The 72,089-nt window shown below is 44.6% G+C and overlaps 1 protein-coding gene and 1 non-coding gene across 2 annotated transcripts; one reads left to right on the top strand and one right to left on the bottom strand.

The window, feature by feature from the left end:
- Positions 1-13,250: 13,250 nt before the first annotated feature.
- TRNAD-GUC (transfer RNA aspartic acid (anticodon GUC)) lies at positions 13,251-13,322 on the bottom strand. Its single transcript has one exon. It is a non-coding gene; the product is annotated as a tRNA-Asp (tRNA).
- Positions 13,323-38,512: 25,190 nt separating this feature from the next.
- On the top strand, positions 38,513-69,847 carry LTA4H (leukotriene A4 hydrolase). The gene is made up of 19 exons (XM_083182291.1): positions 38,513-38,789; positions 43,045-43,175; positions 47,245-47,365; positions 48,486-48,554; positions 49,512-49,616; positions 51,091-51,143; positions 52,841-52,913; positions 53,298-53,438; positions 54,008-54,031; positions 54,880-54,950; positions 58,207-58,318; positions 61,490-61,634; positions 63,070-63,173; positions 63,279-63,349; positions 64,648-64,702; positions 64,785-64,880; positions 66,303-66,385; positions 68,514-68,618; positions 69,551-69,847. Exons 1-19 carry the CDS (start codon positions 38,643-38,645, stop codon positions 69,666-69,668), a joined length of 1,824 nt encoding a protein of 607 aa, XP_083038417.1. The 5' UTR covers positions 38,513-38,642; the 3' UTR covers positions 69,669-69,847.
- The last annotated feature ends 2,242 nt before the right edge of the window (positions 69,848-72,089 follow it).

Raw genomic sequence — 72,089 nt, 5'->3', positions numbered from 1 at the left:
AGGAGGGACACAATGCTCTGTTCCTGGACTTCCCTCATAATGTTTGACTACCATCACCTGTGGTGAAACACCTTTCTTGTCCATTAACCTGTTTAAAACAGGTGACTGCAATCATAAATTAAGAGGGAAGTCCAGAAACAGGGCAGAGTGTCCCTCCTGGAGTGGGTCATGTTGGGAGGTATGCATGCTGTACAGCTGTGTGCTGCTGCTGCCTGGGAGGGAGGGACGGAGCGGGAATGGGGTGTTGGACCAGGGCCCCCGCCGGGCCCCTCCAGCAAGCCCGGGCCCTGGTAATTGGTACCCACCCCCCCCCCCCCCTCTCGGCGGTCCTGCTGATAGGAGCACACCTTCCATGTCAAAGTTACTTATGTTTTATATTTTTGTCACCATAGGAGCCCTTACAAACTTTTGCTTTGTGGTATACAATATATCTAATTAAGCCCCTGGCCCTGCTTATTTTAATTGTATAAAATGGACTGGAATGGATGCTAATGCACTATAATGTGGTACAATATGAAGTGTAAACACTTGTGGTATAATATGAAATGGGGGCAGCACTATAAATGGGACATAATATGAAATGTATGTCATAATGTAAATTGTGGGCACTGTGTTGCATATTGTGTACTGGCAGCCCTATAATGTGAGATTGCATGAAGTAGGGCACTACAATGCGGCATAATATTAAAAATAGCTATGGTAAGGCATCTCTCTAGAAGCATTAGGACAGAGGTCCCTTGCTATGGAGCCCACGAAGTTCTGGCTACATCTCTGGTTGGGGGTGTAGCAACAAAGTTGGAAAGTGTGCATGCCTACTGTAGCAGATGAATCCTTTTAAACTAGATATGTACAGACTCATACTTTATCTTAATGCTAAATTAGTGAAAGTTCGGGATTTTCATTACTGGCTATCCAAACACGTGACATCCGGTAGCCAATAAGATGCCATTTTGAGATCTGGGTAAATATGAACCCATACTGTATATCTCTATTTAAAACCAGAGATGTGGGTGCTGTTTGCACCCCATTCCTAGGAATGGCGAGTGTGTTGGTACTTCTGTATCTATATATTTGGGTTGATTTTTAATTAACCTCTGTTACTGTGATCATAGCTTTCTCATGCACCCTTGATAAGCTCATTTACCTGAAACCTGTGACAGCTGCCCCTTTAATACTAATTCAGGTGCTGTGTTTGGGATTGTCTCACCTTATAAAAGCCATAAGTTACTTGGCAGTTGAGCATTAACCCAGAAAAAAAACACATGTTCATTTTAGCTATGATGTGTAAGCAGGTGCCAGGTTCCCAAGAAAACCAGTTGTTAGTGTAGGACTTGCAGTGAAATGGGGTCCCTTGGCGATGGGCTGCAAGCTTAAATGCATTGATCAATTCATGAACTAAAACCCCATTATTTATTTAATTGATTATTTGAATGTTAAGGTGAGTTAGTTTGTTGTAGTGAGTGCTGGGCCCCCTGTTTTTGTTTTTTCTATTTAAAACCAGACATTAAAGAAAAATGAAATACTACAGGTATACAGACACTGTACATTCCGTATTTGCATTCATGGAAGTCGTTACAACATTTTATTTCTCTTAATATACAGAAAATAAAATTATATTAACTTCAATAATCTCCCAGAATGCTATAGAGTGAGACTCCAGATTTTCAGGAAGCTTTCCTGAACTCCTCAGGTAAAAGGCAGAACGTGTCGCTCTCATGGCCGAACATTTTGTGATCATGTGATCATAGCATTGCGCTCCAATTTACAAATTGTTGGCATTTCGATTGTATCTTACTTATGGCTGAAGGCAGAACTGGGGTGTGTGACAAGGTGTCCTCCCATATTGATACATGTTTCTAAATGCAAATCTTTTGCATCTAGTAGAAATGTAATACATGCCAGTATTTACTGAAATCTAATAGCATACCATTCGCGTATTCTACACAGGCACTGCCCATTAATGGACTTCAGATGGTGATCATTTCTTCTGGTAAATCCTCCTGGTAATATCTGTGAGAGGGATGCTGTGGAACAATTGGTTCAAGTAAATAACTGCACATTTGGTTTGGACTATTTACATGGACTGCTCAGTGCTATAATAACAGAAACTAAGAAAGCCCCTACCATATCACTAAGACAGTTTTCATATGTTGGACCAAAAGAATCCCAGATGTCAATATCCCTTTTCCTCAAATGCCATTCCATTCCTATTTGCATCTGTTAATTCACAGATTTACAAATACCGACTGCTGAATGGAAGCTGTAATGAGTTTTCTGATTGATATCCTTATTTTATGTGACCTTGAGTCATATTTTATTGTTTGATTTATTGTAGTTTTTGACACTTTAGCATCTTTTGCAGTATCAACACAACAATGTACAGTGGGCTTGATTCAGCAGTAGATGGATTTGCAAAGCCACATACAAGCAGTTTTGCAAAACTATCCACTTCCAAATGCAGAAGGAGTCAGGAAAAGGTTAAACATATCATAATAAATAAATACAAAAACATATAGAACCAGTACTGCACTTTCTAAGCTCACAATTTCCCACTTCATGGTAAGACTCCTGTCTCTTCATCCTGCCAGCTACTCTCTGGTCCATTGCAATATTTGAGGGCTCAGATCCATACATGCAGTAAATGTGTTAGAAGAAGCTGGTACACTGGGCATGTGCAGCAGCTCCGCTCTGTCCCATAAACTGCATGATGTGGTGGCAGCTCTATTAATCATATTATATACCATTTCTATTGCTGTCATATAGAAGGCACTTGCCAAGAGGAGGAGGGTTTCCTGGAAACCAGAAACTCCCCTGCTTTTATCTATGTCCCGGGCAGCAAGATCGTATGCAATTTGGCCCTTCTGCATGCGATGTATCGCATGCGATCCCCTCTCCCTGCCATCGGGAGGGGGTCCGACCTGGAGATCTTATATGCAGCACATATGATCTCCGGGTCTGATCCGATGCACAAGGGACCGAGCATCGGATCGAACCTCAAATACATGCTATTGAGGCAATTTCACCTGATTTCTCATCCCAATCCGTTGGAATCCCATAGTGTATGGGGGTATCAGTCGCAGGACACCTTGCAAGGCCAGGGAGTATGTTTCCTGAGACACAAGTCTGGCCTTGCTACTCCAAGAAGAAAGGGACAACATGGTCCTGGAAACAGCCATTCCGGCTCCGCCCCTCAAACACCTCCGCCTGTCAGTCAGGCAGAGGCAGAAGGGGAGACTGCACCTGCACGGATTCATGAAAATCGGTAATCTGCGTGGGAATTAGAATCGGCGTGTGCTGCAGATTCATGCCCAGTGTGTCCTCTGTAACAACATTTTCTGGACATTTGATGTAAAGGTTATCTTTGGTCAAAAAAATAAACCATTTTACAGCAACAAAATACGGGTAGGTAGATAATGGCAAATAAAAGAAGAGGAAGTATGCAAAAGTAAAACAATCATCACTTTGACTAGTTTTTGGGTGGAGGAACACTTTCCAACCTTCTGTGACCTCCATAGCAAGAAGAGGAAGTCCACATGCATAGATCTGTCACAGCCAGGGAATAGTCTTCTGATGCAATAGTGATGTTCAATGCATTTGGGATCAATTTCCATTTTATTCAAATTATTTCAACACCTTCTTTTTCTGTATACAGTACTAGAAATTTATGAGAGGGATTAGGGCCTGTCAGACCAATACAAAGGCCGCACAATATTACCTATTTCTAATACAGTGTATGCATTGTAAAGTGTGTTTTTTTCTGAACAGAACAATGACCCCTTTATGTATACTCTGTATTTTGTTCAATGATATTGCTTGATATATACAATCATGAAATGGGTGCTTTGAGAAATTGATGATCGGCCTTATTATATCACAATTTTTTGGAAATACCTGCGCACTGAATGGTGAAATTCAATGAGCTGCAATCGCACTGTGGGATCTGACTGGAATCCCAAAGTTCAATATAGTATATATTCTGGGGATAGTGCTGCGTTCAATCTATTATTATTTCCCAATACTGCCTTTAGGGTTCTACAGCACCTAACAATACATAAAGCAGCCAAATCAAGAACACAGCCAATTACAGTACAAGGCAATTTCAGGGATGTAGGGTTAGGTGCCGTTCAATGGAGTAAGGTGCAAAAAAAACCATATATATTTATATTAAATGTGATATAACATTAATTACTATTGGGCATAACTTTAATTAGACAGTATAATGGTTCAGAAAATGAACAAGGGCACAGATACGGAGCATAAAATCAACAACAACTGTGGAAAGGTGTCTCTCTACAAGGATTGGACAGGGCCCCTACAAAGATCTGGCTACGCCTCTGCACCAAGACTTCCCCAATAAGGTGTGGGTTGTTAGGTCTACACCAACTAGGTCAGTGATGGCTAACCTTGACACTCCAGCCGTTGTTGAACTACATATCCCAGCATCAGTTTTAGCATGGCCAAATAGTAAAACTGTAGCAGGCCATGCTGGGATGTGTAGTTCAACAACAGCTGGAGTGTCAAGGTTAGCCATCACTGAACTAGGTTGACAAGCATTGGGTCGATACCACTAGGTCGGCAGACAGCAAGGTCGATATGTGTCTAGGTCGACATGGGCAAGGTCGACAGTCAAAAGGTCGACATGGGGTTTTTCACTGTTTTTTACCCGAATGTTGACACAGTGGACATGGACACAGATTGAAGTGCACCGCATGCCCTCGCATCGCTCGCTATGCTTTGGGCACTATTTTATTTACGCCCTAATGGATGGTAGGGCATGAAATACCCATGTCCACCTAAACCCATGTCGACCTTGCTGCCTGTCGACCCAATGCTTGTCGACCTAGTTGGTGTAGACCTAATGACCGTATCACCTCAATAACACGTATACAAACAGAGGCTGATCCCGGCTTATATAGCTTTACTTTAGCTTTAGCCAGATAAAAATCAATTGGTTAAAAATTGCACATCTATAATATTATTTAATGATGAATTAAATAAATAGGATATTTTATATAATTTATATACAGTAGGGGATGATATTCCACTGTATTATATTGTACAAGAGTAAAAAATCTGTCTCCTTTATCAAATAATTGTTTCTATTTTATTCAAAGCTTTAAACCAGGGGTGGGGAACCTTTTTGTGCCTATGGCCGTTTGTATGGGGAAAAAATCCTTCGGGGCCATAAGTAAAAATTTCTCTTACAAATGGCCCTGCTGCAGCCGTCCCCCGCTCCGGCGGCTGCCGCTGAATAGGACTGACAGTCTCCGGCTGCTGTTGATTAAGAGGAATCTCACGAGAACTACCGACCTCTTGCGAGAATTCCCCTGTACTTGACTTTCGGCAAAGCCACCAGGTGGGTGCGAGGGCCACTCAGACCGGCTACGGGGGCCGCATACGGCCCCGGGCCTGAGGTTCCCCACCCCTGCTTTAAACAATACAATTACGAATTAGACAAGCAGTATATTTGCCCATTATAAGGATCAATTGGAAAAACACATTGTTCCATTCCTCATGTGAATAACATCACTTTTTTTTACATTGGATTGTTTGTTAGGATTATATTCTATGACATTTAATAAAGTTTATTAATGTTAGAAACTATGTTCAGATAGACACCATGTTCTGTTTTTATGTTAGATTTTTCAAATAAATAAAAACTGTATTACTGGGAATAAATTGTTTTGTAATGTTGATATTTATTTCTACAACTAAGCTTTCTTACAATAGGAAGGAATAGCACCGCTGCCGGTGCTAGGGTGTTCAGCACCCACCGGCAAACTACATTACATATTATACCACACACCACATGCCATAATGCCTTTTACATATTTTACCCCACACCGTAATGCCGATTACATATTATACCACATAATTGGCGCTTATCTACATGCTTATTGGCAAGGGTTTCTTGCTCAAATACAGGGATTACATGCTCCTTGCTAAGGGGTTCATGCTCATTGCCATGGGGGATTACATGTTCGTTGCCACAGAGGTCCCATTAAATGCTTATATGGTAAAGGTAGATAGCAGTTTTGGCAGTACTGGGGCAAGGAGGGGATTAGAGTCAGGCTATATATTTAGATATATGTATACAAACACACAGAATTTGAAAATAAATTTATTATGCTTAACTAAAGCCACACAAATTAAACATAGGAAAACCCTGACCATCGGGGCTGGGGTCGAATTCGATCCTGAATCGGCCCCTATGTGCTTTATTAATATATTCACATTCATTAATGTAGAAACCCAGCACTGCCAACAGATGGCGCTGAGTTTCCACAATAAGAAATGGTTTCAGATGTACTTCACATTTTTCGTGTATATTAGGTGCAGATCAGCCACATTTATTTTTCTGTTGTGGAAAATAATAATTTGTTTATTATTCCTTTGTGAACAGTATACCCCGCTGTGCTTTACAATGGGAAACACAACAGTAATAAAACAAGAGAACCATGTCACAGTCAATGAGCTTCTGCTTTATGCCAGTGGTTCACAAAAATGATTTTTTTTTTTTAATCAGGGTACCCTAGAGTATCAGAATTTTTTCATGATACTCCTACACCAAAAGAATTATAGAAAAAAAAATATAAAACAAAGTAGAATGTATTTAAGTTCTGTGCTGAGGGACCGGATTTCCCTTTGTACACTTTTTGTATCACTATTGGGATTTGGGCACTTTCATTCGATTCTGATAGATCGGTCCGAGAAATCGGATGAAGAGTGTCAAATTTTATTTGTTTCACTCGGATTTGGATCCGATGCGCAGTCTTGTGCACATCAAATCGGAGTCGGAGATCAGAAAGGCCTATAGTATATATGTATTGGAACCCAGAGGCCTTGTTGGGATAGCATATGATACATTGTATGCAAAAGGACTGCATACAACGTATGGTATGCAAGACTGCTGTTCGTGAAGATGCCCCTCGGAGAAGTCGCATAGTGTATGTGGGTCTTAAGGATCAGATTCCAGCCTGTGCAGTAGAATTATACATTACACATATGTTACATTTGGTACTTGTTTTCTAGCACAGCGCCCAGATTTGCTACGTACGCAAACGTAGTCAAATCGCATCGCATAACGCATAGTACTAGCATGTGATTTTCACTAATGAATGTTCTTAAATTATTTATTCTACATTAATCAAATTTGTTAAGTAAATTAGTTATTAGTTAACACATGTCGTCATTACTGTGTCACCTGTATGAATGTGCAGGTGTAAATGTGTTCCTAAAACACCAGCACTATCCACGCCACCCCGAAGCGAGCCCCGCGAGGGTCCAAGGATTACTTTACATGTATGCGCTCGCCTCACTATATAAAATCATCTCCACGCTGACGTGGGTAGTGGGGGTATGAAAAGTTTGGAGGACGAGTTCCGCCACCGCTCGCCACGCTTCGAGGTGGCGTGGATACAGGGACCCATCACATGTAATTACATCACATGTCATATTAAGCACCCATCACATCACATGGCATGGGTGCTTGTACAATGAAATATCGCATCGCATCGCATTTGGTGCCATGCCATCCTATGAGATATTTCATTGTATAAGCACTCCTGTGCACTTAATATGGACATCGCATCGCACAGCACTATACGTGGTACGCGATGTGATTTTCCTACGCAGAATAGCCCACTAAGCTATTTGCTTAGTGGGCGCCGTGCTAGGCAACAAGTACTTTACATTATACTTTACAGAACTATGGTGGATTGGTTGATTCTCTACAATGCATTGCTGTTATTAATCTGGTACATTATCATGCATGCCCTAATAGTATTTACTATATATATCTATCAATAGGCCCAAACCATGCACACTCTAATGGTTAGCCAAGCTGGCCACATCCCCTCTTTAGTTAGGCCACTTCCGTAAACATGGACCCCTACCACTGCAGTGGGCCCTTCATGTACCAGTCTGACACTGCCTATGTATACAGTTTGGGAGCCACTGCTATGTAAAAGTTGACTGTATGGATTCTTAGTTTAATCAAATAAAGTATGAATGAAGGAGTATTAAACTTCTGATAAATCAATTGCATGTGGTGTGCTTTATTATTGTGATCTTTATACTTTGGTAGAATATCAAATGTTAAGGTTACTTTGGATTCTCAAATTTACTAACCCTCCTTCTACATTTTACAGTACATTCAAAATTAAAATGTAATTTCTGAAAGAGTGCCCCAACTAAAAGAGTTCTATTTGCTTTGTATAGAGCATCTTAATGGTTTCCCTGGGCTCTCCTGGATGCTGACCCACTGGCTGGGGTGTTGCTTTTGCTTCCAAACTCAAGGTGGACATACACGTCAAGCACATCCAATTTAGGCCGTTCGGGTTCCGGCGAAATCGGCCCAAATAGGACTAGTGTATGGGCACCCTTAGCCGGGCCTTTATAATATACAATTTCATGCTTAGGGTCAATTTTCTTCTTCTTTTTTTTTTTCTTTTCCCTTCTCCCTCCCTCCCCCTCCCATTTTATTTTATCCTTTATATCTTCTCTCATTTTGCTTTTTCCCCATTTTTTTTTTAGGTTTTAGCAAGCAAAGTAGAGGAAGATGTTGTATTTATAATGATTATATTTATGTTCCTTACATGTGGACAATACTTTATTCTTTGGCTTACTAGCTGATAATTACGGCTGACAGGACTATCCATTTAGCTCCAACACTGACACTAATAATTTGGGATATGTAGTCAACCCTCCTTAGAGAGGCCAAACCGTATCCGCAATAAGCATCCATTTTTTTTGCCACTCATGGATGCAAAATGACATAGGTCTGGGACTTTTCATGGATCCTATTTGTTTTTGCATGATTACATTTAGTGAGCAGATTATGGGCGGTATTCAATGTCAGACGCTTTTTTAATAGCGGGCCCTTGCCTATTCAATGCTGCCATTTCCAACAGCATTGAAGGTGGATTTTGACAAAACAGATCTGACTTTAAAAAAGTTGCATCTGTTTTGTCAGAAACGGCCATAGATTGTTGAATTCGTGGCCGAACTCGACAATCCAACGGCTGTTTTCGCCAACACGCCCATTTTTTAACAATCGACAGCCGGAATATTGAATAACGGCTGTCAAGTTGTAGGCAAGCTGGGCGGGGCCCAGGTTTCTGATTGTCTAGACCAGGGGTGGGCAATAATTTCAGTTGGGGGGCCGCTTAACACTTCCAGTAAATGGTCGAGAGCTGCACTCAGGAAAAAGGGGTGTGGTCTCTCAAAAGGTGTACTTGAGTGTAGTGTATCAGACCATATACCGTCTCTGCGCTACTGCCACGGAGGAGGCTGGGTTCAGAGGGCAGTGATCGCGAAGACCCGCCAAAAAAGTGGGTCCCTGGGACCCTTCACTTCTGAAAATTGGGGTCCTACCTGGCCTTTTCTGGGTCCATATGGAGTGAAGGTTAATAATCTACAAATTTAAACATTTAAGGCCAATATGAAGCTATTGCCTGGGCTATATGTTTCATTGTGTCATCTATAGCAGTGGTCCTCCAAACATAATAATAATAATAATAATAATAACCTTAATAAAAAATTCTTAACAAATAAAATAAAATGAACCCTGCATGGGGGTGCGGGGGCATATTGCACACATACACATAGAACACCACACACAGCTCACCAGTAATACATACATACATACATAGTATATCACACATACTGCACACCACACACAAACACACACACACACACACACACACATATCAATAGCACACACACACAGACTTATTTCCTTTAATAAAATTAATGCAGTCCAATGAATAGCTACAGCCCCCACATCCCCTCCCTGCCAGGACCCCGGAGACACACTGACCTATAAATTGCGGCAGTTGTCCCTGAACACTCCGGGGCTGTGTGGTGTGATGTGCTGCAGCCTTCTCACATTCAGACAGTGTTCAGCTGCCTGTGCCCCCGCTCTCTCTGCCCCTGCGTAGGAGCTCGGTCTGTCATCTTTGAAAGCTGGCCGGGAAATCACAACAGTGGCTGCAATGTTATGTTATCATGCTGGGTATGTCCACCCCCCCTCCCCAGCAATGTACATACATACATACGCTGCATGATGATAACACTGCAGCCACTGCAGTGCTGTGAGTTCCCGATCAGCGGTCCAACAATCCGGAGCAGCAGGGAGGGGGGTGGCACTGCAGCACGCAGTACTTACTTTTCCCATGAGGCCGGTGCGGTCTCCTCCACATGTGTTTGCCCGGCGCCCTGCAAGATCTCTCCCGGGCACATAAAGTGCGCGCGCACCAGTTGGGGTGGAGCTCGCAGCAGAAGGTCACAGAGAGGGGGAGGGGGAAATATCCCTGCTCTCCTCAGTCCTCAGCGGCAGCACAGATAGGGCACAATGACAAGCAGATCAGCCGTCGGGTTGCTTGTCATTGTGCTTCAGGTTTGAGTGGCGGGCCAGTCATGAGCCTTTCGCGGGCTGCATCTGGCACGCGGGCCGCCTGTTGCCCACCACTGGTCTAGACATTCTGACAGACGCAATCCCGCCCAGGATATCTAGAATCTTTTGCAATTAAAAAAGTCAGTGTTCCACCCCTGTTTTGTGGAAGTGACAAAGCAAGTCAACTGACTATGGGCAGGATGCTGTAACATCTGCGCCTCCTGTCCGCCGCACATTGCTGGCTACCGCAGACCTAATTATCGCATATGCTGCAACATATGCGATAATTATGGCAAAGGACAGCTCTTGCGTTAAGAGCTGTCCTTTGCGATCTTGCCGGCGATGTGCTACGGGTCCCAGCAGCTCCTCCATCCCTCTATTACCCGGGGCTGCTGCTACTGCCGCCAGGTGGCCTCTCCTCCTCCTCCCGGCACAGTGCAGGGAGGAGGTCACAGGTCCAGGCAGCAAAGCACTCTGCTGACTGGACACAGCAGGTAAGGGGGGATTGGGTGTCGGCGCGAGGCGGCAAGGGTCCGTTCGAGGTGGCGTGGGTCGCGTTAAGAAGCCCATAGGCTTCTATGGGGTATCATCAGCTTTTGCTGGCGATACCCCTCGCCTCGCCGTGCGGGTTTTGCTGCATATCAAAATGCGGTAAAAACCCAGATAATGGGGTTTTTAACGCATTTTTGCTGTAGAGAATCTCCCCTTATGTTTGAATTTTCTATGGCCTTTTTTTGTCTCAGTTTGAGATTACATGCCCTTACTGTACTTTTGTAGTGACTGCATGTCAACTGCATAACTTCCAACTGTCCCAATTTTTGCGGCAGTCCCGGTTTTTGGGCCAGATTGACCTGCATTTTCAGACAATTGCAGGGGTCGTTAACGATGTGCGAATAAGAAGTCTCCCGATTCCTATGGAGATGAACCACTGTGCCTCACTTTCAGTTTAGTCAGCAGCGTCATCAGCGTCTCCTTGCGCTTTTGCCAGACCAGAAATCCCCTATGAGCTACTCATGCTGCTCTCAAGCATCAGTGATCATCTTCCCCCAAGCATCAGTGATCATCTTCCCCCAAGCTGACCTGGGTGGAGGAAGCAGCAGCATTAATCCTACAAGCATTAGCGGGAACTTCTGAGACAGAACACAGCCAGTGGCCAGACACAGAGGGACCCAATTCCTATAATAAATAATAATCATGCAATCAGCAGGATGTCAGTGAAGGGTGCCATATACAGAACAGTACTATTTTACAAAGCTAAAAGATATTAGAAATGATTGCATTTATTGATCAGATAACGGCACCCATTTATTATTCAATATTTGTGGTTAAATCCCCGAAGGTTAGCGGCAAATATTAAGTATTACTAGAATGTATCATGGAGGGATCGCAGCAGGAGTCCCCAATCCCTGCTGCCATTCCTTCTTTACCGACGCCGGTCTCTTCCCAGATAGGTTACTATGGGGGATGTGAAGTTGCCTGATGTATCAACATCGGGCAGCAGCACTTTACATTCCAAGGCTACCGTCATTCTGAGATGGAGGTAGCCCATTGTAGCCTATAGGCTACATACCGCACTGCCGACAGGTTTGGTTTTTACCAATACCCGAAGTAGGGAGGCAGGAGCAGGTCTGGTGGTCAGTTCTTGTTATCACCTAATCCCGTAATAGCTTGCAGACAGCTGTTCATTAGGAACAATGTGCTGCACCCAGTGCCGGTGCAAGGCACCAGAGCAGCCCAGGCGGCGGGGGGGGGGGGGGGTGTTTGCTCCGGGGCTCACTCTCTCACCCGCTCCGGTGCTCCGATTTGGTCCTACACGGGGGGGGGGGGGGGGGCAGGACTGCGTTCCAGGAGAGGGGGGGGTTGCTAGGGAGGGGGTGTCGGGTGATGCGTCGAGTGTTGCTAGGTAACTCCTGGGGTGGGGAGGGGGGCCTAGTCGCTCCGGAGGGGGAGGAGGGGGGGGGTTGTGGCCGGTGCCACTTACCTCCATCCGGGGGGACCTGCTGCAAACTGCCGCCCTCCAGTGGCCGGCTCCCTAGGCAAATGCCTAGAGCTGCCTAGTGGTGGCGCCGGCCCTGGCTGCACCAACTGCACTGAAGTGTCTGTGGAAAATGACTGCCCTCTAATATATATGTTAAGGCCTCCATCCACTAGTGCGATATGGGCACCTTTCTTGTGATTCTGACGTATTGTCACAGTTCTTTCTACAATTGCGATGTGAGGTGCATGGCATTGGAATCCCAGATCAGACGGGCTGCCGTGGATATTTGTTGCAGCCCGTAGCCCTTGCTGAGATCACATACTAACATTTTATGCAAAAGAACTAGGGATAGCCATCGACCATCGATGGTTCATGGCCGATGTCGAATGCTTTTGCCATCGATGGAGGAGAACCAGATGGTTTCCCTCCATCGATGGAATAGCAAAACAATGCTTTTTTTTTTTAAAGTGCCGGGACACTGAGCATAGCTCCGCCCCTGACAGCCACGAAGCCCCGACCCCTGTGTTTTGATTGGCCCACAGGCCAACCAATCAAATACAATGGATGATCATTGATATGTAAAAATATCGATGGTCAATCCATTGCATGTTAAACACTATTAATGGCCAGTAGCAGAATTGCCATCGATGGCAACCATCAATGGCAATGATGGCCATCCCTAAAAAGAACCAGGGAACCACTGAGAGAATAATGTCAGGCATTAGCAAATATGAATATATATATATATATATATATATATATATATGTATATATGACGCAGTCTCTTTTCCACTGTTATATATTATATATATATATATATACATATATATTGCAAACAAATACAGTAATATAGTAGAAAATCTAAAAAGACTGTGCCTCCCCGTCGGGGAATCGAACCCCGGTCTCCCGCGTGACAGGCGGGGATACTTACCACTATACTAACGAGGAGTTGCATGGAGGAGGCCGGCTGTAGGCGGCACACACTGGCGTCATCGGGCACAGAGCAGCCGCTCTCTACTCCAGCTGCACACACCGGCATTGTTACTGGTTACTGTGGCTGCTGTCAGGGACAGGAAGCAAGTCTACAGCTGCTACCAGGAGGCGACACACGGCGGCCGGTATCTAATCCCGCTACATGCTGCTCTGGCTGTGTCGTAGCGCTTACATACGGTACATTCTGTTACAGAGACATGTCAGACTCAGACCCCTAGTCCGTTCTTCTGCCCGAGCAGCTCATCACCCGGCTCCTGAACCTCCACCCTCAAGCGTGTGATCTCCACCTCTCTGACCGAGCGATGCCTGCAGGACTCTCGCCTGATACCCACTGCCTGCACCAGCATGCATATACGCTGCTGCTGTATCCCTGCACTCACACTGTACCCAAACTCTTGTGCTCATAGCGGTACCTACACAGTACACACCTGTGCCGTGCCCAGATCCCTGCACCCGCGCACCTGTGCTCTCCACAAATCCCTGCACCGTCACTCCTCTTCCCTCTCCGTATCCTACACCCACACACCTAAGTTCTACCCAGATCCCTGCATCCACATTCCACACACACACTCTTGTGCCTATCCTGGCACTTACACACCTGTGCCTTGTCCCATCCAGTTACCACACACCTGTACCCTGCCCCAACACATCTGTGCCCTGCTCAGATCCTTGCACTCATACGCCTGTGTCCATCCCTACACCCTGACCAGATCCCGTATATGAACACCTGGCCCTAGATCTATACACTGACACTCCTCTGCCCTGCACCCACACACCAGTGCCCTGCTCCGATCCCTGCACCCATACACCTGTGTCAATCCCTACACCCATGCACCGGTGTCCTGCCCACATCCCTGTATACGCACACACCTGTTTCATGCCTAGATCCATACACTGACAATCATCTGCCCTGCACCCACACACCCATGCCCTGCCCAGATCCTTGCACCCACACACTTGTGCTCTCCTCAGATCTCTGCACCCACACTGCAGAGAGCTGGGCAGGGCACAGGTGTGTGGACTCCTCTCAAATATACCCCAGCTGTGTACAGATGTACATCCCCCAATCCTTTATTTGTATGTATTTTGTTGTACATTTTCTAAGTTATTTTTATTGTGTTTTGCATTTGCTATTATTAGAGTTAATAAATATCATTTTATATAGATTACAGTCTGAATAAATTATTCAGCCAGCGCTGGCATATTGTGTGTTTTTTATTAGGTCAACATTGTCTAGGTCAACCTACTACTACACTACTGGTCAACAGTCATTAGGTCGACACATAAAAAGATCAACATGCATTAGGTGGACATAGTCGAAAGATCGACACTAGCAAAATGTCGATGTTGAAAACTTCGACATGGTAAAAGGTCGACATGACTTTTTTTTGGTGTCCATGTTGACACAGGTTGACATGGACACTGTATAAGTGTACCGCATCGCTTCACATGCTTCGGGCACGGTGTCTTACTGCGTTCATCGCTCTACTTTATTCTCCCTCTATGCCCAATGGAATGGTAAAGTGTGAACAAGTCGGTTTAAACAAAAATCATGAAAAACTTTTTCCATGTTGACCTTTTGCTTTTGTTGACCTTTTGAACACGCATGCGTGCATATGTAAGTGGTGGGGGGCCTGGCCTGTATAGGTCCGCCGCCGCCCGCCACAGGAGATTTCCTTTGGAGGGGAGGGAAGCGCATTGCGCATCTCTCCTTCCTCTCCCTCCCCTCCCTCAGCAGTGGTGGTGGGGGCAGCGGCTGGAGGGGGAGAGAGCAGGCTGCATCAGGAGACAACTTGAGCCACCCAGGCCAGCCAGCACTGCATGGTGAGTTGTGCTGTGCTGCCGCTGGCAATAAAGTGATCATGATGTCATGCCCCTGGGAAGTCCACCTTCCTGCCAATTCACGCTGCCCCCTCCTACACAGCAAAGTACATAAGCATGCAGTGTATTTCTTGCTCATACGTTCCTGAGATATAGCAGTGTATTCCTTGCTCCTCTGAACTTGGAATAGAGTGAGTTATTCAGACCAGATCGATGCTGTGCAAAATTGCAGCATGTTCAGTTAGCAGCAGCGTGTCAGAGTGAAATCCCTCCCTGTACAAGGCTGCGAATGGCTTGCGTACATTTTGCAGCTCTTCCCACAGCTTGCGATCAGTAAAGACGCTGGATTATTTCACAAGATGGCCTCACATATGCACGCTACGGTCTGTACGCCTGCACAGTGTATCGATAATCGACCACGTTGCAAAATGACACTGCAGCGATCAGGTCTGAATAAGCCCAGTAGCTGTAATACTCTTACTGCTCACTGCATATAACACAGCAGTGCATCCTCCTTTTCTCTTACCAAGTTCTAGTGGCAGCCTGTTACTACATAACTGCAAAGAGCAACCCTTTCTGAGTGGATGCACTTGTAGCCAATCGCATTAATAAACTGCTTTTTATTTGTTTTACGTTTCATACTGAACATATTGTTTACTGTAATGCCACTATACTTACTATGGATTACAGCAGCCGTGTTTTGGTTTCTTCTGTTTTTTAGAAAAATTTTGGGTGAAATGTAATAGGATGTGAGAATCAGAGAGTGAGAGATTTGGTAAGTTTTTTTAAAGCGCCAATCATTTACACTGCAAAACCAGTTTGATTTTGCAGTGTAAATGATTGCTGCTTTAAAAAAACTGGAGATTTCTTACTACATCTCTCACTTTCTGAATCTCTCATCTTATTACATTTCACCCTTTCTTTTTATTGCTGGTAAACCCATTACAGATGTCTACAGTGTGCTCTGAATGCAAATGAAACCTAGCAACACAGATGTCACATGTGTTTTTAATGGCATTAAAAAATGCTTGCAAAACATTTGGCCTTAAATGGAGTTAGAGCAAAATTGCATGTACTGTGCCTAGACTAGAAACAGGAGCATAGGCGAATCTAGAATTATGGTAATGGGTGGTCCCAGAACTAGACATAACAGTAGGGCGACCTTTGCGCGGCGTAGCCGTGCGGCAAAAAGGGGGTGTGGCCTCATGGGAAGGAGGCGTGACATCAAAAAAGGGGTGTGGTATTACACTTTAGACCATACACAGTAATGCCCATTACACATTTTAGCAAACTCCGTAATACCCATTACACATAAAGCCACACGCCGTAATGCCAATTACACATAAGGCCACACACCATAATGCCCATTACACATTGTGCCACATATCATGATGCCCATTACATACTATATAACAAACCGTAATGCCCATTACATATTTGCCACATAAGTGCTGCTTACCTACGTGCTCATTGCTAGGGGGTTCTTGCTTGATGGCACCATAGTACCCATTACACATGATGCCGCACACCATAGTACCCATTACACATGATGCCGCACACCATAGTACCCATTACACATGATGCTGCACACATAATGTCCCTTACACATGATGCTGCACACATAATGCCCCTTACACATGATGCAGCACACATTGGGGCAGATGTATTAAGCCTTAATAAGAGATAAATTCAAGTGTGATAAGGAGAGCCAGCTCCGTACTGACTTTTTTCAAACATAGCCTGTAACATGGCAGCTGGCAGGTGATTGGCTGGACGTTTATCTCTCCTTATCACACTTGCATTTATCTCTTGTTAAGGCTTAATACATCTGCCCCATTATGCCGCTTACACATGATGCTGCACACCGTAATGCCCCTTTGAAATAATACCCCTTTCACAACAGAAAATGCAGGGATTTACCCGGGAATATGGTCCCAGGATCATGCAGGGACATTCTGGTGTTAAGTGGAGAGACAACCACTCTCCTCTCCCTACCCCCCTTTAACAAACCAGCTATATCTTTGGAACCAACTGACCCATTTACATGAGATCAGTATCATATTAAAGAACTTTTGAGTTGGCTTCGAATGATTTTGGTCCCGTGAAACTGGGCTGTTTGGTTCCAGAGAAATCTGCCCTCAAAGAACATAAATAGTCATGAAATTACTTTTAAGAAATGAAAAAAAAAAAAACGGTTTAACCTCAATATCCCTGGAACCAATTAACCCATATAGATCCAGCCTGATATCAGATTGAAGGCCCAGACAGCGCTGCAAGTATGGCGGTACGGGGTGGTACGGCGTACCATTAAAAGAAATACTGCCGGTACCCCGTACCGCCATAACAAATCTGCCCCAAAGTGTGTAATGCGCATGCGCGCATATGTAAGTGGCGGGGGGCGTGGTTTTCGCCGCCCCGCCACAGCTGATCGGAGCGGAGGGGAGGGGAGCGCATTGCGCTTCTCTCCCTCCCCTCCCTGTGTCACTCAGACTAGGCTGTCAGGCGACAGCCAATCAGCGCTCGCGGGCTGGCAGCCAATCAGGAGCCAGCCCGCGAGATAGACAGAGCCAGGCAGAAGAGACGGGAGATGCGCTCCCTCCCCCTCCCCTCCCCAGGGAAGCAGAACAGCGGGGGACTATAGGGGGGAGAGGACCTGACTGCCCCGGACACAGCCAGCACTGGTGAGTTGTGCTGCTGTGGGGGCATTTATGTGTGGCACTGTGGGGGCATATTATATCTGGCACTGGGGGCATATCTGGCACTGGGGGCATATGTGTGGCACTGTGGGGGCATATATCTGGCACTGGGGGCATATGTGTGGCACTGTGGGGGCATATGTGTGGCACTGGAGGCATATGTGTGGCACTGTGGGGGCATATGTGGCACTGGGGGCATATGTGTGGCACTGTGGGGGCATATGTGGCACTGGAGGCATATGTGTGGCACAGTGGGGGCATATGTGGCACTGGAGGCATATGTGTGGCACAGTGGGGGCATATGTGGCACTGGGGGCATATGTGTGGCACTTTGGGGGCATATGTGGCACTGGGGGCATATGTGTGGCACTGGGGGCATATGTGTGGCACTGTGGGGGCATATCTGGCACTGGAGGCATATGGGTGGCACTGTGGGGGAATATCTGGCACTGGGGGCATATGTGTAGCACTGTGGGGGCATATCTGGCACTGGGGGCATATGTGTGGCATTGTGGGGGCATATATCTGGCACTGGGGCACTGTGGGGGCATATCTGGCACTGTGTGGGCCTATTAGTAATGGGCATCAGTTGTGCGGTGTAATGAGCATTATGGTGTGGGGAATAATGTGTAACGGGCATTATGGTATGGGTCATATGTATTGGGTGTGTGACGCGTAACAGGCATTACTGTGTAAACTTTGGCCGTGTGCCTTTGGCGTGCAATATTCCAGCCACTCCCCCTAGTGTCATATGACCACGCCCCTGGTCACACCCCCTGACCACGCCCATTTTTCGGCGCGCGCCTTCGGCGCGCGGCACAGTACCACTAAGACCTTTTTCCTACTTGCACCACTGGGCCCAGAGATTTGGGTTCGACTGAGATCAACCTTGAGCTTCAGTGATGCCGAAGGGGGAACTGCCAGCCGTTGAACTGGGTGGGGGTCCCATGTTATCCTATAGGGAAAACGTTCCAGCTTTGCCTGGCCGTATCTCCGGTTCCCAGAGGGCTAGAGACATGGGGCTGGGCTCGTTGGAAAGCTCCATCCCTCAGCTACAAAATGGGCTAATGGGTGGTCCTGTGCACCCCCGGACCACCCCCTAGATTCGCCTATGAACAGGAGTTGTAGAAGCCTTGTATGTGGCTCCAGCCTTTATACAGACCAATGTTGGGCATCCTATTAGACCTTGCATACTTCTCCTGTTGACTGAGGCGGTTTCAGAGGCAGAACTCTGGGAGGCAATGGAGTCATCTGCCGCCGGGCTCCTGCTCACAAGGGGGCACCACTACTCTCCCTGGAAGTTTAAATATATATATATCTTGCCTCCAGGCAACTGGAACGAACTTACGCCACTGGGCGGTTTACTAGGCCAGCCAGGTAGAGATGTAGCATGGAGCAGCCGGACAAAGCCCCCCCCCCCCCCCCCCCTAAGCACACACACCGTATATATACACAAACACACATTGAGGGTTATTCAGCCTTGCGAGACCACCAGACACCTCCCTCAAATGCCGATATGCATGTCTCCCCTCACACACCTCATTCGTACGCACGGCTGTGAACATAAACATCCATTCGCAGCCTATGGAGGAACCATCATGCGATAGTCACCGATCATCGAATGATGTGGAAGGCCCACGCACATCTAAGGTTTCTCTGAGGTACCCTTAGATCTGCGTGTACACTTCCGAAGGGAAGTGGGCGGGCGGGTAGCTGACATCCGGTGATGTCAGCTGCCGCCTCTGGTTCCCACTGAATTTGACAGAACCATGCACAGATCATTGAGATCTATGCATGGTTCTGTCTTAAAAAATATGTAAAAGTTGAAAAAAAAACGAGTGCTTCAGTGCTGCAGGGGACAGAGTCACCGCTGGAGCCTGGATTGGTAAGTAAAGTGGCATAAAATTAGTGTGTGTGTATTAAACTTTTACTTTTTTCTGTCAGTGTTTTTTTTTACATTCTTTTTAAAGGGGACTACAAGTCTAAGGGGGCCCAATAATGCCCCACATGCTGGGACTTTGCCAAGTCCCAGCATGTGGGGGAGACCTGCTGGGACTTGTAGTTCACCTGTAAAAAGCAATGTTTTTTTTATTTAATTTTCCATGTATCCAGAGCCGTCCCTAGCCTAAATGACGCTCTAAGCAAGATTTTCGCTGGTGCCCCCTAGCACCGCCACTAGTTCCACCTCTGACCCTGCTCCCCTTTCCCAGCACCATCAACCCTCATCATAGCGGTCATCATTTTGGTGTTCCTACCCGCAATATTTTAAATAGAAACAGTGCACACATTCGGTGCGCAGCCAAAACAGGGGTGTGTTCTTGCTGGGAAGGGGCATGGCCACACAATACTACCCCCAACTCAAATTATGCCACACAGTAGTGCATCTTTATTCACATTATATCATGCGATGGTGTCCCTTATTCACGTTACATCACACAGTAGTACCACTTTACCTTATATCCCTTACTCCTCACATTATTCACATTATACCCTTAGAAAAAAAATCCTGAGAAAATATTGTATTTTAAGCACCTCCATGGTCACACTGCAACCCAGCACAAAGCAGTGTGTGCTGGGCAGAGGAGAAGAGCTGCAGCTGCTGCTGTCACTTAAGGGGAGGGGACCCGGGGCCCCCACTGGGCCCTTCCATCAGACTTTGGCCTGGGTAATTTGTACCCCCTACCCCTTTCTCTCGGCACCCCTGATAATACCACACAGTAATGCCCCTTACACATGGCACACATTATTAATATCCTTATAACCAGGGCTATTTTTGTACAGGCTTCAGCAGGAACTGAGGCCCTTATTCTAGTTCACTCTTTCTGACAAAATATTTCTTAGATGGACAAAACCATGTGCACTGCAGGTGAGGCAGGAGTAAAACCCCACCCAAATCTAATTATCTCTGCACAAGTAACACCTGCCTCTCCTGCAGTGCACATGGTTTTGTCCATCTAAGAAATATTTTGTCTGAAAGAGTGAACTAGAATAAGGGCCTCAGTTCCTGCTGGAGCCTGCACAAAAATAGCCCTGCTTATAACCATAATGCCCTTTACACATTATGCCAACCTTTATTAATGCCCTTCATACACATAATGACACACATAATGCCCCTTACACATATGTTGCACATTATTAATGCTCTTATACACATGACACACATAATGCATGTTACACATATGTCGCACATTATTAATGCATTTATACATGACACACATAATGCCCCTTACACATATGCCGAACACTATTGCACAACCAACCCACCCGCAGACAGCACTCGCACAGCCACTAACACTGTGACCTTTGCCTCTGCTTGGATACAGATGTTTCCTCATACATCTTGACTCAATAGGCCATGCAGCTCCTGGCCAGTTCTGCTAACATTGGGTGCCTTTTTTGCTGAAAATTTGTCTTATTTGCATTGTTATGTGACCAGGACACACAAGGAGCTTCCAATGATTAAAATGATATGCGGCATGCCTATATTCTGTGTGCGACTGTGGCTGTACCTGCATACGGAATGCTATGTTACAGTGATTTTCATGAATACACTATTTCATATGCAGATACAGCCTCACTCACACACATGCTGCATATCATTTTAATCAGCAGAAGCTGCTGGTGCCCCTAGGCATTCCAAATGCCCTAGGCAATTGCCTAGTTTGCCTATGCCTAAGGCCAGCTCTGCGTGTATCAGCCCGGCATCCACCAACCAGGGACACCGGGGGCAGCCTCGGGCTTCAGCTCTGGACGAGTGAAGCCTGGGGTGACCCCTTTGGTAATTTGAGATAAAATTGTGAAAGATGAAGTACCTGTACAGTATGTAATCAGCTTCTACATACCTCCCAACTGTGCTGATTGCAATTGGACACTGTCTGCTGTCCCTCCTGGTAGGGTGTGTGGGAGGGGGGCGGGGGCAGATGGGGGAGCAGGTAATCATTGCTGCTCAACTTTGCAGAGCAGCCAGTTATTGCTGGATAGATGCCGTGCGCATGGGCAAGGCATCTATCAGTGCAGAGAGGGGGGGGCTGTCCAGCTGCTCAGGCAGCGCTGGGCATGCCCCCAAAAATCACATAAAACAGGGGTCTTGTCACTCGGCCCCACCCACTTTGTATATAGCCCGGCCCCTCCGACCGAAGCCACACACCTTTTTCAGGAACGGCTACGCCATATATAAAAGTTGGGAGGTATGGCTTCTGTTATTTTTAAAACACAGCCTGTGACAGAGCTGATTGGTTGGTACGTTATCCCTCATAAATTTTACCTCTCTCCAAGCTTTGATAAAAATTCAGTTAAATATTAATATATTAAATTCACCCAAACACTCTCCTTTTGTATATTTAAAATGATTCAACAAATCCAGGAGGTTATTCTAGTCCACATGCATCGCTGTGAATTTTGCAGCACTGCGTGTGATTTTAACGCTGCTCGTAATGCCACCCCCCACCCTTCGCTTGGCCAGGTCCCCACATGGCTTGCATAAACACCGCCTTGGGTGCCGCGACCAAATTATTCTATGGTCACTAACAATGGAATGATTTGGAACGAGCATGCAAATCTAAGACATTCTCTGGTCTCTTAGTTTTTTTTACATGTTCCCTTTACGGGAACAGGGTGGGCAGCTGACATCCATTAACTTCAGCTGCCCACCCCCGGCAGCCGCGTCACTGCCTGATTTCCATGGGAACACCCAGCGTTTTCATGGGAACCCCCATGAAACATGGGCATCCCATAGGCATGTCCCATCGCCGCCGCCCCCAGCCCGCACTTGAGGGTGCAAACGGGACGGCGAACTGGGCCTGTTTGCACCAAGCGTATGCACATGCGCAGAAATGTGCATGCGCATGGGTGTTACCAAAATAATAAGGTCCCCTGTCTGCTGCCACCTGTACAATTGCGGATTCTTGGCAATTAGCCTTTTATGGCACACTTATGGAACAAAGTTTATGATGAGAAATTACATATTAACAATACTCTAAAATTCCTTGGGAAATATAAGAACCCATGCACTATATGCAGTAACATTCAGATTCTTTTCTTTGGATTGCATGTTGGGGGTGGGGTGTGTGTGTGTGGTTTTTCCACTTCCACATTCTGTCACCAACATAGGAAAAACTAGAAAAAAATTGGTAATGGGTGGTCCCAGGGCCGGTGCAAGGCACCGGAGCGCCCCAGGCGAGTCGGGGTGGGGTCGCCGCGGTGCCCGGGGGGGGGTGGGTGGTGGTGGTACCTGTGGTGGACGCTGTCGGCGTCCCTGCAGTGCTGGAGAGGGCAGGGGTGTCCATGCCGCGGGGGTACCTGCGGCACTGTCACTGTATAAAGCTGCTGGCGGCAGCGGGGTCCCTGCAGTGAATAGAGAATAACTAGCGCTAGAGGTACCCCCGCGGCACGGACACCCCTGCCCTCTCCAGCACTGCAGGGGCGCCGACAGCTATATTCTGGGGGTGAGGGGCGAACTGCCGCCCTCCAGGTGCCGGCGCCCTAGGCAAATGCCTAGAGCTGCCTAGTGGTGGCGCCGGCCCTGGATGGTCCCAGTTCCAAATTTCAGATTGTTTTTTTTCGAGAAATAAATAAATTGCGCATTTGCATTAAAGGGGCGTGACCTCACTGCATAGGGCATGGTCTTGCAGGAAAAGATTACCTTATATTGGCCAACACATGAAGATCTGTGTACTTTTTTCTCTAACATTGTAATTTGAATCCCCTGACATTAACACACTAATATCAGAGAAACACACTGGACTATGGAATCGTCAGCCGGTGCCGGCGGCAGCAGTGGCAGGTGGCGTCCAGGAATGGCAGGTGGTGCAGGGTCCAGCAAGGGAGGGTGGCCGGAAAGGGGGGCAGGGTGTCTTTCTATGTAAGGCCCCTACCCATCTGCCATTAAAATAAAACAAAAACAGGAGCCGCAGACCACCCCACAGTTTTTCCTATGGTCACCAACACTCCTTCCCCTCTATATCACATCTTGCCCACTTCCTCTTTAATTTGCTGCACCACTTAATCACTTCCTTTTTTTAATAAAAAATTGCTCCATTTTCTTTGATTCATTTTGTTACTTTCTTATTCTGCCTGCAGACTATGTCCTGTACTTTACAATTTGTACCACTTGATGTCACTGAATACAAGAGTTGGCTCAAGGGATGTTTATCATTGGCATTGCTGGACATGATCAACTTAAAGTTGGTCTGCTTGTTTTGGATCAGACAAAAAAAAAAAAAAACAGCTTTAACCTTGTGATTCTAACTCTAACCTTTTGATAGCCCTAACATAAACCTTGTTACTCTTCATTAATCTGACTCAAACTTCTAAACTATTTGATCAGAAATGTAGCCTTGTCCTCCCAAATTCATAAAAAGAAGATGTTGTGTACTGTTAGAATAACATATGAGTCATTTGGGTGTGTTATCGCAATCAAAGGAAAACATTGTTTTAGTATTTAGAATAGTAAAAAAACTTCTGCATTAAGGATTTTTTTTTTTTCAGATGGCAAATTGAAATGTTTTTACTGATGGCACAAAAAAATAAATCTGCTTTTTTTTGTAATATGACACTATTTATGGTAAACTTTTGTATTGTAAACCAGCCAAATATACCTCTTTCACACAGCATCCTTGGACACGGGTAACTGCATCAACAACATTTCAACCCAGTTCGAGGTGTGTTCTGAAAGCACCAAAGCTTATAACCCAGGTCGACCAACCGGCAATTCGGGTTATAGAAAGGGTTAAACTGATGCTATGTGAAAAGGGTAATACAGTTGTGTCCTCATACATCTAGCCTCAGTACACCATGTATCTCTAGAGTACACACAAATGACCAAGAATGCATTTCCCTTACTAGGAAGCCGGCGGGTTTCCATACAAAGGCAGAGAAACGCGTATTGAAAGCCCTGCAGTCGGTCACCACTAGTGTGGTACTATCACCGCTTACCGCACACACTGTTTGGCGGATCACCAGCTATACATGGTCATCGCCCCACCTGATATGAATTCCGGAGCGCATCTCTGGTAAAGAACAAGGGAAGGACCAGCCTGGACAATAACATAGGATCCATGAAAATAACATAGGATCCATGAAAATAAGTTCAGCAATACAGCTACTGGTGACTATAATCATACATGCAGGACTGGTAATTATGAGAATCATTGCCTCATAAATTATTTTTAACAATCAAAAAGTTCTGATGTCTATGAACTCTGAGCCATTTCTAAGCCTCATTCAAACATTAATTGTCAGTTTTTATGTGTTATATGTTGTATTGTCCTGTTATGTCTATACATTTTTTATTATGACGTACACTTCAAAAAATATGCTCATTTATGAATTGTCTTTTTAATAAATTTATATTGAACTGAATATTGTATGGATTAATCTTTGAACTAAGCACAACTGCGCCTCTTAAAAGCAAAAACAACTATATGTCATTGTTGCTATCTCCATATCCCTTACTACGGGATGCAGTTACAATCCCGGCGGTCGGGATCCCGGCGTTCAGAATCCCGACGCCGGAATCCCGACCGCCGAAATGCCGACACATTCTCCCTCCGTGGGTGTCCACGACACCCCTGGAGGGAGAATAAATTAGTGTGCCGAGCGTAGCGAGGCACCGGGCCCGCTGCGTGGCGAGCGCAGCGAGCCCGCAAGGGGGGGCTATCCACGTCCCCCCCTTGTCGGCATTTCGGCTGTCGGGATTCCGGCGTCGGGATTCTGAACGCCGGGATCCCGACCGCCGGGATTCAATACTGAATCCCTTACTACAACATCCCCAAACTAATGTTGACTGCTCCTTGTGCAGCCTAGTCACAGTACATAAAGACACAGGCCCAGTGATAAAGACACAGGCCCTTAATCTGGTCCGTTCGCAGCAGGGCTGCATTCGCACAGGGACTGATGTTTTCATACTGCGCACAAGCATTTCTGTGGTGGGAGAGGAGGGGGTTTGTACTGTCTGCTATTCAAAGATTTTTATATGGGGCCCTGAATGTTCTAGTTACACCCGTCAGCTATATCACTTATAATCACACATGCACTAAATATAATGTGTCCAAAGTAACACCACTGTTAATAATATTCAATGTAAATCACTGCAGCCGTCACGAGCCGCCAGCCACCGCAATTCCCCGGAAAACCCACGGACCACTTCCCCATTCACCCGGGCACTTCACCCCTCCAGATGGACCGCTACTTAGCGCCCCCTGCTGAGGACAAACACCCGCAGCACCACTCGCAGTCGTGACCCAAATCCAAGATAGCGGGCGCGTCTGCAAGTTACACACAGGCAAATGCGTCAGCGCCCGGCTCCAGCAGCAGTGGCAAGGGAGCTAAGTCTAAAGGAGATGGGACCCTGAATAAGGCACTAAGCCCTGACCAGCAGCACCAGGACACAGTGAGTGATGTCATTGGACATACATCTATATCCACAAGTGGTTCTGGCTCAGTCTCTCCCCTCACTTCAGAGACACACACCCCCCCCCCCACCTGCCCATGAGGGCCCTATCACATATTTAGAAATAGTTCAAGCCATACAGGCTACCATAAGCCCCATTGTGGAGATGCATGCAAATAAGGTCACACAGGCCGTGCACGCAGTGGCATAACTATAGCACCGCAGCATATGGGGGCGCCGGGAGGGCTGCGGTGCTATAGTAATCCCCCCGCCCCCCATCCCCCGCATGCTTACCTGGCTCCCCTCCTGGCTTCAATTAATGCTATGGAGACGGACCACAATAAAATGGCCACCCCATAAAGCAGACTGTTCTCTGAAACTGTCTGCGGTATGGGGGCGGCCATTTTATCGTGGTCCGTCTGCATAGAATATATTGAAGCCAGGAGGGGAGCCGGGACGCGCGGACAGGTAAGCATGCGGCAATGGGGGGAGGGGGCACGGGGGGGCAGGCACGGGGGGCACGCCGGCCGGACGGGCGGGGAGGGGGGTGCGCCCCCCCCATTAACAGGGGGGGGGGCGCCCCAAACAAAGCTACGCCGCTGCGTGCACAACATTAAGTCCCAGATAAATGAATTATATAAACAGGTCCAAACCACTGAACAGCATGTGGGTGACATGTTTCGAGACGTGTCAGATTTAAAGGAGCAGTTTGCTTCATTCCAAAAGACCCAGTATTAAATGCATTCCAAATTGGACGACCTTGAAAATCGTTCCCATAGGAACAACCTTAGGATTGTGGGTCTGCCAGATTCGCCCTTTTCGCTTTTATCCAGACGATGCTCCCTAAGTTGCTTGGGGTCACTTCAGACTGCACCGGCATGGTTATCGAAAGAGCACATAGACCAGAGAGGCCTACTTCTGACACTTGGCCGAGAGCAGTCATGTTCCGTTGCCTCAACTATATACACAAAGACCTGCTTTGGTCGGCATCCCGCCGACACCGTGATCTCACCTGGAATGGCTCCAGGCTGTTCGTTTCTCAGGATTACTCTGCAGAGGTGGCTGGAGCACGCAAAGAATTTACCTTTTGTTCTCGTTTGGTGAAATCCAACAGAAAATTTGCCCTACTTTACCCGGCCCACCTCCGTCTTTTTTCCGGATCCTCCTTCAAAGACAAAGAAATAGTTAAATAAACACACTGACACCCATTAAAAATAAAACTTTATTACATCCAAAGCCCACACATACTGATACTTACCTATCTTGAGCCCGTAGGTAGGTCCCTGGGTCCGGGGTTCCAGGGATGTAGAGTCCAGGGTCTGGGGCTCCAGGGCTGAAGAGTCAGGGGTCCAGGATCCAAAGAAATCCATAGGGGGACCTGTGGAAGAAAATCCTACTCACCAAGGTCCTCAGGCGAAGATCTGTCCTCTTGATCCGACGTAGTCCCGGTCTTCTTTAAAAAAAAAAATGCATCTACTCCCGCTGCTACCCGTCTGACGAACTAGCCAGAGAGACGCTGATGCTCCATCTTCAGCGTCTCTCCTCCGAATGATTCTATTGGCCACCAAACTCGCCGCTAGGCTGCCAATAGAATCATTCGAAGGAGAGACCCTGAAGATGGAGCATCAGCGTCTCTCCGGCTAGTTTGTCATGACGCATTTAAAAAAAAAAAAAGAAGACCTGGACTTCGTCGGATCAAAAGGACAGATCTTCGCCTGGGGACAGCATCCAAGTAGACATGTAAGACAGTCCCTACCTGTACTGGCAGGAAAAAAAGGCAGTTTGGAAGCCCCTGTACAAACTGACTCTATTTTACCTGAGTTGTCCCCCCTCCAGTGTGCACTCCGAAAGAGTTTTTAGTGCAGCGTGGAACCTGGTCAGTGAGCGGCGAAGGAGGTTGCTTCCGCAAAATGTGGAGAAGATGATGTTCATAAAAATGAATTATCAATTATTCAATGAAGACCAGGAATTGCCTCCAGAGATTATTGAGGGACCTGTGATTGTGGAGTCCAGCGGGGACGAATTGATAATCTGTGATGATGAGGAATCACACACTGAAGGGGGCGAGGGATCAGAGGAGGATGACGAGTGACGATGACATCTTGTGTCTGTAGGGCCAGTTATACAGGGACAGATGAATTGCTTTTTTTGTGTGGGGGCCCAAACAAACCAATCATTTCAGCCACAGTTTTGTAGGCCCTGTTGCTGAAATGTTTGGTTTGTTAAAGTGTGCATGTCCTATTTCCACAACATAAGGGTGGGTGGGAGGACCCAAGGACAATTGCATCTTGCATCACCATTCATTAATACCACTGCTGAGAGTCATTGATATGTAAGATAAGTGGACTCGTCTTTAATCACATACAACTGTTTGCGCTCCACTTCTTCCTTCGGCAATGTATTGCGAGACAAGTGGTATTAATCACAGAGCTGAGCAATCCCACTGCTGATATGTAAGCTGCACGAATCGCCCACTGCTCCTCGGCTGGTGGTAAACACGATCAAGCCAGATAGGGGTCTTATTGGGTATTAAACTGACAAAAACAGATACACACTCGCAGAACAACTCAGTGCTGCACGAATCGACCACTGTTCCTCGGCTGGTCGTCGCCTCGTTATGTCTGGTCAGTAGGTTCCGTTCCTTTCCAGCTCCGCAGTGCAGCTATTGCATTGCTGCATGAATTGCCCACTGCTCCTTGGCTGGTGGTAAACCCGATCAAAACAGATAGGGGACTTATTGGGCATTAAACTTTGCTTGTAAGTCAGGTTGAAAGTCGCGCCTAGCTTGCTGTAAAACAGAAAGTTGATGCAGTTATGTTGGAACCTCGTAGCAGATCTCAGTGCTGCACAAATCGCCCATTGCTCCTCGGCTGGTGGTAAACATGATTAAGCCAGATAGGCGGATTATTGGGTGTTAAACTGATAAGAACAATCGCTGACGTTCTGTTGGTAGCTCGTAGCAGATCTCAGTGCTGCATGAATCACCCACTGCTCCTTGGCTACACATATTGTACGATCAAGCCAGATAGGGTGTTAAACTGATAGGGTGTTAAACTGATGTTTTTTGGTGCCTAGTTTTTCAAACTGCCATCCTGTCTGCCGCTGCAGTGCCACTCCTAGATGAGCCACCTGTTTGTGCCACACACTTGTGTGGCTTAGCATAGTTACGGGCTGCCTGGTTGGCTGCCGGGCTGTGGGCCGGGTCATTTTGGATGGCTGCGCTGTGCTGCAGAGTCGCGGCTGCCAGGAATGGACAGGATGGACAGCCGGGTTTACAGCGCTCTGCCCAGCTGTCTCTTTTATAAGCTGCAGGCAGGGACAGAAACAGCGGGATGAGGTGACCGGATGGAGGCGGAACCGTTCTGCCTCCAATATGGAACTGACGGAACGCAGTTCCACCCCATTCCTGCTCACTTTAACCCCTGCAACAAGGGATAATCTATTATAAACATAGGTTGAACTAGATGGACACAAGTCTTTGAGTGGAAATTAATGTTATTGAGGTTAATAATAGCGTAGGAGAATTAAAAAAAAAAACAAATTTTTAGCAGTTTTTGGGCTTTTTTTAAATAAAATCAGAACCCAAAACGTTGAGGGGGTGTTTTGGCAAAACCCATTAGAACCCAAAACCTGAAGGTAATCAGAACCCAAAATGCGAAAAGATGCACATCCCTAGTACCTACCTGTCATCCTTAAGACCAATACAGTTTAATTGATCTCTGTTGATTATTATTTAATTATTAACAGTTTCTTATATAGCTGCTTACATTGCAGGATCAGCTCATTGTCAAAGCGCCTGATTATTCCTAGTGAATATTTCCTTCAGTTTCTTATATAGCGCACACATATTCCGCAGCGCTTTACAGAGAATATTATGCAATATTGGTGGCGGCTGGGACCAGTGGGGTGCCGGCATTGGCAAGTGCATGTACACTTGCTAATGCTGAAAGGGAGGGGACCAATGGCGGGGGGACAGTAAGTGGGTGCAGGGGCAATCCTGCAGCTGCAGCAAGGCCCTCATTAGCAAAGTCCTTGTTAACATGGCCATCATTAACAATATTGCGTGTAGACCCTATTCAATATCTATTAAAAGATATTGCTTAGATATCTTTTGTCTAGTGTGTATGGGACTTTAGGGTCAGTGAGGTGATGGTGGACAGTTGTGCTTCTCATTATCTACATGTTTTATGAATGACAGCCATCAGCACTGGTTTTGCCTATCACTTTGATCATTAATATGATTTGGTCCTAGACCACCAACCCGAGGCACCCCTGCAAGAGCATTGCAGCATTCCTGGGTGCCTAGGCACTCAGTTTGGGAACCACTGTCATACACAGTGTTACAATATTAATATATATTTTCCTTATTTTAACCATCCGTTATGATGACTACTCCTTTTACTGCAATTTATTTATAATATAGCTAATGACAAGAGAACAAGTATCCCAGTTTTACCATTTTAGGGCATGGACAAATCTAAGTGGAAAACTGTCAAAACAAAAGCAAGTACAATAACATCTCTTATATATTTAGCCAGATCTGTCACTCAACCCCTGTGGAGAACGTTCCTGTGTAGAACAGTTTCACTTTCATGTGTCTGACGTTCCACCCCCTTGACATCACCTCCCCCCGCCCAGCCAGGGCTACAGTACACGCCCACCATCCACCATTACTCCACAGCCACCATCCACCATTACTCCTGCACATCCCTACCCTCTGCCAGGACCCCCGCGACCCCCCTCCCGCGATTCGCGGGACCCCCCGCGCCCCCCCCCCTCCCGCGATTTGCGGGACCCCCCGTGACCCCCCCTCCCGCGAATCGCGGGACCCCCGCGACCCCCCCCTCCCGCGAATCGCGGGACCCCCGCGACCCCCCTCCCGCGATTCGCGGGACCCCCGCGACCCCCCTCCCGCGATTCGCGGGACCCCCCCTCCCGCGATTTGCGGAACCCCGTGACCCCCCCTCCCGCCATTCGCAGGACCCCGCACCCCCCCTCCCGCGATTCGCGGGACCCCCGCTTTCCACCCTCCCGCAAGTCGCGGGACCCCCGCGACCCCCCCTACCGTGATTCGCGGGACCCCCGCGAACCCCCCCTCCCGCGATTCGCGGGACCCCCGCGACCCCCCTCCCGCGATTCGCGGGACCCCCGCGACCACCCCGGTATCCGGACTATTGTTAGACAGCACTTACATCGACAGCCATTACATCGACACCATTAGTTCGACACCTCAATAGGTCGACATGGTTTTAGGTCGACCACCCCGGTATCCGGACTATTGTTAGACAGCACTTACATCGACAGCCATTACATCGACACCATTATGTCGACAGCTCATTAGGTCGACAGCTCATTAGGTCGACAGCTCATTAGGTCAACATGTTTTTAGGTCGACACTGCCATTAGGTCGACAGTGTCTATGTCGACAGTCAAAAGGTCGACATGGGTTTTTTCACTGTTTATTGAGCCGACATGTGCCGACAAGCGGTATTTCATGCCCTACTATCCACTAGGGCGTGGTGGGAGAATAAAATAGTGTGCCGAGCGCAGCGAGGCACCGTGCCCGAAGCATAGCGAGCGGCTGCGGTACACTTCAAACTGTGTCCATGTCGACTGTGTCGACATTTCGGCCAAAAAACTGTGAAAAAACCCATGTCGACCTTTTGACTGTCGACATAGACTCTGTCGACCTAATGGCAGTGTCGACCTAAAAACATGTCGACCTAATGAGCTGTCGACCTAATGAGCTGTCGACCTAATGAGCTGTCGACATAATGACATGTCGACCTAATGGTATGTCGACCTAAAACCATGTCGACCTATTGAGCTGTCGAACTAATGGTGTCGATGTAATGGCTGTCGATGTAAGTGCTGTCTAATATCCGTCCCAGACCCGACCACCCCCTCCCGCGTTTCGCTGGACCTCCGCGACCACCCCCTCCCGCGAAACCCCCGCAACCCTCCCGCAAATCGCGGGACCCCAGCGACCCCTCCCTCCCGCGAGCCCCCTCCCGCGATTCGCAGGACCCCTGCATCCTCCCCTCCCGCGATTCGCGGGACCCCTGCGACCCCCCCTCCCGGCATTAAAAGGGCCCCCCGCGACCCCCCCTCCCGCGATTCACGGCACCCCCCCCCCTACTGTGATTTGCGACCCCCCTCCCGCAATTCGCGCCGCCCCCTCCCGCGATTCACGGAACCCCCCGTAGCGCCCCCCTCCCGCGATTCGCGGGCCCCCTCGGCACTTCTCGCGATTTGCGACCGCCCCCTAATTCACACATTCGGGGACCCCACCTCCCGCGATTCATGCCCCCCACACCCCCCTTCCTGCGATTCGCAACCCCTCACGACCCCCCCTCCCGCGATTCACGAAACTCCCCGTAGCGCCCCCCTCCCGCGATTTGCGGGCCCCCTCGGCACCTCTCGCGATTTGCGACCGCCCCGTAATTCACACATTCGGGGACCCCCCCTCCCGCGATTCATGCCCCCCTCACGCAATTCACGGCACCCCCCATACCCCCCTTCCTGCGATTCGGAACCCCCCACGACCCCCCCTCCCGCGATTCATGCCCCCTCCTGCGATTCACGGACCCCCGCACCACCCCCCTGCGCCCACCCTCCCTTGATTCACGCCCCCCTCATGCAATTCACGGCAACCCCCCACACCCCCCCTCCTGCGATTCGCAGCCCCCCCACGACCCCCGCCTCCTGCGATTCATGACCCCTCCCGTGATTCACGGACCCCCGCACCACCCCCTCTTGACTCACGGCACCCCACGCGCCCCTCCCGCAATTCACGGACCTCCGCAACCCCCCTCCCGCAATTCACTAACCCCGACAACCCCCCTTCCCACGATTCAAGCCCCCCCGCCCACGATTTGCGGACCCCCGCCCCCTCCCGCTAACCGCGGATCCCCACACACCACCCCCCCTCCCGCAATTTGCAGACCCCCCAGACCCCCTTCCGGCAATTCCACCCCCCAGCGGACCACCGCGGCCCCCGCTCCCGCATTTCACGTACCCCCGTGACAATGGGGGATCCTGTACCACCACAAGCAGGTACCGCCCCTAGGTGGGAAATCCGGCCCTGGCTGCCGCACTGCAGGTTTCCCCACTGCCCTCTGCACCAGCGCCACAACTTTTATCAATGTCTTGCCCACATACCACTATTATACAGCCTCCTGCTCTCATGCACGCTCACTCCCTCCCAGTGGGAGGAGACGCTCACCCACTGCCGGGAGCTGCATACTGTCCCCCACCCTCCTCCAGTTCTAGGGATGCCCATCGACCATCAATGATTTTCAAATAATTGATGGTTTATGGCCGATGTTGAATACTTTTGCCATCAATGTGGGAGGACACTGCCCTGCCTCCTGTTCTCCTGCCCCGTAACTTCCGCCAGTGGAGACCCGCTCACCCTGTGTTGCCCACATTCCCCTATCATGCTTTACCGCCCAGCCTCCTGCTCTCATGCACCCTAACACCCACCCAGTCGGAGGAGACACTGACTCATGTATTTCTGTGCTGCCACGCTGGACCCTCACCCACTGGCAGAAGCTGCACAGTGTCCACCACCCTCTTTAGTCCCCCGTATGCCCACACACCCCTATCACTACCCAGCTTCCTGCTCTCCTGAACCGTAACTTCCACCACTGGGTAATCGCTGACGCTGTGTTGCCCACATACCCCTATCATGCCTCATATCCCAGCCTCCTGCTCTCATGCACCCTAACTCCCACCCAGTAGGAGGAGACACTGACTCAGGGCCACCGTCCGGTACTCCTGTGCTGCCACGCTGGACCCTCACCCACTGCCAGAAGCTGCAATACAGGCATCTTTCATACAATTCTAACCATATTTCTCACAATACAAATGTTCACAAATTAAGGGGCGTAGCCCCTTACGCCGGTGTGAAGAGCGCCCGTAGGGCGCGATGAATCACCTAGTACAGTATATGAACCTTGTGCCCTACTCTGTACCAGCAGCATATGCATCAGATTTATGTCAGTCAAGCACCCGATTCTACAGATGCTTATGAATCCCATTTAATGATAGAGCTGCTGCAGGACAAGGACAAAGAACTTTCTTATTTTATCGTGATTGATCTTTTGTGTTTTTCACTTGTTGGTATCAGGGCCGGTGCTCGGGCATTCAGTGTCCCCCTTCAAACTTAAATGTGTACATTGGTGCCCTAACATATTTAATAAAAGGTTACTGAACGCAGAAGACCACACAGGAGAAATCTTATTCAGTGGTGCTTCTGATTTATATTACACCACATAGTAATGTCCCAAAAGTTCCCTATCCCTGTTCTACAAGAATTCAATGAACACATACTACCAGTGGCGGATTCAGGGGGGGGGCACCCGGGCACGTGCCCCCCTGTCATTTTGTAGATGAGGACCAGAGCTTTCCAACGAGCCCAGCCCCATGTCTCTAGCCCCCCAGGAACCGGAGATATCGCCTGGCAAAGCTGTAACATTTTTTCCCCGTAGGATAATATGGGACCCGTCAATTCCGACCCACACCCGGTTCCGACGGCTGCCAGTTCCCCCCCCCTGGCATCACAGGAGCTTGTGGTTGATGTCATTCAATTCCAAATAGCTGGGCCTTCAATATGATACCAGGATGGTCCATATCGGTCAATCGGTTCCAGAGATATAGGGTGTAAATCAATTTTTTTATTTTTGAAATGTAATTTCATGGCTGTTCTTGTTCTTTGAGGGCAGATTACTCTGGAACCAAACGATCCAGTTTCACTGGACCAAAATCATTCAAAGCCCACTCAAAAGTACTTCAATATGATACTTGTCTCATGTAAATGGGTCAGTTGGTTCCGAAGATAAAGGCGGTTAAATGAGATAACTGGTTAAAGGGGGGAGGGGTGGTTTTCTCTCCCCCTCACACCAGAAAATGCAGGGACTAGGCTGGTGTAAAAGGGGCCAACCTGGGAATGCATTTTCTGGTGTGAAAGGGGTATTATTTCAAATAGCCGGGACCTGCAGTGCTCTGAATACAGCCTGGCTCTGCCACTGTCAGTGGCTATCACTTCTGCCTGGCGGCAGCTGTCCCCCATTCACCATGAGTATGTATTCCCCCTTGGCAATGAGCATGTAATCCCACATGGCAATGAGCATGGAACCTCTGGCAATGAGCATTGAACCCTTGGCAATGAGCATGTACATAAGCAGCACTTATGTAGCATAATTTTTAATAGGCATTATGGTGTTTGGCATAATACATAATGGACATCATGCCGTGTAACTTAACGTGTAATGGACATTATGGTGTAAATGTTTAATGCGCGCCTTTAGTGGACAATGTCCCTGTTTATGAAGCGTATTGTGAATTTTGGCTCAATCCGTGTGGCATTATGTGAATTCTGGCTCAATCCGTGTGGCATTATGTGAATTTTGGCTCAATCCATGTGGCATTATTTGAATTTTGTCTCAATCCGTGTGGCATTATGTGAATTCTGGCTCAATCCGTGTGGCATTATGTGAATTTTGGCTCAATCCGTGTGGCATTATGTGAATTTTGGCTCAATCCGTGTGGCATTATGTGAATTCTGGCTCAATCCGTTTGGCATTATGTGAATTTTGTCTCAATCCGTGTAGCATTATGTGAATTTTGTCTCAATTTGTGTGGCATTATGTGAATTTTGGCTCAATCCATGTGGCATTATGTGAATTTTGGCTCAATCCATATAGCATCTTATGAATTTGGCTCAATCCTTGTGGCATTATGTGAATTTTGGCTCAATCCATTTGGCATTTTGTGAATTTTGGCTCAATCCGTGTGTTATTATGTAAATTTTGGCTCAATCCATGTGGCATTATGTGAATTTTGGCACAATCCATGTGGCATTGTTTGAATTTTGGCTCATTCCATTTGGCATCATGTGTAAGGGGCAAGTATAATGGGGTCTAGTATTTTGTAGCATAATGTGCAGAAGTTGTATACGGTGTTGTACACTACACTCAAGGACATGCCCCCTGTTGAGTGGCCACACCCCCTTTTCCAGAGCGCGCCTTCGGCGCGCACAACTACAGCCTTCACTTTTGTTGCCATGGTGGGCCTATTTTTAATCCCATTGCCACCCTCTCTCTGCCGCTCTCTTAGCATGTACACTGGCACCACTAACACTGGCCCTCCCCCACCTAAACACTCTTTTATCATGGTGCCCCCCCTGTCATTTTATCCTGGATCCGCCCCTGCATACTACCAAACTCCCCACTCCAAAATACTATATTATCATCACCTGGTATATCCCAGTTGAGAAGATGATAGCAATCTCTGCATTACACCATTATCAATGGACCAGTATAACCAGGCTCCATGGCAGCCACACGTGTAACTGCAGTAGTAGTCAAGTAAAGTGCCCCTGGCTTAGAATAAATTCCGGTAATAATAGCATTACTTATGATACGGGGGCAGATGTACTAACCCTTAACAAGAGATAAATGCAAGGGTCATAAAGAGAGATAAACGTCCAGCCAATCAGCTCCTTACTGCCATGTTACAGGCTATGTTTGAAAAATGTCAGTAAGGAGCTGATTGGCTGGACATTTATCTCTCTTTATTACCCCTGCATTTATCTCTTGTTAAGGTTTAATACATCTGCCCCAATGATACATGATAACCATCCTATAAACTAAATAATGCAAAAATTGGGACAGCTTCAAGCAATTTATTAGATGACATTGTAAAGGCACAGTCACATAAAGGAGTTTTTCCCAGCAGATATGAATTCCTCTGAGGTCTGCTAACCTGAGACACCAAAACCATGTTGGTTGGGGGGAGATGCAGCATATAATGTAATTTTAGCACCCCTGAATTGATGAATTTCGGCACCTCAGAGGCAACTGGACTTACCGACGGTATGTGGTCATTAGGTCAACAGTCATTAGGTCTCCCACTATTGGTCGACAGTCTGTGGTCAAATGGTTGAAACAAACGGTCCACTAGAAAAAGGTTGACATGAGTTTTTCAATTGAGTAACCAATTTGTTCATACTTTACCATCCCAGTGAGCAAAAAGGGAGAATGAAATAGTGCCAGTAATATGGCGAGCGCAGTGAGTGCTACAATTATATAGTGTCCCAAACAACCAAAAAATATGAAACCTTATATTGACTTTTTTTCTTATGTTGACCTTTTGACCATGTTGACATAATGCATGTCAACATTTTCTATGTGTCAACTAACAGTTGTCAACCTACACAGTGTTGACCTAATGACCCATTACTTACCTGCCACACTACCTATCTATCTGCTTACCCACAAACGTGTTGCACAAGCAGCGTCATTGGGACGTGCTGCAGCTCCATGTTGACATAATGCATGTCAACATTTTCTATGTGTCAACTAACAGTTGTCAACCTACACAGTGTTGACCTAATGACCCATTACTTACCTGCCACACTACCTATCTATCTGCTTACCCACAAACGTGTTGCACAAGCAGCGTCATTGCGATTGCACCAATGTGTGACCCGTTCCTAGGTACATATACAACAGGTGGCATAGCAATAGCCCCCACAGACCCCAAGTGGCGGGGAGGCGCTGAGCAAGTGTGGGCTCCGGGGCACTGCAGGGGATATTGCTGCACCGCTGCTGGAACCTGCAGATCTACTTGTCTGTAGTCCTGGCGCTCCTCTTGCTGCTAATGAAAAAGGGCCCTCACAAAACGTCTGCCCACTTAGAGCTCTAGCATCCTTAAAAACAGCCTGCTGCTCCCTCTCCATATTCAGCAAGTTTGAAACAGTTCAGTGTCCCTGCAAAAATTGCTTTCACTTTCTGTTATTACATCTTTTAGCACACAACGGAGTAATTGGTCCGTGGAGTGGCATCTAGTGTTCAGTACTTCACCTATAGAGGTTAGGAGTAGTGAGCCTTTTATATATAGATTATTTGAACTGCAACATGTTCCCTGATCCTCCCTCTGGAACATACAGACTACACATAAGCCCGTCTAGTATAAACCTATACTATTCAGAACAGTTTTTAAAAATAAAAAATATTTCGTTTCTAAACGATCTGTTCATACCGCCTGTGATATGAGGCGATAAGTAATGCAGCAGGGCTGGGACGTGGCAGCTCTGGGCTGAGTCTGTCGGACTGTTGTTGTCATACCAGTTGATGATTATATAATTCTCCCTCCCACAGCCAGACTACATCTCCCATAAGGTATCAGTGCCCAGTCCATTGTCCCGGTGCATGCAGGGAATTTTCTTCTTTTGGTAAAGAGTTTGTTCCGTTACATACACAGCACATAGCAGCAGCAGCAGCAGCAGCAGCAGCAGCAGCAGCAGCAGCACTAGCAACAGCAGCCGGGCGTTCCTGTCACTGTGCAGCAGCAGAAGCAGCAGCTATGTCAGACCCCAGCTCCTTCTCCAGCCCGGAGCAGCTCATTACCCGGCATCTGAACCTCCACCTAAGTGTTGACTTCACCAAGCGTGTGATCACCGCCTCCGCCTCTCTGACCGTGCGATGCCTGCAGGACTCTCTGAAAAACCTGGTACCTGATCTCTGCACCAGCATGCATATACACTGCGGCCATATGCCTGCACCCAAACACCTGTGTGCCCTGTCCCCATCCCGGCACCTACACACCTGTGCGTCCTTCCCGGATCCCTGTGCCCACATAATGTGCCCTGTCCTTATCCTGACACACACGCACCTGTGCCCTACCTGGAGCCCTGCACCTGCATACCTTGATGTCCTGCCTGGATTCCTGTGCCCACACACCTTTGTACCATGCACCCTAATTTCTTGCTCATATCATACTAGGGGCCAGATGCACTAAGCTCCAAAAGTGTTAAAATGGAGAGAATCATCTCCTGCCTGACATTAATCAAACACAGTCTGTGACATGACAGATAGAAGCTGTTTATTACTCTCCATTTTATCACTAAAAGCTTAAAGCTTAGTGCATCTGGCCCTTGGACTACACAATCATGACCTACCCCAGTGGTTCCCAAACTGTGTGCCGTGGCACCCTGGGGTACCTTGAGGGACTTGCCCTGGGTTGGTGGTCCATGAACAATTCAAGTTTTATGTCTATTATAATAGTCAAATTGTGGACAAACAGAAGTGAATCCTGTCCTTTGCCACATAACTGATCCTAAGAATGAGATATAAACACAATGTATTTAACTTAATATTTGTGCCTGACTTTCTCAATAAGAAACGTTTAGTCTTAGGCCAGGTACACACCAGAACGATCCTGATTGTTAGTAGATCGTTAGCAGATTGTGTGATGCTCGCACGATCTGTTGGAGCCACACAATCTGCTAACGATCTGTATCAAATCTGATCCCAATCCGATCTGAGTCTGTATCCAGTTGAATGGATCTTTTACAGATCCTCACTGCAGCAGGTAGGATCTGTAAAACGACCAAACGACAGCGGGGACGCGCATTGGATTGGAATCGGATCGGAATTGGACCTAAACATGCACAATCTACACACAATCTGCATCCAATCGGTCGAAATTGGATCCAGATTGATGGAATTGAGCCCTAATCGTTCTGGTGTGTACCCCCCCTAAGGGTGCCGCCAAAACATTTCTGATGCCGTGATTCAAAAACTTTGGGAACCCCTGCCCTACCCACTAGGCCCCTTATTTCTCGTTCTTATTGCACCCAGTGTTTAGCTGCACAAAGTGGCTAATCATGACTAATGGATGTGATGGGGGAAAGTGCTGTTTGGATGCCAAAGCAGCCAACTTTTCACACATTTCAGCTCACCACCTCATCCCATAATTTGCGCCTCCACAATACTGCCATTTATGTGCTGACTACACATGTGATGTGATGACCTTCTGCAGTAACTTTCTGGGTTCTGTCATTATTTTTATTGTCTGATTTGGTCCCAGAGTAAAATAGTTTGAGGACCCCTGCTTTAGACAATGTAACAAACTACAGGCGGAACTACCATTGTGCAGCAGGTGCATTGCACTGGGGCCCTGAGGACTAAGGGGCCCACTGCTGTCACCTACTGCAGCAATAGTTCCATATTGTGAACTTGGGTTGGAGTGAAGAAGGGGGCTCATATTATTGTATTTTTGCACCTTTGCTAAAGTATGAGATAATAGGCTACTAACTGCCATGTTGAAGGCTGTGTTTGAAAAATGACCGTTGATTTTTGGTACTTTATCATTCTCCAAGGCTTAGTACATCTGCCCTTGGTGAGGAGAACTGGAAAACCTGTTGCTAGGAGTCCTGAAGACTGAGTTTGAGACCCTATTGCTTGGTACAACCTGGAGTGATTCCCGCAGCCACCGATATAGTTAACTATATCAGTTGCTGTGCTGCGGGAGAGCGATATAGGGCATATATACTGACATTGGGGTAGATTTATGTACCGGCGATCAGGGGAATCTGCTCTAACCCCGTGCGTTATAGCAGGGGATAGCGCTTCCCCTGATCTATCACACCCGCCGAGCGTTTACTCTAACACCGGCGGTGTGGGGCAGGAGGCATAGCGCAGGGGTGATATTTTGCACTGCGCCCCTGCCTCCTGCCAGATTTATGAACGGTCAGCATCGCTGACCGTTCCACCGCCTGCAGCTGTCCACTTCGCCAGCTGCAGGCGGCGATGCCCTATACCTAACAGCAGGGACAGCGCTGGCGCTGAGCTGCGCTGGAATCTCGCGAGACTAGCGAGATCCCGCGCATGCGCAGTCAGCCGGCCGGGGGGGAAGGAGACAGCGCATCAGTATTAACTGATGCGCTGTCTCCAGGAGGGACATCGCCGGAGGGGGGAGTTAGCGCTCCCCCACTCCGGCGGCAAGATCTTAATAGATCTTGTCGGTGTCCCCTCCTGCTTCGCCTCGCTAATGAGGCGAAGCAGGAACTGTTATAGCGGCGCGATAGGCGCCGCTATAATAAATCTACCCCATTGTTTGCAATATCTGTCAGTGATGTCACCCACCCCCTGCTTCGTACATGACCCACGGCCACGTTCATCATTAACTATACTGACCATACACACTGTATGATATGTACTCAATATCGTGAATGATGTTGTCCATATCGTTAGGTAAATATCTCCCAGTGTGTACCCAGTTTATGGATTGGAGACGGATTTTCAGCTTGGGTATTTAGGAAAATCATGCTTGAGTCCAGATGGTTTAAATCAAATTTGTTATTACTTACAAGTCTGTACTCGAGCATGGATATCCTTACAACCTGCACTGTTACTGTAGTGTTTGGGAAATTCTGGATTAGTTTATGGTATACAGCACTAGAGAAGTTTGTGAGTATAATTTCCAAAGAGTACTACTTCTTTTTTCCAGTGTAAAATATTTCTACAGTGTTAATAATGTTGTGTAATCGATCAGTTACAATAACTTACTTTGGAAAATAAGTTCCTTTATAATATAGTATTAAATAACAAAATTATGTAGCAACTGAACTTTCTGCATAATGTAATAGTATAGGAGATTTTACAGAATTCTCCTGCAGAATGCTTATTAGCATTATAGTCTCCCCCCCCGGCCTCGCCTTGCCTAATCTAGTGTTCATTCTAGCACCGGCCATCTTTAAAAAACCCATGCAGTTCCTCTTCTCTGCCTGGTGTGTCGCTGTCTGCTGTGGTGTTTCTAGCACAGGTCTGGTTTGCAGATCGGTGCTGATATACAGACCACACTGTGCTAGAAGCACTACAGCAGACAGCGGCACCCCAGGCAGGGAACGGGAACATAGTCCCATATTTGCATAATAAGGTTGTTTTTAAAGATAATTTTATTCAGAAATAAGGCTTGCATAAAAAACAATCCCGTTTTTAGCTGTGTGGAGAAGCTAGAGGTCCGGCAATGGCATTCCCTTTTCAGCACTCACAATCAGCAGCCAACATATAAATGGCGTCCTTCCCAACTCCTCAGGCTCAATTATGCGTTTCTCCAAATATAATTAACTTTAAAAATAACAGTATTAAGGACTACCACAGGAAATACATTTTTCTGTGGCCAAATCGCTTGATAGAGTATGTCTATGCGCATTCTATTGTGAAACTTATTTAGTTTTTTTTTGTTTTTAATATATCTGTATATTGTTTTTTTATTATTGTGTGCTAGATTTTTATGTTTTGGTGGAGTGTATAATAAATGTTATACTTTCATTTTGAATCCAGTTGATTGATTTATTTGTCCAGACAGCGCTTTTTTCTTTTTTGGTCAGGCCTTATGATATGTATTGGAAGGTCAGACAGATTGTCCTACAACATATATACAGATTTAACCACAGATTCAAAACACTCAATGCACATAGGTAATATTCTGTTGTTTTCACCAGTGGCTATCACTGTTCGGAGGCTTACACAGCAATTCAATTGATGATCCTCCTGATGGCCAAAAGCTGATGGTGCCAGCATTTCTGCTTGCTGCCACCTGAGGTAGCAAGCAGAAATGTGCGAAAAGTGACCCATTTGTGCACCCAAACAGCACTTTTCATGACTGCCCAGAACTTGAGTTGGTTTAAATGTTTTAATCGGCTAAATTCGACACTTCAGCGCACGATCAGCGTGTTTTTAAAAACTGTTGAGCAACCCCCAGTCTTGCATCACATTTAGCTGGGAGATCAGGCTCTCATAAGCAGTTGAACCGCCCCCATTGACTGCAGAGCCACACTATAATCCAAACGAGCTGTCACAATACCATCCATATAAATATTTACCCTAGAACACTTTAGTACTGATACTGATCGTTCTGATTAATTCTTGTGAACTTTTGATCTATTTAAAAGACAAATTTGCTTCATCTTCCACCACAGATTCTGGACACCAAGGACCTCACTATAAAGCGAGTTTCTGTGAATGGACAAGAGGCTAAATTTTCCCTTGGAGCGGGTCACAGCTTTAATGGAACTCCTCTAGAGATCACCCTTCCTGTTCCCCTGACCAGGTACAGCTTTCTGCGATCTACTGCATGTTGTTCTGTAGGTCAGACAGTTCACCCGTGTAAATCATGATGTATTCTTTATAAAGCTACATTGTGGATAAAATAACTTGCACACACCAAGTTACAACAAGAATGTATTTTCTAGGAATATTGTGAAACCCCACATTGTACTAATATGGGAATTTACAGGGATTTTATGACTAAACAGCCTCACCGCTCAGCTGCCAATAAAGCTGTTTCTGTACATAGTACATCTTAGATATACTCTTCTGTGCAATGTGTTATCATAAAGGCCACATAACATAGTTAATTTTTATACTTTTATCTCCTGATATTAGGATTTGTTTTTGCAGCCCTGTGCGTTTTAATATTGTCTCATGAATAACCTCCTTATAATGACTGAAACAAATCTGATTGATTTGGTCCTAAGTACAAAGTCTTTATCTTACACTGATTAGGTCTGGGCTACTTGCTTGGCAGTACCTCTGCATGGGATGCGGTCATCTATTAGAATGAACTTAGGTCTACAGTCATTAGGTCGACCCCACTAGGTCGACTGTTTTTTGAGCCGACATGTGCCGACAGGCGGTATTTCATGCCCTACCATCCACTAGGGCGTGGTGGGAGAATAAAATAGTGTGCCGAGCGCAGCGAGGCACCGTGCCCGAAGCATTGCGAGCGAAGCGAGCGATGCGAGGGTCCGATTCTCATTGCCAACTGTGTCCATGTCGACTGTGTCGACATTCGGATAAAAAAACAGTGAAAAACCCATGTCGACCTTATGACCAGTCGACCTTCCTCATGTCGACCTTTATGCAAATTCGATCTTAAGTCATGTCGACCTTGGCCCATGTCGACCTTAAGTCAGGTCGACCTTCCTGCCAGTCGACCTAATGACTGTAGACCTAAATGCAGTCTGACGAATGATCCCATTCCCTCTGCATACTGTATATGGGTATGCTGGCCAATAATATATTAGCCAGCAACCTGAGCTAACTGATTAAAATACTTCTAACGCCTGTTGGAGCCTGATATTGTTTTGTATTGTAGAGCATAAACTGCATTTCCTTTCCTCATATTTCATAATACCACTGTGTTACGCAGAATATTGTTCCAAGCTAGTAACCAAACACTTTCATATTGTCATAGAAACCACTACAGTCTGGGTCGCTGTCTTATTTCAATACACTACATTTGGTTACAATCCAGACCTACAGCAGGCTTGCTGTTTTTGTTTTTTTGGGGATGTTGCTGTGGGCAACCAATCAGATACTATCTATTTTCTACTAGAATGTGCTAAATAAATAAGAAGTACATGCTGATTGGTTGCACATAGCAACATTCCATGTAAAATAGAACTCCCATCATCTTATCTTTCTAATATTTGACGTTAGCACTTGGGAACCAGTGATGCAGGAGAAATCTCATGCTAGTTCACACCCTCACAAGTGTCATCTGGCAATTCTCATTGCTTGTACTCCTGGACCTTTGTATTCCACAGTACACCATTCATGTGTCCTACACACTCTGCTTTTATGACACCGTTTATTTTCTTCATATTTCTTCATCATATTCTCCTCACCCATAGGCGTGCGCAGCACATTTTATTAGGGGGTGCACCGTCAAAGGGGTGTGCCAAGCACCACCTACTGGGTGTGTCTTACACAGCCAAACAGGCCTGTCTACCTTCATCTATTTGCTTTTGCTACAAAATAAAACCTCTCTCAGCCACACCATAATCTCCGGCCTATTTCAGTTTTAATTTTATAATTACTCTGTAACAGTACATGCAAATAAAGTGAAAACATATATGGATGATATGTAGTGAAATGACAATGGTCTGGTACAAGTAACAATGCAAAACACACATAATTGATTGATGGGTGCTTCTTTTAACGGAATACAGTTCTAAAAAGCAAAATACTTTGGTAAAAGGAATTGCTGGTTGCTAGCGGCAGGGAGGTGTTTATAAGGGCGGGCACAGCATTAGAGGGTGCCTGTGCACCCCTAACACTCTATGTGCGCACACCTATGTCCTCACCTCAACCCCAAAAGCCTGTTGAGGTTTGCTGTGGGTTTTTTTCTTCTCTACCCTGCTTTTGGTACAGTAGACTTTCCCCATTTAGTTATGAAAGTGTCCCCCAGTAGCGCTTTAATACAGTTTACGCCCAAATATAAACCTCTGCTCCTTTTTAGTATCTTTTTTTGTGTTCTTTTTGATCTTAAAATGTACCAAAGTTATTTTAATAGTATCTCAGGGGTATTCAATTATAAAAAAAATTTTTTTTTTCTCATAGGTGAAAAATGTATACTTCTTTTTTTTTTTTTAGGGCAAATGGGGATTGGCTGTAGTAAACTGGATTTATGATTTTTCACCTAGGGAATGGCAATTAGCCACTGATCCATGTGTTTTTGCCACATTGTAGTCCAAATCGCGGACATTTTCACCACATTTTGAGGCAATTTTCACCAATAGCTTTTCTCTTTCAATGGTCCTGGTGACACAGCTCAACATTGGGATGTAGGAGGGTCTGTAGGAGCCAGGCACATATCCTAAAGCTTTTGGAGGGTAGGCTCCTCCCTTCTGCATCCCAGACTCCTCAGTTCGTGTTAGGTGCCCACTGGAGTGGGTGCTATTCTAAAGGGCTGCTGGAGCAGCCGAAGGATTAGAGTTAGTTAGGAGTTTTTTATTTTATTAACTTTTACACTAGCTAGGTAGGCACAGTGTGAGGATTCTTACTGAATCCTCACACTGACAACGCTGCAAGAGCTGACAGAAGCGCGTCCTGTCAGCTCACTGTGCACGGGGGAGACTGTCTGGTCTCCCTGTGCAACGCTTACAGCTTCTATTAAGAAGCTGTCTGGGCTCTGGAGCGCTCTATATCCGGCTTCACGCTAGGTGGGGATCATGGGGGACAGGCGCTCCGTGATGGCGGCGGCCATTTTCTGCGGAGCTTACACACTGAGCTCCTATATGAGAGGACTCTATATGAGAGATCTCTTCTTCCTGACTGCGGACGCCCCCACTCGATTTTGATACTGATTATACCGCTGAATTGGATAGGACATCACGGGAGAGGTGTTCAATTATTTTTCCATTTCCGACCATGCCAATATTCACGATATCGTGATATGTGAATACCAGCCGTTTCGTCACTTACCAGCTTCGGCCATATTTTAAAACTGTACATCCCTGAGGTTTCTCTCATAATCTATGAGTGATAACTGCATAAACCGAATGATCTTGGTGTATTACCCCTGAAGAAGTCCCTAAGGGACGAAACGCGTAGGGTTTCTCAGACCACTATACATCCAAGTTCAAATCCGGAATCAATACACCTGAAAAATCTCTGTATCTTGTATTTTATATAAAAAATCTCTGTATTATGTACTCTATATTTTTTTTATTGTTTGGAATAAATATTTTTAAAGAAGTCTGCTGTTGTTAAAACACATTTAATCGCACCTCTACATCTTTTCTATATATATATATATAATCTATCTCTATCCAGAAAAGATCCACAAGGAGCACTCACCAATAAGATCAGTTGCACAGTTTTAATGGTACTTGTTTAAGATACAATACATCTTACTTTGTATTGTAGTCGACGTTTCGGCCTTTATCAAGACAGATCACCAAGGCACATCCGTACAGCACAAGCAATCCAAGTGTACTTGGATTGCTTGTGCTGTACGGATGTGCCTTGGTGATCTGTCTTGATAAAGGCCCTCTAGTGGCCGAAACGTAGACTACAATACAAAGTAAGATGTTTTGTATCTTAAACAAGTACCATTAAAACTGTGCAACTGATCTTATTGGTGAGTGCTCCTTGTGGATCTTTTCTGGCTCTACACCTATACTATATTGGGAGCATCATTGGATGTTTACTTAAGTGGAGCACCCCGAAAGCTGACAAGGGTTGGCCGTGAGTGCGGATTCTCCGAAGATAGATAGATATTATACAATTCTGAATTCTTTCTGTTCTGAGTCTCTTTTGATATGGCCATGGTTTTTTTGTTTAATGTTGTTGTGTGTGTTTTTTTTTTTTTTTTTTTTTTTTTTACACCACAGGGGGCAAGAAGCCGTTTTGGATATATGTTCTGAAACCTCCCCAAAATCCTCAGCTCTTCAATGGCTTAATCCAGAACAGACTGCAGGGAAGACTCACCCTTATCTCTTCAGTCAGTGCCAGGTGATATTTTCATGTTATGTTGAGTATGATGAATGCTTTTGTATTACATGCCAGAACACCTCTGGTTCATCAGAAGTTGCTTACTGCATGCTGCCGAGTACTAGCTTTTTATTTTCTGGCTATGTGTAACTCATTATGTTGGTAAGTGAATTTAATCACTGAATAGACAAAGTTGGCATCAATACTTGATGTGTCACATGCCAATAGTTATCGAGTTGATTGCTTATTAGACAAATGCTTGGACAGATAAGTCAAGTGCGCTAGGGATTAGCTGTTGTGTGCAGTGTACACCAGCGGCCACTACGGTGGAGGGGTGCCACCCTCCAGAAGCAAACAGAGAGAGAAAGAGAGCGGTACCGTCAGGCGCTCAATGTATACTTGAGAAACAATTAATAAAAATAGTATTTATTATGACAAATCAATTACTAATTGTCAGACCACATTAATATTAATAATTGCATGCAGATATCAAACATAAACACAAATAAATATAAAAGGTGTATAATAAAAAAACTAAGCAATAAAGGGCTAGGATTGATAATATACTATTAAACCACCCGGGGGTAACTGTTAGCCAGTGAAGCTGGGCTCTTGTGAGTGATTCCCAGACACAGAGGTTTTTAGTCCTCCAATTGGAGTTTAAGCATAGTAGTGCTTGAGGTGAAATTTACTGACACAGAGTCCTTAAGATGTTCCTGGTGATGTGTCACTGAGTGGCAGGAGTACAGATGCGAGTTCCGGTGTCCGCAATTCCTCCACTTTTAAGCATATGTCGATGGTAAGGGCATCTATTCACCAACACGCTGGCTATGTCTGCCACAGTTTCCACAGGCAGCGCAGTCCCGCTCACCACCATGTGTGCCGGTAGTCGGGCGGTGTATGTGAGCCGCAGTTCGGCCGGGGACAGCCCAAAAGATGTACGATCAATCTTTATGGCCGCAGGCTACAGTGCTTTCCTTTGTAGGCTATTATATTAAAGAAATAAAATATTATGCCCCTTCTGGCTCATAAACAGATATTATAGAACAACATACTCATTTGTATCTCTGGCTATTACTAGCATTCAGCTTTGCAATACATGGTATTCTAATGCTTCTATATTTACTTTTATTTATTGCAGGCCACACATTGCAGATCTATTATTCCCTGTCAAGATACTCCATCTGTCAAATTCACCTACTATTGTCAGGTTTGTTACCTCAGAAAAATGAAGAGCACTATATATTTGCCTGTATTAAACCATCCTAAAGCTTCATAGCTACAGGTAGCTCACAAAATTAGTCAATGAAAGCATAACCGGCAATTGCTGTGTTTACAAAAAGAAAGGGGGGGGGGAGGTGTTTCAATTATCAATCAATTTATGTAGTTGCCCTTCTTCATAGGTGTCAACTCCATTTTACTGTCAGTTCTCGATGTCTGCTGCTGATAAGATACTTATGTAGCCGTAATTATACAGATAGCAGGCTGTGGTCACATTATCCTGTGGCAAGTTACGACCTCAGTCATAGTTCATTTAAGACTGACATACATAAAATTTTGCTAATTGGTACAAATAGTAACAAGTGCTCACAATTTCTTGTAGTAAATTAGTCCTCAGTTATAATTGTTTTAAGACAGGCATGGATATAGAATTTGCAGTACAGTAATTATGCCTATATCAGTAGGTGTATGTAACCAGTAGTTTAAAGGGTTACAGAAAAGGGTATGAAAGAAACTCCACAAGTATCAAAAAGTTAAACTGCTACTGCTCCCTTTCCAATTGTAGTGGGATCCCAGCAGCAAGTGAGTGGATTGAAATCAATTGATTAGTATGTAGGGAGTAGAATGCAGAGAAAGTGCCAGGCATCTGCTGTTTGGCCGTATAGCTGCAATGTCCTGTTAAACTCTAAGAGCCAGTGCAGGAATATGCTGGTAGAGAGGTCCAACTGGGAGTGCTCAGTATGGGGGAATGAACCTTGCTCCATAGTGCAGTGAAGAGGGGTCACTCCCATGTGCTTACCGAATGGCAGTATTCCCGCCGCTGAGTGCGGCGCTGGCACATACTAGCTGCTGGCACATTATGTTGCCTTTACCGATCAAAGATAATAATGTACACTGTCATCTGCTACTCATAAAGAACCTGCATTTTGTATATGTCTCCATTTAGGTTTCCATTCCAAAAGAACTGGTGGCTCTAATGAGTGCTCTTAATGATGGGAACTGTCCTGATCCACATGACTGCAAAAGGCACATTTATCGCTTCAAGCAAAATGTATGTTTTTCTCTTCTATCATTTCTGCATTAAGCCAGTGATTCCAGAACTGGGTGCTGGCTGTGAGTGACCTGCATTGGTTCCACAAGTTGGCGGTCCAGGAACCAAATGCAATTTATTTATAGCCCCTTCCCGACGCAGCATGTTTTTGCCTTCCTGACAGAGGCCTTTTTTTCAAATCTGACATGTATCACTTAAGTGGGGATAACTTTTTTTTGCTTTTACTTATCCCAGTGATTTTGAGATTGTTTTCCCGTGACACATTGTACTTTAAATTAGTGGTAAATTTTGGTCGATACAGTTTTTTTTTGTGTGAAAAATACCAAAATGTCGTAAAAAAATGGAACATTTTGCTATTTGCAAAATGTAAAATTTTCTGCTTGTGAGACAAATAATCATACCACTCAAAATAGTTAATAACTAACAGACCATATCTATACATTATTTTTAAATCATTATTTCAACCGCCTTTAATTTTTTTGGACACTAGGGGGCAGCAGAGTCTAAATTTTACACATCATACAGTTTAACGCTGCTTTTGGCTGTTCACGTTTGAACAGCCAATCGCAGCGATCGCCCATGACGGGGGGCATCTCTGCCCCCCCTGGGCAATGAGGGAGGATGTCTGCTGTCAGGGACAGCAGACATCGTCCCTCTGTCACCGCGTCTGTAGACGCGGTGGCACTTTCAAGTCATGACGTACATGTACGTCATGTGTCGGGAAGAACATCCCGGCCATGACGTACATGTACGTCAAATGTCGGGAAGGGGATAGTAAATGTGATGGGCAAAACCAGAGCAGGTGACTTCCAGTCATAAACTATCAGGACAAACAGGAAGTGCAAACCTGTCCACCTTCACAAAACTAAGCAAAGGGATGTCCTACCGGCACAGTTTACTACATATATACATTTGTGTTGACTTTCCCAATAAGGAACATTTATCTCAGGCTTGCCGTTGACAATATACTCCAATTATAGGGCTCTATGATTCAATAAAGTTTGGGAACTGGTGCATTAAGCCTTTACAAAGAAAAACGAAGGGGTATTTATGTGTTCTGTATACCACTTTATACGTTTATTTTATTGGATAAATGAAGCTGTATGTAATTTTATTTAGACTATATTCATTTGTTTAACACAAATGAATGGAATAAAATCTCAAACCATTTGTAAATTGGCATTGATCCTGTATTCTAGCATGGGGGTTTAAAACATGGGCAAGTTTCTACGTGTGAAACTAGTTGGAATTCCCCCTATAGTTTCTATATCTATGCAGAGCTGTACAGAGAATATTTAAACATCCTGTGAACCCCAACTGTACAAATTTGTAAATGTTTGATTTCCTTTTGAGGCCAGATGTTTGCATCTCTGTATGTATTGAAAATGCACATGTCCAGGCTTGTGCAGGATGTGGTTGTGCCGTCTCCAAACACATATGAATAATTGTCTGCTTTTTGTTCCACTTATTTTAGGTGCCAATACCAAGCTACTTAATTGCCCTGGTGGTTGGAGCTTTGGAGGGAAAGTAAGTGTGCCAAATATTTGTAAGAGTGGCAATGCTTTCAGTAGTCTGTGTAACAGGGCATGTTGCTACCAGTGTGGATTGCAGGGTACTATGGCATCCCTTGGCTAGTTCCCTGCACCTCCTACCTACTCCCACATCCCACCCACTTGCTAGAGAAGCAGAAATCATGGGTCCACGTAGTGGGATGGAGCTAAAATTACACAATTCTTTCATTTTAGCCTCACAGGCCCTTGATTTGTGGAATTTACCATCATGTAGCTAAAAGTGGTTCTAACTATACAAGTAATGCCCCCATACATTTGTACATTTTGATCTTGAGCAGTAACATAGCATTATTGAACACCCCAAATAATTCACTATGACCAGCATGCATTGCCAGGAACTGATTTCATATATGCCATTCAAAAGAGTGATTCACAAAATGCTGTTAGATCCACGAGTTGAGATTTGCTGTCAATGGAGGCAACTCTATTGCAGGCAAAGGCTAAGTGCAGTGAGACCAATGGCACACTGTGATCACCAGAATCAACAAATCAAAAAACCCTTTGGAGGGTCACAGGAAAATCATCCATGTTGCTGTGCCATATTCTATTTTTCTGCACAGCCAAGCATCATGCAGAATTGAATATGGGCCAGATCCTATGCAGTTTCTTTCTTCATTACATTTTAAATTAATACTGAGTTCTTCAACATGCAATTCCACCCACTGTCGCTATGTAGTTTTTGTTGTTGTGTGTTTTTTTTTTTTTTATTAAGTTTTTATAAAAAAAAAAAAAAAAAAAAATTCCCTTCTGATCAAGTGAAACCTCTGCAGTCTAGGTCAGTGGTAGCAAACTCCAGTCCTCGAGAGCTACCAACAGTTCACATTTTCTAGATCACCTCGTGGGGGGCACAGATGTTACTGACTGACACATTATAAATGATCCAGGTGGAGATAATTACTTCACTTGTGATTCTGTTAGGAGACATAGAAAATGTTAACTGTTAGCTCTCGACTGGAGTTGGCTACCTCAGGTCTAGGTTACCACTGTGTCATTGTGTTCTCCTATTACAGTATATGTAATATATAATCACATGCAGCCAGGATTGCCAGCAGTTTGATATGTGTGCCTATGCACCCTGCGACACTTCTTAATGATTGCATGTGGTGTTCCTGTGTTGAAGAAAAGCTGTTTGCAGAACAGTGAGAATGCCTCCTACATCTAGCCTCACCATGCAGTGTGAGATGCCCGGTGTGAGTTAGCCACCAGCACTTGAGAAACCCTGATAATGCTGGGTGTTTGTGTTTTTGATTTTTAAATGGATCTGAAATACAACAGAATGTGTCGCTGAGATTCTGCTGATTCATTTAATTTATGGACACTTGTATATTGTGCGTGACAGTCTGTATACGGAACAGAACCTCTATTGGAAAAGAGCTGCAGCACTTATGCAAATTCAGAGACTCAGATAGATAGATAGATAGATAGATAGATATATTATATTTTGTATAAAGGGGTTAGAACAGAAAGCTACCTTCTATAAAATGACACTCTTTACACTACAACATAGTTGTCCATATGCTCTACTTTGCTATACTCGTCTCCCTACAGGAAAGTGAGAAATGACCACCGATGTGTGCCCATTACTACTTCATCCCTCAAACTAATGGTCCCTGCTGGTGATGTGGATTCATGTTTGATGTTTTCTCTTTGTAGGGAGATAGGACCTAGGACAACAGTATGGTCAGAGAAAGAGCTGCTGGAGGCCTCTGTGTATGAGTTTGCTGAGGTTGGTCCTATACAATTCTTATTGGGTATATGATATGGGCTTTGGTTATGTAAATCACCAATCGGATACTATGTTTTTGCTTCATAAAATCTTAATTTAATTACTAAAATGTGATAAATGAAGCACATAATTGTACATCACAGTTTGTAAGTCTGCCCATTAAGGTCAAAGTTTAGTGTTTAGAAACTCCTTTAATTTGCCGCAAGGATCCATTTTTATCATTTGTATTTGAGAGGTAATATGCAAAATTCTATTATTTTTTTTATATTATTTAAAATTATTGTTACCCTAATTTATTTGAGTAGCCGTGGTCCTATAGAAATGTGTCCGCTGTGCGTTTTACAGTGACAGACTAATGCTTTTATTGTTTTTTTTTTTTTTTAGACCGAGAAAATGCTGAAATATGCAGAAGAGCTGGCTGGCCCTTATGTCTGGGAGAAATATGATCTGCTTATTTTGCCTCCATCATTCCCATATGGGGGAATGGAGAATCCCTGCCTAACTTTTGTAACCCCAACTGTGCTGGTAAGTGCGCTGCACATTGCAAGGCTGCGAACAGTGGCGTACCTAGATATTCGTAGGCCCCATAGCAAAAGTTTGTAAGGGCTCCCCTATGTTGCAACTGATGGTGATAAATGGATGTAAAACGTATTACTTAGACAGCAAAGATGGGCCCCTTCAGCTCTGAGCCCCATAGCAGCTGCCCCCCTTGCACCTATGGTAGTTACTTGGCTGAGAACAGTTATTAGTTGACATTGTTTTTTTTTTTGTTTTATTTTACAGACCCTGTCGACATTAGCCATGTCAACCTATTTCTTGTGTCAGCCTAATGTATGTCGCCCTTCCAAAGATAAAAGCCTGATTATGGCGATATTAGTCACCTTTAGATTCTCAATGGGAATATTTTTTTATTTTTATTTTATTTATTATGTAACTGTTTATAACATAGCTAATTGTTAATGTGATACTTTTCTACAATAGCAGAAATACTGTACACACCTGTAAACAATATTTGTAGTATGTGATACCAGGATGTTGGGCAGAGGACAGTCAGTCTGTTGTGTGAATCATTTATCCCTTCTTTTCTGTTCTAGGCTGGTGATCGATCTCTAGCGAGTGTGAGTATCTCTTCTCTCATCATAATAAATCAGTTTACCACATGCTCGGACCAATGTGTAATAACACAAACTGTATACTTGTATCATACAGTACAAACCTGTAACCTTTCCCTTATTATTATAATTATTATCATCATCGTTATGTCTTTTTAATGGGGAAAAAAAATTAGTGTAGTTTTTTTTTTTTTTCTTTCTTCTCCCAACATAGTAGTTAGAATATAAGGAACTATAAGCAAATAGCTTACTGGGCGCCCAACTAACATATAAGTACCAAATATAACCTTTTGAGTTTACATCTTGTTGTACCATTTGGTACTGGTTTTGTCTACTGAGAGGGATGTGTTAATTCTTACTGTGTTTTCAAAAAAAATTTTTTAAGTGTTCACTAATGTTTCTCAAGGTTCCTCCTATAATCCCCAAATAGCTAAAAAAAAAAAGACTTGATACACTTTTTTTTTTTTTTTCTTTTTTGACCAAAGTATTTGCTGTGGTACTGTATATGTTATATATTAATGTCTGGTGCTGTGGAATCGGGGTGCATCCATAGGCATTAGGCCACCATGGTGAAATCGCATAGTGCATGGATGCCATAAGATTTGCATTTAGTAACATTGGATTGAAAAAATAAATAAGGTGCAAACCAAAACCTTCACAGAATGTTATTGTATGCAATGTATTGTTATTTACAATGTACATTATATTGGACACATGTCTAAATAGGATATCAGTGAGAAGTGGTTTTCAGTGCACACATGCGAATATGTAGTGACTATGTATCAGTAGTAGTACACTGTTTCTTTCCAGTAAAATTGTACATCAAAAATGTAACGTCCCCATCTCATTGCTAGGTCATTGCACATGAAATCTCACACAGCTGGACAGGAAACTTGGTCACAAACAAAACCTGGGAACACTTCTGGTATGTCTGGAAATCCTTCTCTCCATACACGGGGCTCGCACACTGCAGCAGATCTGTTTCAGAATGGGGCATTATTCGGCTTAATCCATCAGATGAGTTTTTTTTCTAGGTAGTAATATTAGACAATGGGCTGGTAGAAGCTTGGAATAGGAAAGTGTGACGTGAATCCAGTATGGGTTCCATATTATGAGTAGCAACATTCTGAGTCACCTGTGTATGTTTATACTGACATTCTATTTTACCTATAATTTGTATTTTTTACATAATATGCAGGTGGGTGTTATGTTTTGTTAACAAGTGGAAAGTCTTCGATCCTATAGATCTTCATTCTTTAAGTATTTTGGGTAAAACTTTTTTCATGGGACATTAATGGGATATCATTAACAAGTAACTAAAAGTAGAAACCTAGGTTTATAGAGAAAAAACCATCGGGCGCAAACACTAGTAGGGTCACACCCTTGGGATAGAGGGATAATTGAAGGAAATGATGGGTGACAGCTCCCAATTAGCAAATTGGATATATTTGCAAACTAAATACAAGGGAAGAAGAGGGTGTGTAATGATAACTTTACACAACCAGAGAGCGCCACACGATTGGAGATGGTACAAAGAATTCTTGGTACTTGTTTCCTAGCACGGCCACACCGGTTTACATCGGGGTGGTCGTGTCGGAAAAATCGGGTCGATCGCATCGCATGCGATTTAGTCGCATGCGATGCGACCGACCGATTTTCGACCCGATTTTTTTGATTGAATGAAATGTAAATCGGGTCCCTGGGACCCGATTTTACATTGGATTCAATGTAAAATATTCCCAACCCCCCCCCAAATTTAACGGCGTACACCCCACCCCACGATAGACGCCAACCCGAAGCGTGGCGAGCGGCGGCGGTGCGCGTCCTCCGACCTTTTCATTCCCCTACTATCCACGTCGGCGTGGAGTTGAGAATAGAATAGTGTGGCGAGGGGACGCGTATACCTGTGAAGTTATATGCGTCCCCTCGCGGGGCTCGCTGCGCTCGCCACGCTTCGGGCTCGGTGGCTCGCTGCGCTCTCCACACTATTCTATTCTCAACTCCACGCCGACGTGGATAGTAGGGGAATGAAAAGGTCGGAGGACGCGTACCGCCGCCCCTCGCGGGCTCGCTGCGCTCGCCACGCTTCGGGTTGGCGTCTATCGTGGGGTGACGACGGGGACATCTATAATGTGAAATGGGTCATATTGGCCCATTTCACATTTTTCACATTTTCTCACGATTTCAATGTTAAAAAATATTTTAACATTGAAGCCTATGGAAAAATCGGGGGCATCACGTCGGGACCAATGTTAATGGTCCCGACCGACGCGATGCCCCCGATATTTTACCTTTCCCGACACGATTTCAATGTTAAAATATTTTTTAACATTGAAGCCTATGGAAATATCGGGGGCATTGCGTCGGTCGCGTCGGGACCAATGTTAATGGTCCCGACCGACGCGATGCCCCCGATATTGTGTCCTAGCCGGCAAAATGGACCTGATTTCAAAGGAAATCGGGTCCATCGTGTGGATCGTGTACCTTAACTTAAAGGTACACGATCCATAAGATTGTGGCCGTGCTAGGAAACAAGTACCGAATTCTTTTATTATATTAAAATATATAAAATAATACTATATCGAAATATAGACACATAATAATAAAGATATAAAATTTATAAACAAATAGACATATTTACACTCTATGTGAAATCGTAGCAGCAGCCAATAGTCCCAGTATATTGGGGTATATGCTCTCCTTTGAGCCAAGGTTTCAAATAATGAATGTCCAGCTCAATTTAAAATGATGATGGATAGCAGCCGATATTACATGGATTTTTGCAGTCTGCAGACGGCTCAAGCCACTCTGCCAGCTGTCGTCGCCTGTTGACGACCAGCTGATTTTGCGTTGTGCAGAGAGCGAGCTGTCCGCCTTCGGCAACAGCTTAGATAGCACCCACTGAATTGCCAGAGACTTTAAAAGACAGGTAGAACAAGTGCACTCACCCAGACTTATGTATTTCTGCCGGCGTGCGGCTAGCGTAGTTCGTGCTGTGACGGCTGGGGAGGCTTAATACTGGGATCGGCTGGTGAGATGAGGATGCTGTGGAAACCTTTGTATAGGAGCTGCTGAAGAAGATTTCACAATTGGAGTGAGCCTTTACTCTGTATCTTGCACTTGTTCTACCTGTCTTTTAAAGTCTCCGGCAATGTAAAGTTATCATTACACACCCTCTTCTTCCCAAGTAACTAAAAGTGCCCACACTCTAGAAAGATGCCAATTGGCTGATTTCCGACAAAAAAATCGGCCAGGTTTTACCGGTATTCGGTAAATGCTGCATGAAAGATCAGAAGATTTAGCAAAAGATCCATTGGAATGCACATGGGATCTTAAAAAAAGTCTTTGAAGATGTGCACTTGCCTGAAATCTTTTATCCAGGACGGACAAAATAATTTAAGGCTATATTATTGTGCACAGATTGCAGATCTTTCTAGTGTGTGGGCACCTAAAACAAATAACTTCAGGCCTGTTCAGTTCCATGCAGAGGGTGCTCTGACACGCCTGCTACAGGTGATTAAATACTGTAGCCCAAGCATGTTCATAAGTATTTAGGGATTATATGTACTAGCTGATTTGTTTTTCCCTTGATAAGAGTTTTCATGGTAAGAGGTATGGATATACTAGGTGTGCTTTTATTTATTTTTTCATTCTTTAAGTCGTGGTTCCCACACTGTGTGCCGTGGCACCCTGGGGTGCTGCAGAGCACTTGCAGGGGTGCCCTGGGTTGATGGTTCAAGACCAATTCAAAATATTTATGGTCAATGTAATATGCAAAACCAGGGCTTGTGTCCTTCCAATCATAAAATATAAGGACAAAGAGAATTACATTTTGTCGCTCACCAAATAACTAAACCGGAGCTTATTTAATTTTTTTTTCAACAAATTTTTGGCCTAGGGGTGCCATGGATAAAATCTTAATACTCTAGGTATGGCATGTCCAAACTATGGCCCTCTAGCTGTTGTGAAGCTACATGTCCCATCATGCCTTGCCGCTGTTTTGCTATCAGGAAATGCTAAAACTATATGGCAAGGCATGCAGGAATGTGTAGATTCACAACTGGAGGGCCATAGTTTGGACATGCCTGCTGTAGGGTGCCATGATTCAAAAAGGTTTGGGAAAATCTGCCTTAAGTCCTGTTGCAACAATGAAAATGATATATAGAAGTATTGTTTTTTAGGTTAAATGAAGGTCACACAGTCTATTTGGAGCGGAGAATTGATGGACTCCTCTATGGGGAACAGTTTCGGCAATTCAAGGCTTTAGGGGGATGGAAGGAACTTCAAAATTCAGTATGTGAAAATTCAAATTTTAGTTTGCAACCTGTATTTTAGGAGCCAGTTCGATGTTGAGATCAGCTTTTGCTATGAAAATCACCACAGATTGTGACAGAGGGTACGGGCACAGTGCACAAAGCCAACTGCTGTACTGCATTTCCCTACGGTCATCTCTATGCATTCTTTCATTGCACTGTGTATTAATGTCCAGTATGTATGGCGGGACCCGGTCACATAGTTGACTGTTATGGTCCAACATGTTGTCTTAAATGGTGCCATTGACAAATGCCAATGGTTATGGACTGCTGGGAGGATTAATCTTATGCTGTAGGGAGGGTTTAGGCACTAAGGGGAGAGTAAAGGTTAGGTGAGAAATACTTACCAGAACCACCTTTTGTTAGATAGAAACAAAAAGCGGAATAGAACCTGTCAGGTGTTTGTATGTTTTCAGATGTACAATGATCCTCATACACCGATATTGCATGTGAAAGAAAAGTGATAAATAATAGTGCAGTATTTTATGTGCACATGATTTAATGACATTCAATACAACAATGCATAAAATAATTTCAAATATTAAAATGCTGGAACAAGCACTAAGAATAAAGTGCAAGAAGTCAGGTATCAGATGCAGGAAGATGTGTATTTACCGGAAAATAAGGAACTGAGTTTAAGCAGTCCCAAATGCACGAGCTGTATACTCCAAAAAGGCAACCAGCTTTGTCACCGGCTTGTTCAAATTTCTCTCTACCGCCGCCTGGACTCCCCAAGCAGGTCCAGATGTAGTCACCAACGCGTTTCTTCCCCAATCCTGGGGACTTTTTCAAGGTGTCCTATTTTAGGTTTTTAGGCACTTTGGGACCTGCTGTGTCAGAGCCCCGAAGTGTAACTATTGTTATTCCGGACGCCGGAGACACAAGACGGCAACAGGAAGCCCCACGATTTGCGCAGAGGACTATGGGAGTCAAGAGCAACCGCGGGAATAGGATTAGAAACTGCACGTATATAAGGATCCCGATGTACAGAGTTTAGACACCTTGAAAAAGTCCCCAGGATTGGGGAAGAAACGCGTTGGTGACTACATCTGGATCTGCTTGGGGAGTCCAGGCGGCGGTGGAGAGAAATTTGAACAGGCTGGGGACCAAGCTGATTGCCTTTTTGGAGTATACAGCTCATGCGCATTTAACTCAGTTCCTTATTCTCCGGTAAATACACATCTTCCTCCATCTGATACCTGACTTCTTGCACTTTATTCTTAGGGCAGTATTCAATGTGAAAAATTCTCAGTGCATGGCGAGAGATTTTTTCTCTCGCCATGCACTCGCCCTGTTCCGGAGGGCTCGCTGCCACTCCTCCCACTATTCAATGTGGTTAAGACTCGCCACCACTCGCGGCGAGTCTTAACCCCTGCAGCGGACGAGCGTCCGCGGCAGAGAGCCGGGGGACGGTGGCAGCCAGGGAGATTAAAGTCTCCCTGGCTGCCCCAGAACATATGTGGAGGGGAGGTGGGCTGCCTGGGACCCAGGCAGCACAACCTGCCCCCCCCTATAGCCAGCGGGGGACCCAGTATTCACTGCACCCGATCGTGCATATGTAATGATCGGATGCAGTGAATATATGAATATCTAATTAGAAGGCTCGAGAGCTCCGGCCTCCTGCCCCCTGTGTAAAAAATAAAATAAAAATATATATTTTTAACTTAAATATATATTCATGTGCTATAAGCACATGAATAAAAATAACATGCCCCTTCACAGAAAAAAAATCCTGATTTTTTTTTTTTTTTTGACACCAAAATTAAAAAAAAAAACCTTAGTTTAAAAGTTCACATTCCAGTTCTCCATGAAAAGATGGAGAATTGCTACACGGAGAGACACAGCGAAAATCACTTAAAGAGATGGCGAAAATATCACATTGAATAGGGTGGTTCACTTTTGGAGAGCAAAATGCTCCTTCCAACGCGAAAACAGCACAAACTCGCCATAAAACAAGGCAAATTTTTCTCATTGAATACTGGCCTTAGTGCTTGTTCCAGCATTTTTAATATTTTTAATTATTTTATGCATTGTTGTATTGAATGTCATTAAATCATGTGTACATAAAATACTGCACTATGATTTATCACTTTTCTTTCACATGCAATATCGGTGTATGAGGATCATTGTACACCTGAAAACATACAAGCGCCTGACAGGTTCTGTTCCGCTTTTTGTTTCTATGGTGATTTGGTGAAGGATTGAGGATCCTTTAAAGGGACACACACCCATCGGCGGCTTGTTTGCGCAATTGATAGATTCACTACCTTGTTTGACACCTTTTGTTAGATGTCTGCCCTGAAAGTGCTGCACATGTGACCTCCAGGACTGTGCTCTGAATGGATGTACCTCCCAAATGCTAGCCAGATCAAGACCAGGCAGACCTATATGTGATGGCGAGACACAGCCCTCAAATTGATAGATACAAAGTATATTTATATGGCTGTTCTTTTTAACTCTTTGTACATATAATATTATTGTATTTGGAGCAGTTGCCCACATCACATTGCAAAAGACACTGAAAGGTGAGCCACAGAAGAAATCAAGGGCAACTGAAAGGTATTGGGAAACTGCAGAAATGGTGGTTTGCTATACTGATGAGTAGCGATATATAGATCAGTCTACAAACATCCTAGCTTCAGTTTGCTTTTAAACAACCCTTCTAGTCGCTCCAGACTAGGGCATGACTTTGTAGCCCCGGGCATCTTTTTTTGTGACTTCTTTCTTTCCATTAAAATGCATCTTATTGGGAAGTGGGAAGAATAGCACACACCTCTGCTGATTTTAATGATGATGATCTAAAGCATGCCTATATTCTGTGTTTGACTGCAGCTGATTTTACATATGAAATGCTGCATTACTGTTTTCCGGGAAAAGTCGCACACAAATATGCCTGGTGCTATAGAGCCATAGAGCACTCCCGCAGTTGTGTGTAATGTCAAATGTATCGCATGGAAGATGGAAAATGTGGATACATGTGTTAACCCAACTGGAATACCTACATTATTGTCAGAGCAGATAGGATTCCTTTAATGCATTTTACCAAGTCCTAAATGTGACATTCTATGCACTTGATGGACGTACGTCTTTTTTTTTTTCAGTCTAAACCACTATGTAGCTGTGACATTCTGTGCAATTCTGTAAATTTCAGGTTAACACCTTTGGTGCCAGCAATCCCCTCACAAACCTGGTCCCAAATTTACACGAGGTTGATGTGGATGCAGCGTTCTCCTCTGTTCCGTATGAAAAAGGATTTGCCCTTTTGTTTTACCTTGAACAGCTTCTTGGAGGACCAGGTCTGTAGTTTTTTCCATTGACTATCTTACTGTGCAGTTGTCACATCTCCACTAAACCCTGCACATTACCCGCAAGCCTGTGTGCGGTCTTTTACCCAGTGCACACTAGTCATCTATATCTAGCAAAGGGTTCATAGACTACAATGTTTTAAACTAACAGAACGGGCGAATTCCACCCAAGTTCTGAGAGAGTGCGGGGTGTGGGGTGCCGGCCGAACTCTGACTTTTTAAAGGGGAATTTAACTTACAAGGCGTGGATTTGCCTTGGAAGTCATTTCCCTTTAAAAAAACATCCGAGTTCAACCGTCATCCCGCACTGCCAACGAACAACAGATTTTTATTCCTATAGTGGAATTAGATCATATATATAATTATATGTATATATAATTATTTATTTTTTTAAATGCCATATAATAGGCTTCTACTCAAACAAGTCACAAAATGGTCTTATTAGTCTGTTTTTTTTTTTATTATTAGTGTCTTTATTTTAACCCTTTGACTGCCAACATCTTGCAAAAATGCAACTACTCTGTGAGAGATATACAAAATATTGACTACAAATGCCAACGTCTCTCACATTTGTTATATAAAATTAAATAAAAAAATGTTGTAAAATAATTATAATTAATTATAATTCCTATATAAGGTAAACATTGCAGGTCATCATGATGGATAAATATTTGCTTGGCAATTTTCACATTTCTCATTGAATACTTCCCATGGTCTAAACCACTGATGGCTAACCTTGACACTCTGTTGTTGAACTACACATCCCTGCATGCTCTGCAACAGTTTTACTCTTTGGCCATGCTAAAACTGATGCAGGGCATGCTGGGATTTGTAGTTTAACTACAAAAGCTGGAGTATCAAGGTTAGCCGTCACTGGTCTAAACTAAACAAAAAACAAAATAATCCAACCCTGCTTAAGACAATTGGTCGCTATGTGCTTATGTTGTGTAAGCAACATGTTTGTACATAATGTGTATGCGTTGGACAAAGGATCGGGACTTTCGATGTGAACGTGGTATATGTTGCAAACCCCAGAATGCACAGTTACCATACTGGAAGAGTGCTGAATTATATGCTCTGTGATCACAGTCAGGGGTAGATTTGTTAAGCTAGGTGAAGTGATAAACTGTCTGGTTTTTTTTTATCACTGGCCAATCAGCTCCTACCTGTGAACCTACAGGCTTGGTTTGAAAAATGGCAGGTAGGAGCTGAGGACAGTGATAAAAACCAGACACTTTATCACTTCACCTAGCTTAATAAATCTACCACTTAGTCTCTAATGGTGGTATGGTGTGTGACTATAGCTCGAGGGAAGATTTGGTAGAAAATCGAATACTATAGCAAACTTTCAATTTTACAAATACTTTCATTCCAAAAGACTTTTACTTTTTTTTTTCTCTGAAACCCAACCCCTCTCCCTCCCCAGATGTTTTCTTGGGGTTTCTGAAAACGTACATACAGACGTTTGCATATAAGGCTGTAACTACAGATGAATGGAAGAAGTTCTTGTATTCATATTTCAAAGACCAGGTAGGTGAATAAGTTCACGTTTGAACATGTTTGGTTGACTGTGATACTAAATTATTTATATTGTGCCTGCTGTACTTATCTTGTCTAATAATGCTTCTTGTGTAGGTGAAAATTCTTGACCAAGTTGATTGGAAAGGGTGGATGCATACCCCTGGTATGCCACCAGTGCAGCCAAAGTAAGTTGTGTAGTTTTAGATTTTCCTCCTCTCCTGGGTTCATGTAAACAGACCTGGTAAAATTATACTCTGCTGACATGTAGAGTATATTCTAACAGGCAATCGTTCATGCGTCCCATGATGTGTGCACACAGAGGGCCTGATTCTAAACTGCACACAATGCCCATGTTCACGTAGTTGAGGGATTTAATGATTTGAAACTGGCTGGCATATTTTGGTAGCATTGCAGGCATTTTAATGCAATTTACTGTATTTAGACCCACAACCATAAGTATAGGGGGCCATGGTCAAACGGAGAAACTTCACCTGCCATGGTACTGGTGCGGTTTTCAATGGTGTGACAGATAGTGGACTTTTGGTGCTACAGCAAGCACAGGTTCCAAAAGTGGGCGTCTCAGTCCATACACCCCTGATCTCATGGGTTTTACACGGGGGAGGAGTATGTTGGCCTTTTGAATAAGCTCGCAGATGGGCGACTGGCAAAACATGTGGATGAGTTTGCTGTTGCATATGATTCGGAATCAGGCCTAGTGACCATAGACACGTACGCTCAGGAATGTATTGGAATTGTATTGGCCATTCATGGGTGATAACTGGAAGGTTGCTGCACAAGGATGCACTGTCTTATGGGTATTTTTTTGAGTTGCTGCTTTTGAAATCTGAGATGTTAAAAAAAAAAAAAAAAAACCTGAATATTTGAATTCTGAAAGAAAGATCCATTTTGATATACGCTACTGCAATTAATAGTGTAACTTTCAGCTTCCAGATTTAGTCACAAGGGTGTAAACCATATTATTTTTAATAGGTAATTGATTCAGCACGGATGGTGTAATGGTTAGCATTACTGCCTCACAGCGCTGAGGTCATGGGTTCGATCCACACCATGGCTCTAACTGTGCAGAGTTTGTATATTCTCCCCGTGCTTGCGTGGGTTTCCTCTGGGTACTCCGGTTTCCTCCCACATTCCAAAAATATACAGGTAGGTTAATTGGCTTCCAACAAAAATTAACCCTAGAATGTCTGTGTGCGTGTACATGTGGTAGGGAATATAGATTGTAAGCTCCACTGGGGCAGGGACTGATGTGAATGTTCAAATATTCTCTGTAAAGCGCTGCGGAATATGTATGCGCTATATAAGAAACTGTTAATAAATAAATAAATAAATTTATTTTCTATCATCAAACATACCTGGGCAGCAAATATGTCACACTATCTGACCTGATTAAAACTGATTCCACCTCCATTTTCTTGTAAGCTTGTGTTGTATAAAATAAAATGGAGCATTGTATTTGTTGTAGGTATGACATGACTCTGGCCAATGCCTGCATTGCACTCAGCAATAGATGGGTGGAGGTAAGTGTAAAATGGACATGTGACCAACTTAAGTATGGAGTATTACCTCCTCCAATGTGCGGTTTCATTTATTATTTTCTAGGCCAAGGAATGTGACTTGAACTCCTTTAATGCTGCTGATTTAAAAGAATTATCTTCCCATCAGCAAATTGAGTTTCTTACACTTTTACTTCTTAAGGTAAGTGTGCTGCTGGACTTCTACAGTCTACCATGGTGTTCCATTTTCTATTACTGATGGTCACCATACACAGAGCTCTATCAGCGGCCCCCATTCTTTTGAATGGCAGTTTTCAAATTGCCTGCCGCAGCCTCTCTTTGGCTGCCAGTGGCAGGGGGAGGAAGGGAGGCTTGGAGGCGCAGAGCAGGGAGAGTGCCTCTCCTGCCTGGTGCTTCCCCACTCTGCAGACTGTGTACGAGCTGTATGGCCCGGCTGGCACTCTCCTACGGCCAGAACCAGCATTGAGCGGCTGATGGGTCCTATCCGATAGATCATACGCACTGGACCTATGTTATACAGGATCCAATATGTCGTGCTTCAGGTCGGATCAGCTGTCAAACAGGTCAGATTTGGCCAGTTTTCATAAACTATATTGGGACAAATCGGATCTGTGTATAGGCACCGTAAGACTCTAGATTTAAATGTGACATAATGATGTGGGGTCTAAGATCATCATTGTAAAAGCTACCTCCCCCTATATTTTGTCCTATTTCAGTGGCACATTACCTTTTCATTTGCACAACAAACCGATAGCTGTGACAATTTAGTACCTTCCATGTGATCTACAATAGATAATTTATTCCCGACTGGGATATTGCCAACTTGCTACCGGATTTGCTTATGAAAAATCGGTTTAGAAGTCTTGTCCATTCCGAATGCCACGGATTATTTATTTGTAACCAAAAGTTTTACAACAGCTGGAGGGCCAGGACTTGTATAGGGATGCTGTGGGGCTGTACACATGAAATGTAATTATTTCTGAATTGCCAATGTTGCATATGACCTGTTATTTGCACTATGTTGCCTTTATTTTCCATTTGAGAAGACTTTTCCTGCTATTTTGGGGAAAAAAACACTGAATTTTTAGTGAAATCACTGTACCTTTTTATTGGTGAGAACAATAATTTTTTTCTTCTATGAACAGGATTATTATTTGTTTAAGGCTAGTCTTTTACTCCACTTGAATTACCTTTTATAGCTTTTTACAATTGGTGTGTTAGCAATATGGACCATTTTTTTTCTTGACCTGGATTAAATATCCCCATTAAAGCACCATTTTTTTTCTGTAAATTTTTTGTGAATAGGTGCCTGTATACAAATCTGTAATTGAATGATATATCTACTTTCTGCTCGAACACCAGCTGCTTACAACCAGTGCCATACATATGTGTAATAAACATTTTCTTTTTTTGTGCATATTTAAAAGCCATGTAGACCAGTTTTTCCTACAGACATAAATGAGCAGTTCAGAAATGGTTTTTGTGTGTGTGTGTGGTAAAAGCTATGCTAACTTTCTATACCACTATAATCACCATATGTGTGTGATATTGTACTGTATGAAATTTTTTTCATGTGAATATTACTGATTTACATTGATTTTAGGATCCATTACCTGTGTCTCATGTGACCCGTATGCAAGATGTGTACAACTTTAATGACGTAAAGAATTCTGAAATTCTTTTCAGGTATGTTAAAACAAAAAGGTAACTAAAAGTGTTGAATTACAACTTTTTATTAAAACCTTCTACTAGCAAACTCTGCCTGTAAGAGGTTTCTGTGGAACATTTAGTTTCAGGTTTAATGCTAATTGCAGGGGAAATATATCAAACCTTCTAGAGCAGTGGTTCCCAACCTGGGGTACTAGTACCCCTGGGGGTACTCTGCAGACCAGTTAGGGGTACTTGGAAATAATATTGGTAATGGCGGAAGAAGAAAACGTCTCCCAATGTCAAAAGAAGTCTACCATTGACATGGAGACGAACCACGTTGTGTCATTCCCAGTTCCATCTGCAGCATCATCGGCGTCTCCTTTTGCCCAACCAGCAATTCACTGAGAGCTTCCTGTGTACATCTGCCCCGCACTGACATGGGTGGAAGAAGCATTAATCCTACAGGCGTTAGCGGGAACTCTGGAGACAATACCCAGACAAAGACGGACCTGATTCCTGACCATATACTAGTCCACGGCTACTCCCTAATATTAGGATAGGCACACTGCTCACTTCCACTCATAAGTACTGTGGAAATTTCAAATTGAGAGGAGGGGTACTTATAAATGAAAAGCCTAATCAAGGTGTACGGGAGAGAAAAAAAGGTTGGGAACCACTGTTCTAGAGGGTGAAGTTGCCTATAGCAACTAGTGCCAAATATGGTGGAACTGCCCCTAAACCCATGACGTTCTGCCTAGAGGGTGAGACCACCAGCTCTGGGAATAGAGCACTGGGTGAGGGCTGGATGCACTATGCTTCAATACTGATAAAATGGAGAGTGATGACCAACCAATCGGCTCCTACCTGACCTTTTTCAAACCGTCTGTCGCATGGCAGGTAGGAGCTGACTGGCTGGCTGTTCATCACTCTCCATTTTATCACTTTTGAAGCTTCGTGCATCTGGCCCTGAGTGTCCTAATAACACTCTGGACATCTACACAAGCTGAAGGGTTGGGGGTGTCTGTAGTAGCATTCCTGATCAGCACCCTACAAGCCACATCCAGGTGCCATGGGGCTGGGACTATGCTAAATATCTCTAGCAGACTTCTCAGGATCCTGATTTGCTCAGGCACTGTACTTCCCCCAACATGTTGAGATCCCAGAAAATATATTCAGTAGCTTGTAGCTACAAGGATTCACCAGCAAATTTCCCAGAACCTTCAGAATACCTGGTGCCTACTCACTGCTAGCAGAACGAGCTCCTGCTGCCTCTCCGTTCTCTGGTGTTGCCAAACACACACCACTTCCAGAAACACATGGTTTGCAAAGACTGACACACCCCTTTCCATGTTCCCTTTTAAAACCACATTGAAATATGAGTAGGGGTATGTTCATTACAGAGAGCTTCAAAAAAATTAAATCCTTGAGGAGCATGCAGGGAGATGTAGTTTTACTGGTTAGGAACTGATACAGAAACCGGAAATCACATAGGAGAGGGATTTAATGAAACTAGACCGTAACTGAGGCAAAGTATCAACACAACCTTTACTCAGGGGAGTGGCCGCCCAACCAGTATGCAACCTGTGCCGCTATTTCGGCGGCACTCGCCTAGTCAATGCTGATGTTTCCAACAGCATTGAAGGCTATTAGATTCGGCTTCTTCTTTTTTTTTTTTTCTTTTTTTTTTTTAAGTCGAATTTGAATTGTCGGAAATAGCCGCTAATTGTCGAATTTGGAGCCCTTTAGGACAAAATGCAGGCGTTCCAACACTCGGAATTTGCAACATTGAATACCGACTGTCGAGTTACAATCGGAACGGGTCAAAAATAGCACTGAATAAGACTTTAGGAAATGTCCCGACAGTCGGATTCGGGATTGAACACTGCAGGTGTCTTCTTTGCTGTCTGCGAAATTCACTTTGTAGCTCTCAGAGTAGGGGGGCGGAATCACACAATTCCTTGTTTGTACATTAAACAACTTTGTTAAATATGTGTTTACTGCTTCTTCTAATCATCACTATTTTATTTGTTCTTTTTGCGATGTTGATCTTCTATATATGAAGACATGCTTACACATGTTCTTGCCCAGTCCCACAGATTGAATATTATCACTTAACCTGAATAATGAGAACAGTCTAGTTACACTATTGCATTACAATTTTCAGGTGGCTACGTCTCTGTATTCGTGCAAAATGGGCAAAAGTAATCCCATTGGCTCTAAAAATGGCAACAGAGCAGGGACGGATGAAATTTACTCGTCCCTTGTATAGGTAAGACATTGGGTTAAACACTGAGCTTCCGTGGTTCATTACATAAATATATGCCTGAACTGTTACATCTCATTGCTTAGTTTTGTCATTAGTTTTACATTCTGAATGAGCCTAAAATTATTATTGCAAGAGTTTCCAATAGTCCATTTGTAGACCTTTCTTTACCTGGCAGTGAATATTTGCACATTAACCTTTCACTATATAACAGCCTGGAAAATAAAGTCCTGATAGTCTGCTATATTAATGAGTGACTTAACACACCTATAACCAGTAGGTTGAGGGTTTATAAACAATTGTATCCTGCAAACACTGTATAAATTACTGTAGCTGCAGAGGTTGTTATGGAGTAATATAAAGCTGGGTACATATCATGTGATGTGCTGAAATGATAAGTCACATCCACCATACATGCAGCTAAACGGTCCACTGTAAGATCAGATCTGATCGCAGTACAAATTTGTTCTCAAAATGGGCAAAACCACGTGCACTGCAGGTGGGGCAGATGTAACAGGTGCAGAGAATTAGATTTGGGTGGAGTGTGTTGAAACTGAAATCTAAATTGCAGTGTAAAAATAATGCAGCCAGTATTTACCATAGCTCACACAAATCTAACTCTATACGTGTTACATCTGCATGTATAATATACTATTCCTGTATGTACTGGAAAAATATATTGCATGATAGGTTACAGTGTCTATCCATCTTAAGTCATAGCTTTCGGATATTATTACTGTAGCTGGGTAACCAATTTTTTTTTTTTTTTTTTTTATGGCTATGTCCTCTTTTTTTGACTTGTGAATTTTGATTAAAATATATATATATTTTTTTTTTATATGTGGTTTATTGATTTATCTAAAGCAAATTAATAAAATTTGAGCATGTATTCTGTATCTAAGTCTACAGCTACTAAGATTTATACTTTTCCTTTGTAGGGACCTCTATAACTTTGACGAGGCTCGGGATCAAGCTGTTCAAACATTTCTAAAGAACAGATCCTTCATGCATCCAGTGACTGAAATGCTGGTGGCAAAAGACCTACATGTTTCCTAGTGAGGAAAAGCTGTATATACTACACTATTTAGGGACTTCTTAGGGCAAACCTTGCAAGCTATCGCCTACATACAGTATAAAGATTAAGCGAAGTCCCACAAATTCATTTTTAATAAGCACTTTGTAAAGTTTGTATTCCATGCAGAATGCCATAATAAAATCCTGCTGCTGAAATCTAAGTCAGTGCATATGTGCTTATTCGGGTTATTTTAGCTGTGCAGAGCAAGCTCTCTTGGGTATAGCTTATAGAAGAAAGATGATTGATCCGATGTGGTGTAGAGAATAGTATTATCTTTTTCTTTGGTCAGCCGTCCAGCCTCTGTATCGCCAGCTGGGAATTCCAGAGCTAAGGGAGGACATTTTTTGCCCATACAGGGACTAATCCTTTGCCTCAGCTTAGCTTCTAATTAAGACCAATAGTGGTGGTGGTGGGGGAACGAGAAAGCTCTAATGAGCCACTACTTGTACAGGATCATATTAGCATGTTGACCAGTTCTAACAACTGGGAAGAGCGGACCTGAGATGGACCGACAGACAGGCTCAAGGGCAATACACAATCTAGAATATGCATAATCCTACCTTCAGTGGCAGTTGCAGAAAAGGGGAGATTGCATTCAGTAAAGAGATGCATGAGGTAGTATGTGAAAATGAGGCTACAGATGAAGGTTAGGAGATATTTCAGTGTTTTGTAAAGGTGGCCATACACAGGTCCGACTTGTCTGATGCACAAGTCGGGACGGTTTTCCTTTAAACTCCCCTGGGAGGGCTCCTTCCAACTTGGCACTCTGTGTTTTTTGCATGCGATAAATTGCATGTAATTTATCGCATGTAAAATAACTCCAACGGAGTTCAAGAGAAATCAGATACGATAAATTGTGGGTGCGAAAATCACCCATGATGTGCCACTGATGTTCCGATTGATCTTATGCTCTGCACAGGCATGCATATCAGATTTGATTTCAAATGCCTCCGATATGACACGATATTTTGGAAATCGGCAAAAATCAGACCTGTGTATGGGCATCTTTAAATGAGAAAGATGTTTACATTTCATTATGAGTGGGAAGATTCCTGGACTGCCATTCCATGGTTTTATTTTTGTCATTTTTAAGTAAGGTAGGTATAGGTAATTATTTCTAAAGCTGGGCACATGTGCAGAAAAAATTCCTGTCAGACTGAAAGGCATTTAATCTGCAGTTATCCTGACCATACACTGAGAGAGCTGTGATTATCATTCATTCATTTCCCCATTCCTTCCCTGGGAAGAGGAATGTTGATCTGCTGGCTGTGACTGCATACACTGCCCGATGTGGCTAAATTTTAACTTGTAAATTATTACATTCGACTGACATACAGGACGATCTGGGATGCCTGACCAATACTTCTGGAGTAGTCGCCTGCTTGCACTGTACAATTATCTCGGTGACCCGCCAATAATTGGTTGTATTGACAAGATAATTGTAGCGTGTATGCCCAGTTTAATATTTCGGACATTCCCTTGTCTCACAGTAGTCTGTGTGAATAAAGATACTTTCTCACTCTGTCTGATTCCCAGGAACTCCAGCACTAGGTGACACTTGCTGGCAATTATGATTAATCCCTCTGTGAACATTTTTATACTTATTCCTATTACTAGCATTCAGTCAAGACATAGCAAGACTGACATTCCCTGTTTCCTGATAACAAGATTGACATTCAACTGCTTCCAAATGCAGAATCTAAGGAATGCTCAATGTGATGATGATGTGTTACAATTGCTATGTGAAAGTTGGCAGCCTATACATCATTGATGTGAGGAAGTCTCCTGCTAGAACTGGAAATGGAACTCAAACTGTATACACAAATGCTGTGTCTTTAAACTCCTATTTCTTCCACCAGGAAAAATAAAAAGATTACAAATAAAGCCTTTTCACTTCTGGGTTACAGGCAATTTGGAGATCACTTGTTTCCTTTACAGCAGTGTTATCTTTCATGAATCACAACACCTCTATGCCAAGTCTGAGCGAAAATATTAAATCAGTAACTTGTAGTTTCTTTTAATACTTAGGGTCAGCTATTTTTTTTTTTCACGATGTTTGCTTATTCATTGAGGGTTTTCGGGATCACCTGTACCATGCTGCTGCAGCTCCTGCCCTGCTGAGGTTGGCAAAGGTAGGTGGATAGTTGGAGACCTTCTCTGGCAGCTGCAGCAGATTCTGCCCTGCTGTGGTTGGGTAGTGTAGGGGATAGTTGGAGACCTGCTCTGGGAGTCAGCAGGGATCAACGCGGTGCCCGGGCCGGAGGAGGGTAAGTATAGACCAGCTATTTTACCCCCACTATCCACGTCATACCTCCAGTATCCACATCGACGTGGAGTTGATGTTGTTATAAAGTGTGGTGAGCGCAGCAAGGGGACGCGTTTCCGCGTCCACTCGCCACACT

Source organism: Crinia signifera, chromosome 4 (genome assembly GCF_055691185.1).
Source record: "Crinia signifera chromosome 4, ASM5569118v1, whole genome shotgun sequence".
NCBI lineage: Eukaryota > Metazoa > Chordata > Amphibia > Anura > Myobatrachidae > Crinia > Crinia signifera.
The sequence above is the reverse complement of the archived record's forward strand: the minus strand, read 5'-3'. Positions and strand labels throughout refer to the sequence as shown.

What these genes read in the sequence shown, in the direction of transcription:
- LTA4H (XM_083182291.1), top strand. Translation starts at nt 38,643, where the DNA reads ATGTCAGACCCCAGCTCCTTCTCCAGCCCGGAGCAGCTCATTACCCGG. An exon ending in CTGTGTATGAGTTTGCTGAG is followed by an intron (nt 52,914 to 53,297) that starts GTTGGTCCTATA and finishes TTTTTTTTTTAG; the next exon opens with ACCGAGAAAATGCTGAAATA. An exon ending in TTTACTCGTCCCTTGTATAG is followed by an intron (nt 68,619 to 69,550) that starts GTAAGACATTGG and finishes TTTCCTTTGTAG; the next exon opens with GGACCTCTATAACTTTGACG.